The following is a 72,089-nucleotide window of genomic DNA, read 5'->3' as shown; positions in this document are numbered from 1 at the left end:
CTATAGCTAAGTTATATAATAAACACGTATAAATTTTAGAAGTCATTTTGGGTCAAGTTGACTTTTGCATATTAGTCTCGAGCATTAGGATTGTGGTACACTATGACTTGACCAAAAATTGTTAGACAAATATTGACCAACATATAAATATATATAATTAATATAGGTTCGTGAATCCGAGGCCAACCTTGCACTTGTTAAATGACGTTATATGTATTTTTACTACGAAATACAGTATGGTGAGTTTCATTACTCCCTTCTTATATATATTTTTGGGCTGAGAATACATGCGCTGTTTTATAAATGTTTTACGAAATAGGCACAAGTACTAAAACTAATTCTACGTGGGTTTAAACCAGAAATATACCCTTAGCTTGGTAACATTAAACTACTTGTCTATGTACGGTAGGCGCGAATCCTAAAGATAGATCTATTGGGCCTGACAAACCCCATCCTGACTATGGGATGCTTTAGTACTTCGAGGTTATTTTAAACACACCTGATCTGGTGTACTTCAGAGGGTAAAACATGAACGTTAAGGCTTGTTACCGGGTGCCTACAACTTATAGAATACTTTTATACACTTGCGAGTGTACATATATTTATAAACGGAAATCTTGTGGTCTATTAATATATTGAAATGATTATTATGATAAACCTATGAACTCACCAACCTTTTGGTTGACACTTTAAAGCATGTTTATTCTCAGGTATTAAAGAAATCTTCCGCTGTGCATTAGCTCATTTTAAGGATATTACTTGGAGTCATTCATGGCATATTTTGAAAGACGTTGCATTCGAGTCATTGAGTTCATCAAGATTATTATTATGTCAATTATAGTTGGATGTATTATGAAATGGTGTGCATTCCGTCAACTTTCGTTGTAAAGAAAGTTTGTCTTTTAAAAACGAATGCAATGTTTGTAAAATGTATCATATAGAGGTCAAAATACCTCGCGATGTAATCAACTATTGTGAATCGTTTATAATGTATATGAACGGGTCCTTTCAGTTGGTATCAGAGCGGTGGTCTTAGCGAACCAGGTCTTGCATTAGTGTGTCTAACTGATATTTGTTAAGATGCATCAGTGAGTCTGGACTTCGACCGTGTCTGCATGTCAAAAGTTTTGCTTATCATTTTTAGTCTGAAATCATCTACTTACCACCCTTAGGAAATTACCTGCTTATCATTCTTAAGTCAAGATGCGTTTTCCTACATTTATTGCATAATAGTGTATAGACGAATTCTTATCTTAGCATATCTGTTACTGTGAACTTTGACTGACATCTTTCAAAGATTCCTCCGTAATTTATGGGATTTTGGTATTATATATACATATGTAAATTATGTATTGAAGAATACCAAATCTAAATTCTACAATCTATTTCATACAAAAAAAATTCTTTCCCTGATCATACAAGATGGATCCCTCAACCAGTTTGAGTTCCTCGGATTCCGACAGCTATGCCGATATGGATTTCCACATGTGCTCCGAAAGCAGCGTGACCGGAATGGATCAACCAATTAGCCATCATCTATTCTGGATGAATTGGGGATGGGTTCGTAATCTACTTAACCATTGGAGACAAGAAGAAGGTGATCCCTTTCATCCACCACATTGCCCTCTTGGCAATGAACCTGAAGCACTTACTGGCGAACCTGTCCGAAACACCATTTTCTCTCTCATTTCCAGAGTATCTCGTCATGATTATATACTACACAAAATTCTAGATTTTATTTATCCGCTCGTCCGAACCGACAATCACCCCGATGTAATAGAAGAAGTCAACGAGCTTCGCGCTCGAGTAGTGGCTTTAGAGAATATGGTGCAAGGGTTACAAACACCAACAAATAACGAAGTATTAATTCATAATTTCAATTTTATTGAATAAATTCTCCGTAAAAGTTATGTAATTTCTAAAGTCTTTAGGGATTATTCAGTTCTAGTTTCAATCGTAAATCAAATGAGTTTAATTTAATATTAACTCATTAAATCTATATTATATTTGAAGAAAATATGCACATATATATTTTCATAAAGACTGTAATAAAATTCTGTTGTACAAAATATTAATTGTGAATTTTTTTTTAACGGGTAGGTAATACCCGAGAGATATATAAATTCACAATTATTATATTACATTTTTCGAATCTGATTAAGAAAATCATCAACTATACTCCCAAAATCTCACAACAATATACATTCTTGTATAGAAATCAAAACAACCATTCTCACCCAAATTTGATTACGCATTCTGATTTTGACAAATCAAAATCCAAGTCATGATTTAACAGAAGACATCACTCTTAGATTCCTACATCTTTCAAAGCTATACTTTGACTTCAAAACCGTGTTAGAACATCATATGTATATTAACGATTACAAACTGTGTTCAAACTCTCCGAAGTTTTCGAAGACACTTCAAACAATGAACAATCGAGATGATGATCCAACCACATATTACCCACATTTATGTACCTAAAAAGCTCTCGAAGCCAAAGTCATAGTTCGACGCGTATCCGTGTCAGACCCTTTGGCATTTATTAGCTAAAATGACTTTTCAATTCCTTTTCAAAGTAGACAGTTTTGTCACAGCTCCAGCAAGTCAACTTCGACTTTTCAGTCGGACTAGTCTTATTATAATCTCGACAGATACGTTTCCCTTTCATCATCATTATTGGGGACCTTTCATATCTTGCCACCTTAGTAATAAACTTACCAACAACTTCAATTATCTTTGACTTTTCGAAAAATCATTATATTTATTGAAATCACATCATTTACTCATTCGCATCTTGTAACGAGAATTGTCATACGAATCATCAAAAAACAGTAACCAGTATTTTGAAATCTCGCAGCATGTCTACGCCAACAGTTATATGTGTACGTAAAACGTCTATCTCCTGGACTTACATACTTTGAATGTGAAGTTCTGAAAAATATTCTGAACTGCAAACTAGTTCTTGAAATGCTGACGAAGCATAAAAAAACTGTAAACGATCTTAACAGTAAAAAGTTTGATGACAAAGAATAGTAAGGTGGTAAAGCTGAGAAAAAGAGAAGGTTTGGAACTGGAAAACGGATTGAACAGACTATGAAGGAGGCTGTAGACATATCACAAAGACTAAATCTGCCTTTAAAGAATCCAAATGATTCAGTGCCTGCTAAAGTCATTAACGAATACCTTACTCTTTATTCTAAACCTTTACAGACAAATCTTCATCATCATCCATCAATATTAGAAATTCTAAGATATTATCATATCTTTCATTATAAATATCCGCGATATTTCTGAAGATATTTTCACAACTAATCTTATCTGAAGTCATTTATCTCTTTGCGCTATCAGTGTTACATCATATAAGAAACTATTAGTTTCTATATTCTATAAACTTTCGAGTTTAAATTATGAATGTTTTGAAGTAGTGTTGGGAACTGAAGCATGAGTTAGTATAATATAATGACACTTGATCAACGTGATTATATTACAGTAAGTCATGCTGAGTTTCTAATGGGACATGACGATTCACAGACCATGCCGTCATCATGTTCCATGTTACACGACTCTTGTATTCTATTTAATCTCTAAAAATATCAAGAATATATTTTCTTGATGATTCGGTCTTTTCAGGGTATTCTGGTAAATTAACAAATCAAGATCGTGCCATTACCATTTCCTTCTTAGAACATTAACTATGTTCATTCTGAAATTCATATCTGCGAATACTGGACCATTACAAACGTTGCTTAATCACAAGAAGAAGAAACGAAAGGACAAAACTCCAAAATAGAAATTGGAGTATAAATCGCAGCAAATAGAAGGGAGCATTAACTTGGATGTCAATGATTATAGAAGACAAAAGCAGGGGCTTTGAAATATAAGGGAAGATATAAAACCCAACAACCACCCAAAAATTATAAACCGTATATATCGATGCATATAGCAATATAAAGACACGGAAGAACTAAAAACACTATAAAACCGAGAATATAGTAGAAGTAAATAGATTCTTCCGGAGGCAGATGAAAAAGAAGAATGACAGATATGAAAGTGAGGAGTATATCGAGAATCAGTACTGGATGAAGCATATTGATAAATACTTTAAAATATGAGTTGAGGGAGAAAGAATAGAAGGTGTGAGTTGTAAGGAAACGAAGGAGGTGGATTTATAGTGAAATACCCGACAGAGAAATCAAGATGGATTATCGTATTAATTCGAAGAGAATCATAATCTCCTTAATCACCGAAGCATCAAATCTAACATAGATTACAAAGATTTTCTTTAAATTCGGAGATCAATTGTGATGACGTCAAAAGATATGACGAATCACTATAATCTTATTTCCTTCATTTACGATAACTTCCCTCATACGCTTTGAGTAATCGAATTATTTTATCCATACTTCTTAGACATGATAAAACTTCATAATCGTCATAATAACATTCTCATTGTTAGCCATAACGACCTCTATCAAATTTCGGGGACGAAATTTCTTTAACGGGTAGGTACTGTGACGACCCGGAAATTTTTGACTAAATTTAAACTTTATCTTTATATTATTCTGACACGATAAGCAATGTTTGTTAAGTTAAATCTCAAGGATTTTAAACTATGTTTATACATTCATTTAAACCTCGACCAAATTCTAATGATTCACGAACCATTAAATGAACATATATGAATATGTATGTATATGTGTATATGTTATAAATTGAAAATGTCAACAAAGTATTTAAAAGTATAATGCTTTATATGAATGTATTTGTTTCAATATGATTATCGACGAAATTAAAAAAATATATATTAAATGATTGAATTATCAGAAACATTGAATTATGATTACAAGTCTCTATTGAGAGGTCCACTATGATTTGAAAAATCTATTCCTCTTAACGATATTTGGAATAATTTGTAAAGCTATTTATAAATAAAAATAAAAAGTGTCATTTACGAAAGTTAGACAAAAGCTATTGGAGAATTGGTTTCCATAATATTCTATTAATCTATTTTCAAACGTACAAAAACGTTTTCAGTTTAAAAAGAACTTTATTATTAAAACGTATATAACTTTTATAAATATCTAGAATCACTTTTGACAACTCATTACTTAACCAGTATAATAAATATAACGATATTTATATTTTATTTCATTAAATATATATAACGATTTAAATTAATATTATATATATTTATACACGTATTATACATACATAGTTTTTATATTTTTACTATACTTTAAATTTACCTTTACTTTACTTTACCTTTACTTTAACTTTAATAATTCACTTTAATAATTCATACTTTAATAATTCATACTTTAATAATTCACTTTAATAATTCATACTTTAATAATTCACTTTAATAATTCATACTTTAATAATTCACTTTAATAATTCATACTTTAATAATTCACTTTAATAATTCATACTTTAATAATTCACTTTAATAATTCATACTTTAATAATTCACTTTAATAATTCATACTTTAATAATTCACTTTAATAATTCATACTTTAATAATTCACTTTAATAATTCAAAAATCTATTATAAATAGAATTCAATAGGTTTCATTATTTCATAGAAACTTGAAAATATATTTCTCTAAACTCTCTTAATCGATTTACATATATATATATATATATATATATATTTGCTCTATATTATTTCAAGATATTATTAGTATACATAAAATATTACGACGGAGTGATGTCCGAGTGATTTCAAAATAGTTTTTTGAATGAGTCGAAGCTAAGGAAATTATGGGTTATAGCTATGGAGGTGATGGGTATGGTTCATGGGTATGCTCGTGAGGTCAATCTAGTTTTTATCATCTCCGTTGCGTCTACGTACTTTCCTGCAATATTGAATCTCAATATTGATACGTGAGCATTCATAACTTAACTTTTATATATCAATAGTGTATCCCTGACTAGTGCTCGAGTATATAGGATTATGCATGCTTGTACATTCGATATTGTCCTTAGATAGGTTTGTTGAATGCTGAATTAGATACATATGCTACTGAGATAGGGTATATGATATGCATGTCATTGGAAAGCTAGCAAAAAATTAAGAACTTTTCATTTAGATATCGAATGGTTTCGATGAACGGATTTGAAGTTATAGTCAACTGAATTTTAGTATTATTGTTAAAATGATTATTATTACTATCGTCGTTATTATTTTAATAGAAATATCATTGTTATTATAAAATATCATTATTACTATTATGTTAGTATTATCATTTTATCATAATAACATTTTTAGTAAATATAAATATTGTTATTTTTTTATAGAATAATAATAATTATTATTACAAAATAATACAACTTTTACTTATTATTATTATGATCAATATTATTTTATCAAATAAATAGGGGATACAAAGATATTTTTCACCACGCGTAATATAATTACATTAATAATACTTACCACTATAGTTTTACGATATTAAGTGAACTTTATAAATTTTACTACTTAAGATATATAAAAGTATATTTTATCATATATAAACGTTAATATAAATTTTTATTAATAAATGAGTTTTATTATTATAAAATCTAATAAATATATTTAAATATATAAAACGACTATAGCTAAGTTATATAATAAACACGTATAAATTTTAGAAGTCATTTTGGGTCAAGTTGACTTTTGCATATTAGTCTCGAGCATTAGGATTGTGGTACACTATGACTTGACCAAAAATTGTTAGACAAATATTGACCAACATATAAATATATATAATTAATATAGGTTCGTGAATCCGAGGCCAACCTTGCACTTGTTAAATGACGTTATATGTATTTTTACTACGAAATACAGTATGGTAAGTTTCATTACTCCCTTTTTATATATATTTGATGTTGTAGCGTGAGGGTACGAAATAGTGTTTATTTTTAATACGAAATTCGACGAAATTTTACACAAGTTTTATTATTTTTACGGATGGGAAATACCTAAACCTTGCTACAACACTTATAGGCAGTGTACCTAATCGTACTGTAGTGTAGTTTTTAGTAAGTCCGGTTCGTTCCACAGGGACGCAGTGAAGTTTAACACTATATTTTTATAAAACTATATTTTTACAAAAATATATAATATAAGTAGTATTATTATTATAAAGGGGGGTTTTTACCGTTTAATGACCGGTTTGTCGATTTTAAAACTTTAGTCGCAGTTAAAACCAAATGTAAAATATTAAAAATAAATACAAGACTTAAATTAAAGCATAAAGTAAATAACGATAATGAAATTGCGAATAATAAAAGTGCGATAAAATAAACTTGCGATAATTAAAAAGTACGATAATTAAAAGTGCAATTAAATACAATAACAATAAAAATGCGATAATTAGAAGTGCAATTAAATGTAAAATAAAGGAAATTAAATATGAAATAAAAGAATTATGCTTATTTAAACTTCTGTAATCATGATGTTTGACGTGTTGATTTTAGTTTTATGCCCATGGGTTAATTGTCCTTTGTCCTGGATTATTTAATATGTCCGTCTGGTTTTTGTCCATAACAGTCCATCAGTCATAAATATAAAGTGCGAGTGTCCTCGTCAAATTATTCTTATACCCGAAGTTAAATATTCCAACTAATTGGGGACTTAAACTGTAACAAGATTTTAATACTTTGTTTAGTAATTACACCAGGATGTCGACTGAGTGTAACCCAAGGTTTTAATATTTTGTTATCAATTATACCAAGTGTCCTTGTACATAATTTCACCCCTGTTTTAATTATTCTAGTGGCTATTAATCCATTCCCGTGTCCGGTTAGATGAACGATTATTCGTACATATAAATACCCCGCCCATCGTGTCCGATCGAGTGTATATGGTAATTTATAGGGACGTCCAATTGTAAATCTTTATATTAACATTAACAAACTATCATTTAGTTAAACAAATATAAAGCCCATTAATAGCCCATAGTCTAATTTCCACAAGTGTCGTTCTTTTGTCCAAACCCCAATTATGGTACAAAGCCCAATTGCCCAATTTTAGTAATTAGCCCAACATCATGATTACTTCGTTTTAAATAAGCATAATAACGGCTTAGCTACTAAACATTAAATTAAAAAGGGAAGACATAGCTTACAGTGGTGATTAATTGCTTAGCGTTACACGGACAGAGTTCTGACTTAAAACCCGTAAATTATTTGTTACATAACTAAATTATTATTATTGAAATTAAAATTAAAATTAAAATTATAATAAATATATATATACGTTTACATAATTGAGAGAGAGATAGATTTTTGAGATTGAAAAGGGGTACAAAATCGATCAGAATTCATTTTCTTTTATAGACGAATTTTGAATTGAAATTTTCACTTATGACCCCTTAACTATGCTCAATTAACAACTTTTTATTATTTAATATTATTCTTATTATGAATTATTTAAATATTATATTATATTCTTGTGCATAGTTGACTCGTAATTTTTACACCGTTGCGTCGAGCGTTGAGAGTTGGTTCATGTCCCGGTTCCGAATTTTCGAACGTCCTTTCGTACAATTTTATATCGTGTACTTTGCGTTTTGTAACTTGTACTCTTGTCATTTTTAGACGTTCCTCATCAATAAATTGAACCTTTTTAATTGTATCTTGTACATTTGAGCTTTTTGGACCTTTGCGTCTTCAAATTGTCGTTTTCGCCTTTTGTCTTCGCACTTATTTAATATAAACGGATATTACTTGAAAATGGAACAATTGCAACTAAAATCTTGTCTTTCTTGGGGAATAATGCTATGAAATATATGTTCCTTTTTAGCCTTATCAATATCCCCACACTTGAGCGTTGCTTGTCCTCAAGCAATACAGTCTTGAAATATAATACATCACACGAATCACTTTTTTATTCTTCACACTTTGTACATCAGTGATTTTGATAAAGCGGTATAAACAATGATAGTAACGATATGGTTAAAGGTGGGTGTGTCATCCACAGTTGCCTCGGGTTCAGGTCAACGACACTTGCAATCAAATAGCCGATTTACTTTCGGTTTCCAAAGCAAAGTGCACATTTGAAAGGCGGTTTACAGTCCCACATGACTATAAAAATGTAGATCCTTAAGGAAATTGGATCTTTATGAAAACATTTGATCTTTTGAAAATTCAATCTAGATTTTACCCTAGATAAGTTTTCTGATTTGATCCACCATCGGTGTTGCAAAATATATTTGTGGATCAATATTTTGGCTAAAAACTTTTAGGTTCATGTAATCCACTGCTATCCCGGTATCAGAAAGCACACATCCAGTTTACTTGTTCCGTATATTACCTTTCGGTAAACTACCGTCCGGTTGTAAAGGAAAGCGATGAACAAGAAACTGTTAAGGCAATGTCTAATGACATGCAGATGATTATGGTCTTTTAACGTGTCGGATGCTAGTACTATCCTTGGTAGGAGCAATAGCAAAGATCATCCTATGATTTTTCGGTCTGGCACAAGGTCCTGTCTCCGACCATGCTATGCAACCACCGTTCTTACGGTTGACACCCGATTTGGTTCAGGTGACCTAATGAATTCCAGGTGAATTCCTAGGATTTTACGTTCAATGGTAATGAACGCATTGAAAATGGTTTTTCAGAAAACAAATCGGTTTGTATTTTTGATCAAAATATTTTCTCGTTCATGCTCGAGTTTAGATATCATCGAATTCCATGAGTTTGAATTCTCAATCTTTAAGGTCAATCTCTAGGATTGAGTATTATCAGTCTTAAAAGCTGATTTTTAATCTTTAAGGAGATTATCCTTTTCTGGGGATCTGATTCATTAGTCTTATCAAGCTAATTTGCACGGTGCCTCCCCATTATACGAGATAAATCCTTCTCATGGTTAGGATAAATCTGACCACTTGGCGACCATGTTTGATGCTGAGGTCCGTGGATTTCCTGCTGATTTTAGAGATGACTTTTCTAGATTTTTTGTCAACCTACAGCTGGTCTGGACGACAACTTCTTGACCTAAATCAAGAAGCGCGTGTCTTTTTCGGAAGACTTTACTTCCTTTTAATGATGGAATTGATTCATCGTGTAGATCCATCTTTCTTTAAAATATATTACAGTAAACCGGGTAAAACTGATTAGTATCGTCCAAAGCAAAAGTACCTGCAATAATTCTTATACAAAAATGTGATAGATAGTTTTTAATTGAATAACTTGGTACATTCTCCCCACACTTAGCTTTTATTTATTCTTTTCTTTGCCTTTTTATTCTCTTCTATCCCATTTTAAATGAATTCAAGCGTTTTGGGTTGTTTCTAAATTTATGTCCTTTTTGAGGTAACGATAATTTCGGCATTAACACCTAGTTTTATCGTTCATAAATATGTATAAACAAACATGATTTTGAGTTCATTTAGTTGAAATTTTTTCAAATTTTCACAAAATTTGGCAAATAAACCAAGTGTAAACCCGAGAGAATTTATAACCCTTCCCCACACTTGAGATCATGCAATGCCCTCATTTGCATGAAATCAGACTATAATTATAAATTCATGAGGGTGATTAGTGTAGAAAAGTGATTAAATGAAAGGACCCGTTCATATACATTATAAACGATTCACAATAGTTGATTACATCGCGAGGTATTTGACCTCTATATGATACGTTTTACAAACATTGCATTCGTTTTTAAAAGAAAAACTTTCTTTACATCAAAAATTGACGGCATGCATACCATTTCATATTACATCCAACTATAATTGACTTAATATTAATCTTGATGAACTCAACGACTCGAATGCAACGTCTTTCAAAGTATGTCTTGAATGACTCCAAGTAATATCCTTAAAATGAGCTAATGCACAGCGGAAGATTTCTTTAATACCTGAGAATAAACATGCTTTAAAGTGTCAACCAAAAGTTTGGTGAGTTCATTAGTTTATCATAATCCATCATTTCCGTAATAGTAATAGACCACAAGATTTCAGTTTCTATAAATATCCGTACACTCGCAAGTGTATAAAAGTATTCTATAAGTTGTAGGCACCCGGTAACAAGCCTTAACGTTCATGTTTTACCCTCTGAAGTACACCAGATCAGGTGTGTTTAAAATAACCTCGAAGTACTAAAGCATCCCATAGTCAGGATGGGGTTTGTCAGACCCAATAGATCTATCTTTAGGATTCGCGCCTACCGTACATAGACAAGTAGTTTAATGTTACCAAGCTAAGGGTATATTTCTGGTTTAAACCCACATAGAATTAGTTTTAGTACTTGTGCCTATTTCGTAAAACATTTATAAATCAGCGCATGTATTCTCAGCCCAAAAATATATATAAAAAGGGAGCAAATGAAACTCACAATACTGTATTTCGTAGCAATTATGTATATGACGGCACTGAACAAGTGCAGGGTTTGTCTCAGATTCACGAACGTATCAATATTGTGATTCAATATTGCAGGAAAGCACGTAGACGCAACGAAAATGATAAACGTTAGGTTGACCTCACGAGCAATACCCTCGATCAATACCCATAACTTTCATAGCTATAACCCATAATTTCCTTAGCTATATCCCATTTGAAAACTTATTTTGAAATCGTCTGAATATAACTCCGTCGTAGTATTTTATGTATACTAATAATATCTTGAAATAGGACTAAGTAAATATATATATATGTAATTCGATTGAGAGAGTTTAAAGAAATATATTTTCAAGTTTTTATAAAATAATGAAACCTATTGAATTCTATTTATAATAGATTTTTAAATTATTAAAGTGAATTATTAAAGTATGAATTATTAAAGTGAATTATTAAAGTATGAATTATTAAAGTGAATTATTAAAGTATGAATTATTAAAGTGAATTATTAAAGTATGAATTATTAAAGTGAATTATTAAAGTATGAATTATTAAAGTTAAAGTAAAGTAAAAGTAAAGTAAAGGTAAAGTTAAAGTATAGTAAAAGTATAAAACTATATACGTATAATACGCGTATAAAAATATATAATATTAATTTAAATCGTTATATATATTTAATAAAATAAAATATAAATATCGTTATCTTTATCATACTGGTTAAGTAATGAGTTGTCAAAAAGAATAGATTTCTTAAATCACAGTGGACCTCATAACATAGGCCCGTAATCATATCATAATGTATCTGATAATTCAATCATTTGATATTATCTCTTAATTCTGTCGATAAATATATTGAAACAAATATGTTCATGTAAAGTATCATATATCTAATACTTTGTTAATGTTTTCAGTTAATATTATATATTATATATACATATCTATATACACATAATTGTTCATGAATCGTCGAACACGGTCAAAGGGTAATTGATTACATGAATGTAGTTCCAAACTTTTTAAGATTCAACATTACAAATTCTGCTTATCGTGTCGGAAACATATAAAGGTTAAGTTTAAATTTGGTCGGAAATTTCCGGGTCGTCACAGTACCTACCCGTTAAAGAAATTTCGTCCCGAAATTTGATCGAGGTCGTCATGGCTAACTATAAAAATGTTTTCATGATGAATATGAGTTGATAAATAGAGTTTTATCATCATTGAGTAATATAGATAAAATAATTTGATTACGCGAAGAGTATAAGTGAAGCTATCGCAAGAGAGTGAAATGAGTAAACGTATATTCGTTTTAACCGATGACGTAGTTATGATTGATTTTCGGAATTCATGGAATTTAAAGAAAATCTTTGCAATAAGATTTGGTTCTTCGGCGATTAAGGAAATCAGGATCTTCTTTGATTAAATGCGATAATCTGTCTCGATTTCTCTGTCTGATATTTTACTATAATTCCACCCCCTTCGTTTCTTTATTTCCACATCTCACACCTTCTAGTCTTTCTCCCCAATTCATACTTTAAAGCATTCGTTAATATGCTTCATCCAGTATTGATTCTTGATATACTCTTAACTTTCATATATGTCATTCTTCTTTTTTATCTACCATCGGAGGAAGTTATTTTCTTCTACCATTACCTTGGGGTTATTGTGTTTTTCATTCTCCCGTGTCTTTATATTGCTATACGCATTGATATACACGGTTTGTAATTTCGGGGTTGTTATCAGGCTTTATATTCTCCATTATATTTCAGAGCTTCATGCTTTCGTTTTCTCTTTCCGACCTTAAGTCAAGTGGATAATGGTCCAGAATTCGTAGATATGAATTTTTGGATGAACATAGTTAATGTTCCAAGAAGAAAATCGTAATGGCACGATCTTGATTTGGCAAATTACCAGAATATACGAAAATATAGAGCTATCAAGATGATATGTTCTTAATATGATTGGAAATTGGGTAGAATGTAAGAGTCGTGTAAACAGTACATGATGACGGTATGTTCTGTGAATCATCACGTTCCATTAGAAACTCAGCATGACTTACTGTAATATAATCACGTTGATCAAGTGTCATTATATTATACTAACTCGTGCTTCAGTTCCCAACACTACTTCAAAAACATTCCTATTTTAAATTCAAATTTTTTTTTTTTTTTTTAGAATTTAGAAACTAACACAGTTTCTTTTTATGTTGTAACGCAGATATTGCGAAGAGATAAAAGATTTCAGATAAGAATAGTTGTGAAAATATCTTCAGGAATATCGAAGATATTATAATAAAAGATACGATAATATGGATGATGAAGAAGATTTGTCTGTGAAGGTTTAGAATAAGAAGTAAGTTGTTTGCTAACGATTTCAGTAGACACTGAATCATTTGGATCCTTTGAAGGCAGGTTTAGTCTTTGTGATTTGTCCACAGCCTCCTTCATGGTCTGCTCAATCCGTTTTCCAGTTTCAAACCTTCTCTTTTTTTCAGCTTTACCACCATACTATTCTTTATCATCAAACTTTTGACTGTTAAAGTCGTTTACAGTTTTTGCTGCTTCATCAGCATTTTTCCAATTTCGGAGAACTAGTTCATGGTTTGGGATGTTTTTCAGAAAATTCACATTCGAAGTATGTAAGTCTAGGAGATAGACGTTATATGTATAACTTTTGACGTAAAATTGTCGCGAAATTCAAAATACTGATTGCTAATTCCCAGTAGTTGGTGTGACAATTATTGTTACAGGATGTAGGTGAGTACATGATGGGATTTTAATGAATAAGTATAGTGGCTTTTCGGAGAGGCTTAAGTCGAAGGTTAATGAAGTTGTTGATAAGTTTACTGCTAATGTGGCGAGATATGAAAGGTTCCCCGGTAACAATGATGAAGGGGTAATTGTTATAATAAGGTTTATTCGTATAAACAAATGAAGGTGATTTGCTCGAGCTGTGACAAAACTGTCTATTTTGGAAAGAGATTGAAAAATTATATTTGGTAATAAATATCAAAGGATCTGACATGGATACGTGTTAAACTATAACTTTGGTTTCGAGAGCTTTTCAGATGCATGACAGTGGGTAATATGTGGTTGGATCATCATCTCGCATGTCTTTAGGAATTTCGAAGTGTTTGAACACATATTGTAATTGTTAATATACATATGATGTTCTAAGATTTTGAATGATACAAATATTTTTGTGAGTTCCATGAATAGAAATGAGGTTCTAGGACAGTTTTGAAGTCAAAGTATAGTTTTGAAAGATGTAGGAATCTAAGAGTGACGATTTCGGTTATATCTTGAATCGAATTCTGAGATTTCAAAATCAGAATATGTAAATAGATTTTGAATGAGTATGGTTGTTTTGATTTTTATAAAAGAATGTATATTGTTGTGAAAGTAGGGAGTATAATGGATGATTTGCTGAATCAGATTCGAAGAATGTAACATATTAATTGTGAATTTATATATCTCTCGGGTATTACCTACCCGTTAAAAAAAATTCACAATTAATATTTTGTACAAAAGAATTTTATTACAGTCTTTATGGAAATATATATGTGTATATTTCTTCAGATGTAATATTGATTTAATGAGTTAATATTAAATTAAACTCATTTGATTTATGGTTAAGGCGAGGATAGATAATTTCTAAACTTTAGAAATTACATAATCGCCGTAGAATGTTTGCCCAATGAAGTTATGAATCAATACTTCATCGTTGTGGTATTCCTTGGTATCTACATGGCGTATGACGTCGATGCTCGTGGGACAGATTGTGAAGTTGAGGTTTGCGATGCGGTTGTTGTTGGTGGTGGTAATGGTACTGTTGATGTTGTTGATGGTGGTACTGGTTATGCTGTTGGTGCTGCTGCTGGTGTTTGTAACCTTTGCACCATATTCTCCAAAGCCACTACCCGAGCGCGAAGCTCGTTGACTTCTTCTATTACACCAGGGTAATTGTCGGTTCGGACGAACGGATAAATAAGATCTAGAATTTGGTGTAGTATACAATCATGACGAGATACTCTGGAAATGAGAGAGAAAATGGTGTTTCGGACAGGTTCGCCGGTAAGTGCTTCAGGTTCATTGCCAAGAGGGCAATGTGGTGGATGAAAGAGATCGCCTTCTTCTTGTCTCCAATGGTTAAGTAGATTACGAACCCATCCCCAATTCATCCAGAATAGATGATGGCTAATTGGTTGATTCATTCCGGTCACGCTGCTTTCGGAGCTCATGTGGAAATCCATATCGGCATAGCTGTCGGAATCCGAGGAACTCGAACTGGCTGAGGGATCCATCTTGTATGATCAGGGAAAGAATTTTTTTGGTATGAAATAGATTGTAGAATTTAGATTTGGTATTCTTCAATACATAATTTACATATGTATATATAATACCAAAATCCCATAAATTACGGAGGAATCTTTGAAAGATGTCAGTCAAAGTTCACAGTAACAGATATGCTAAGATAAGAATTCGTCTATACACTATTATGCAATAAATGTAGAAAAACGCGTCTAGACTTAAGAATGATAAGCAGGTAATTTCCTAAGGATGGTAAGTAGATGATTTCCGACTAAAAATGATAAGCAAAAATTTTGACATGCAGACACGGTCGAAGTCCAGACTCACTAATGCATCTTAACAACTATCAGTTAGACACACTAATGCAAGACCTGGTTCGCTAAGACCACCGCTCTGATACCAACTGAAAGGACCCGTTCATATACATTATAAACGATTCACAATAGTTGATTACATCGCGAGGTATTTGACCTCTATATGATACGTTTTACAAACATTGCATTCGTTTTTAAAAGAAAAACTTTCTTTACATCAAAAATTGACGGCATGCATACCATTTCATATTACATCCAACTATAATTGACTTAATATTAATCTTGATGAACTCAACGACTCGAATGCAACGTCTTTCAAAGTATGTCTTGAATGACTCCAAGTAATATCCTTAAAATGAGCTAATGCACAGCGGAAGATTTCTTTAATACCTGAGAATAAACATGCTTTAAAGTGTCAACCAAAAGGTTGGTGAGTTCATTAGTTTATCATAATCCATCATTTCCGTAATAGTAATAGACCACAAGATTTCAGTTTCTATAAATATCCGTACACTCGCAAGTGTATAAAAGTATTCTATAAGTTGTAGGCACCCGGTAACAAGCCTTAACGTTCATGTTTTACCCTCTGAAGTACACCAGATCAGGTGTGTTTAGAATAACCTCGAAGTACTAAAGCATCCCATAGTCAGGATGGGGTTTGTCAGACCCAATAGATCTATCTTTAGGATTCGCGCCTACCGTACATAGACAAGTAGTTTAATGTTACCAAGCTAAGGGTATATTTCTGGTTTAAACCCACATAGAATTAGTTTTAGTACTTGTGCCTATTTCGTAAAACATTTATAAATCAGCGCATGTATTCTCAGCCCAAAAATATATATAAAAAGGGAGCAAATGAAACTCACAATACTGTATTTCGTAGCAATTATGTATATGACGGCACTGAACAAGTGCAGGGTTTGTCTCAGATTCACGAACGTATCAATATTGTGATTCAATATTGCAGGAAAGCACGTAGACGCAACGAAAATGATAAACGTTAGGTTGACCTCACGAGCAATACCCTCGATCAATACCCATAACTTTCATAGCTATAACCCATAATTTCCTTAGCTATATCCCATTTGAAAACTTATTTTGAAATCGTCTGAATATAACTCCGTCGTAGTATTTTATGTATACTAATAATATCTTGAAATAGGACTAAGTAAATATATATATATGTAATTCGATTGAGAGAGTTTAAAGAAATATATTTTCAAGTTTTTATAAAATAATGAAACCTATTGAATTCTATTTATAATAGATTTTTAAATTATTAAAGTGAATTATTAAAGTATGAATTATTAAAGTGAATTATTAAAGTATGAATTATTAAAGTGAATTATTAAAGTATGAATTATTAAAGTGAATTATTAAAGTATGAATTATTAAAGTGAATTATTAAAGTATGAATTATTAAAGTTAAAGTAAAGTAAAAGTAAAGTAAAGGTAAAGTTAAAGTATAGTAAAAGTATAAAACTATATACGTATAATACGCGTATAAAAATATATAATATTAATTTAAATCGTTATATATATTTAATAAAATAAAATATAAATATCGTTATCTTTATCATACTGGTTAAGTAATGAGTTGTCAAAAAGAATAGATTTCTTAAATCACAGTGGACCTCATAACATAGGCCCGTAATCATATCATAATGTATCTGATAATTCAATCATTTGATATTATCTCTTAATTCTGTCGATAAATATATTGAAACAAATATGTTCATGTAAAGTATCATATATCTAATACTTTGTTAATGTTTTCAGTTAATATTATATATTATATATACATATCTATATACACATAATTGTTCATGAATCGTCGAACACGGTCAAAGGGTAATTGATTACATGAATGTAGTTCCAAACTTTTTAAGATTCAACATTACAAATTCTGCTTATCGTGTCGGAAACATATAAAGGTTAAGTTTAAATTTGGTCGGAAATTTCCGGGTCGTCACATTAAAAATACCCAGTTTGTAATTACCAAGCTCGTCGAATGATTGATGGCGCCTCATCATTCATTCCTTCATTTGTTATATCACATTTGTTGTTTTGCGTCTTGTCGTCAAAATTAGTACCTTTTGCTGAACTTAATGTTAGTCTTTGAAAGTGCGTTGTTCTACCCTGTTTTGTACATAATATAAAATACAAACATATATATACATATTTTTGAAGTTGGGTATATTACCCCACGTTCAAAAATTTATAAAGTCTAATATCTTTTTGGCATACTTTAGATCAATAAAAATAATGATAACAAAATTTGCCGTCCCACCCTCGGGTAAAGCAATTTCGGCTCAACGACCTAGTCTTTAACTCACGACAAATTTTAGAAAGCATTTTTTTTTCAACTTAATGAAATAAAGTAAATTTTTTTTTAAAAAACACACAAAACTTAAATTTAAAAAGCATATTAATTTCATAAAAAAAAAACTATAAAACAAAAAATTTAGAATGGGGGGAGAAAACTAGTTCTTTAGTGTCTGCTAGCGGAAAAGACCAATCAGATTCCATTCTCGGAACTACACGAGAACATAACAACTATCTCTAGACAGCATTTTCTTAAAATACTTGAATCTCCCCACACTTAGGTAGCTGTGGTGTCGAAATTGTGATTAGCTTTATCGTCAATTTCTCTTGGACCATAATCAACTTGCATATCTGTGACTTTTTCTTTAAGCCATTGGTCGGATTCCTGTGTAATATCCACAATTTCAACTAGCTTCACCTTTTCTTTAGGCGATAAATTGGATACTAACCGGTTACATAACTTGAAGTTCCCCTTACTTCTAGCATCGCGAATCCGTTTAATAAGTTTCTTCATTGAACTATTAATAACGGGATCATTTAATTTCGTATCAACAACGGGGTTCTTTATTATCAGGTCATCATTAGGTGTTACTTCATCTTCCCCACACTTAGGCGTTTCATTATTGTTAAACACTACCGTTGGAGTTGGTAAAACAACATGGTTATTACCAATTGTTTTTACTGGTTCAACGGTTTTGGTTGGTGGAGATTTAGACTTTCGAATCATAAAGGTGATAGATTTGTTACCACTCTTAAGTGTCATTCTTCCATTTCCTACATCAAATAACGCCCCGGTGGACGCAAAGAATGGTCGACCTAAAATTAGAGGAATGTTTGAGTCCTCTTCTATGTCAATTACAATAAATTCGACTAGAAAGGTTAAATTGCCTACTTGAATGGGTAGGTTGTCAGCAATTCCAACTGGGTGCTTAATGGTTTGATCAAAGAGTCGAATACTCATATCCGTTGGATTTAACTTACCTACTCCTAATCTCTTATATAAGGAAAGAGGCATAACACTCACACTTGCACCTAAATCTGCTAATGCATCATACATGACACAATCACTAAGTAGACAAGAAACAATAAATTCACCCGGATCACCTACCCTAGGTGGAGGTTTTGGTGGAACTGTCTTTACTGGGTTTACTTCTACGACTTTTGTTTCTTGTACTTTCTTATTCTTCTTCTTCTTTTTCTTTCTAGAAGTATCACAATCTTTATTACCTATCACTTGCCCATACTCAACTCCTTTTCTTGGAAACGGGATGGGTGGTTTGTATGGTGCCACCACTGGCTTTACATACTCGGGTGGTGGTGGTGTTGTAACTTCTTCATTGTTACTCATATCTAAAACCTCCCCATCTTCCGGAGCTGGTTTTTCAGAATTTGTTGAAACCATGTTAACATTCTCATTCCGAGGATTTGCTTCAGTATTACTCGGTAGCTTTCCTTGTTCCCTCTCACTCATTAAGCTAGCAAGAGTACCTACGTGTTTTTCTAGATTCAAAATGGAAGCTTGTTGAGTTCTTAATGACTGATCAAACCTCTCATTCGTTTGGGTTTGAGATGTAATAAATTGTGTTTGAGATTCAACTAGCTTTACCATCATTTCTTCTAGATTTGGCTTTTTCTCTTCGGTTTGTTGTGGTGGTTTATACAAGCTAGGTCTTTGTTGATTGAAAGTGTTGTTTTGAGTTGGTTGGTTATTCGGACCTTGTTGGTTATACGAGTTGTTGTTTGGTCCATTTGGATTGTAAAGAATGTTTTGATTTCGATTGAAGTTTAGCTTTGGCGGTTGATAATTATTTTGATAATTATTTCCCGGCCTTTGGTTCATGTAGGAAACATTCTCTCGTTGTTCCATGGTTGGTTCAAAGTGACAATCTTTCAATAAGTGTGGTCCACCGCATTGCTCACAACTGATTCGTATTGCGTGAATATCTTTATTCATCTTTTCCATTCGTCTTTCGAAAGCATCTATTTTTGCGGAAACGGAATCAAAGTCATGGCTAGAATCGGCTCTAGCCCCTTTAGATGATCTAACGATATCTTTTTCTTGGTGCCACTCATGAGAGTGGGAGGCTGTATTATCAATAATTTTGTAAGCTTCAGTTGCGGTTTTCTTCATGATGGAACCACCAGCTGTTATGTCGATGTCTTTTCTTGTAGCGATGTCTACGCCTTTATAGAAGATTTGCACTATTTGAAAAGTATCTAATCCGTGTTGAGGACATCCTCTCAACATCCTTCCGAATCTTGTCCACGCCTCATATAATGTTTCATTTGGCTTTTGCGCGAATGTAACAATTTCTCCTTGAAGTCTCACGGCTTTGGATGCCGGAAAGAATTGTTTAAGAAATTTTTCTACTAAAACATCCCATGTATCAATCGCCCCTTCAGGTAACGATTCTAACCAATCTTTGGCTTCTCCCTTTAAAGTCCAGGGAAACAACATGAGATAGATCTGTTCATCCTCAACTTCTCGGATTTTGAATAGTGTACAGATCCTATTAAATGTACGAAGATGTTCGTTTGGATCTTCCTTCGGCGCACCACTATATTGGCACTGATTAGTTACCATGTGTAGGATTTGTCCTTTGATTTCATAATCTGGCGCATTAATGTCTGGCTTAATAATGGCGTGACCTTGACCCGTGCGTGTGGCTCTCATTCGGTCTTCCATACTTAGAGGTTCTAGATTTTCCATAATTGAATTCGTTGAATACGAATCACTAGAGGACTCTGATTTAACGGTTTGTGGTTCAGGAGGAATAATTAGTGGTTCAGGATCTTGGAATTGTCCTTGAATATCCTCCGGGTTCTCAGTTGTGAAATCGGGTTCAAAAGATGGATTATCGGAAATTTGAGTTGGAGTTCTTGTTTGATTAGATGATGATTCTAAAGAAAAATCAACGGCGACAATATTGGCTAGATGTCTTGATCGAGTTACAGGTGGTGAACGTATGACAGGTGGTGAACGTTTTGCTCGGTGCATTCACAGAATATCCTATTAGTTATAAAAAAAAATAAGAAAAACTTATATAAGTTGTCCAATCAATAGACTTTTCTGATTTTTGCCCACGTTTCGAATAGCCAAAAGATGCAGCAGAGGGGCAGAATTCGTTTGGTCTCAATATAATTGAGGACTGTTTGGCTCCAACAACCCGGTCCACGTACAAATCCAACTATTACTACGAACCAGAAAAATGTCAACGTCTATTAACTTAACCGCTTAAATAATTTCTCTTTCCGTTTAAGAAATATTAGATTAGATGTAGATAAAATTCTATGTCCTATAACTAGAATGACGAGAAATAAGGAAGAAATAGATTGCGCGTCGAAAAGTGTCGAAAAACGAAAAAGGCGAAGAGTGGCTTATAAGACTTTAAAAACACGCGATTAATCCAACCTTATAACTATCACTATCTTAAAATTAAAACTACAAATAGAGATTACTACTTGGAATTGTAATTGATACATAGGTAAAAGGCATCGAAAAATAAAAATAAGAAAATAACTATGGCAAAACTAAACTTAATATTAAAAGTTGCGACTATAGTCTAAAAATCTAAAGGTAATAAAACTAAAAAAACATTTTTTTTTATAGAAAAAATCTTAAAAAAATATATTTTTTTTTAATAATTTTTTTTTTTTTTTACGTTTTTGTTTTTTTTTTCCGTTTTTTTTTTTACGTTTTTTTTTTTACGTTTTTTTTAAATGTTTTTTTTTAAAACGTTTTTTTTAAATGTTTTTTTTTTTTTTAAAAACTTATATTTTCACAAATATAAATTAAAAATATAGCGTTTTAGCGGTCCCCGGCAGCGGCGCCAAAAACTTGATGTTGTAACGTGAGGGTACGAAATAGTGTTTATTTTTAATACGAAATTCGATGAAATTTTACACAAGTTTTATTATTTTTACGGATGGGAAATACCTAAACCTTGCTACAACACTTATAGGCAGTGTACCTAATCGTACTATAGTGTAGTTTTTAGTAAGTCCGGTTCGTTCCACAGGGACTCAGTGAAGTTTAACACTATATTTTTATAAAACTATATTTTTACAAAAATATATAATATAAGTAGTATTATTATTATAAAGGGGGGTTTTTACCGTTTAATGACCGGTTTGTCGATTTTAAAACTTTAGTCGCAGTTAAAACCAAATGTAAAATATTAAAAATAAATACAAAACTTAAATTAAAGCATAAAGTAAATAACGATAATGAAATTGCGAATAATAAAAGTGCGATAAAATAAACTTGCGATAATTAAAAAGTACGATAATTAAAAGTGCAATTAAATACAATAACAATAAAAATGCGATAATTAGAAGTGCAATTAAATATAAAATAAAGGAAATTAAATATGAAATAAAAGAATTATGCTTATTTAAACTTCTGTAATCATGATGTTTGACGTGTTGATTTTAGTTTTATGCCCATGGGTTAATTGTCCTTTGTCCTGGATTATTTAATATGTCCGTCTGGTTTTTGTCCATAACAATCCATCAGTCATAAATATAAAGTGCGAGTGTCCTCGTCAAATTATTCTTATACCCGAAGTTAAATATTCCAACTAATTGGGGACTTAAACTGTAACAAGATTTTAATACTTTGTTTAGTAATTACACCAGGATGTCGACTGAGTGTAACCCAAGGTTTTAATATTTTGTTATCAATTATACCAAGTGTCCTTGTACATAATTTCACCCCTGTTTTAAATATTCTAGTGGCTATTAATCCATTCCCGTGTCCGGTTAGATGAACGATTATTCGTACACATAAATACCCCGCCCATCGTGTCCGATCGAGTGTATATGGTAATTTATAGGGACGCCCAATTGTAAATCTTTATATTAACATTAACAAACTATCATTTAGTTAAACAAATATAAAGCCCATTAATAGCCCATAGTCTAATTTCCACAAGTGTCGTTCTTTTGTCCAAACCCCAATTATGGTACAAAGCCCAATTGCCCAATTTTAGTAATTAGCCCAACATCATGATTACTTCGTTTTAAATAAGCATAATAACGGCTTAGCTACTAAACATTAAATTAAAAAGGGAAGACATAGCTTACAGTGGTGATTAATTGCTTAGCGTTACACGGACAGAGTTCTGACTTAAAACCCGTAAATTATTTGTTACATAACTAAATTATTATTATTGAAATTAAAATTAAAATTAAAATTATAATAAATATATATATACGTTTACATAATTGAGAGAGAGATAGATTTTTGAGATTGAAAAGGGGTACAAAATCGATCAGAATTCATTTTCTTTTATAGACGAATTTTGAATTGAAATTTTCACTTATGACCCCTTAACTATGCTCAATTAACAACTTTTTATTATTTAATATTATTCTTATTATGAATTATTTAAATATTATATTATATTCTTGTGCATAGTTGACTCGTAATTTTAACACCGTTGCGTCGAGCGTTGAGAGTTGGTTCATGTCCCGGTTCCGGATTTTCGAACGCCCTTTCGTACAATTTTATATCGTGTACTTTGCGTTTTGTAACTTGTACTCTTGTCATTTTTAGACGTTCCTCATCAATAAATTGAACCTTTTTAATTGTATCTTGTACATTTGAGCTTTTTGGACCTTTGCGTCTTCAAATCATCGTTTTCGCCTTTTGTCTTCGCACTTATTTAATATAAACGGATATTACTTGAAAATGGAACAATTGCAACTAAAATCTTGTCTTTCTTGGGGAATAATGCTATGAAATATATGTTCCTTTTTAGCCTTATCAATATTTTTGGGCTGAGAATGCATGCAGTTTTACGAAATAGGCACAAGTACTAAAACTAATTCTACGTGGGTTTAAACCAGAAATATACCCTTAGCTTGGTAACATTAAACTACTTGTCTATGTACGGTAGGCGCGAATCCTAAAGATAGATCTATTGGGCCTGACAAACCCCATCCTGACTATGGGATGTGTAGCGACCCGACCAAATCGTCATTGACGGCGCCGTCTACTTAGGTCCCGTTACGTGGTCATAAGTCTTTAAGACAAAGTTTGACCAAAATATGTCGCCTTCATTTCAAAATAAAGATTTGTTCCCAAAGTTTACAAGAATTGTTCAACCAATAGTTAAGTTACAACGTTATAATACGAATGAAATCTGGGCGACACGGTTTAAAGTAAAGTCAAAAGACGCTCCATGAAATGCACATATACTCGACATCCAATGCAAGTATCAAATAATGAGCGGAAGCATGTATCATGTATCGTTCAAGGACCTGAGAAAAACATAGAAATCTGTCAACGAAAACGTTGGTGAAATCATAGGTTTAAGTAAGTAAGTACAAGTGAACCACAAGATTTGCATCAATGAAATAATAGTAATATATTCCAAAAGTTTGTTTCACGAGCACCCAATTATCAAAGCTTAACATTCCTTCCATTGTATACCCCATCACTTAGTGCTAGAACAACACTGATTCTCGAAAATATATTTCATCCGTAGACGGTAGCGAACCGTCAAAGATGAGGGTTGTCAACCCATATGGCCATATAACATAAGTTCTCGCTTACACCCGGCAAGTGTAACTAATGATAATCGAATTGAGGATTTTTGTTCTAAACTCGTATGTAGAATGTTTGTTTTCCCGTTCTTGTGTTCACTTAGTTCAAAAGAATCGTTTATGTTTTCTCATCCCAATATAAGTTCAAAAAGAGTAAAAGTGGGACTATGATCTCACCTTGAGTGCACGAGTAGTAAAGTACTTCGACAAGTAAACGTGTGCAAAGAACAATGCTAGTCTTGACCTAAACAAATAGGTCGTATCAATAACAGTAAACACGATAGGTCAAAGATGTTCAATTAGTCCTATGGCTCGTTACGACTCGATTATTTAGCATGTGAAATCAAATTGTCAATTTTCATGCAAGATACAAGTATATAAACAAGTTAGGAAGGTTGCAAAATCATTTGGTTAAGTTTGACAAAAAGTCAAACTTTGGTCGGTCAAAGTCAACGAAAAAGTCAACACGTTCGGGTCGTGTCCCGAACTATTTTTCTGAGGTTTTTAATCATGTATGAGCATGTTAGGACAAGTTACATGTGAATCGGAGGTGCGCAGCATAGCAAACATTATTCGAAAATTGACCAAGTTGGACAGACCCAAACGGCGCGCCGCGCGGGTATATGGCGCGCCGCGCGGGTACCTGTGCAGAGAATTCTGGCAGTTTTTAAGTTTTATGCACGAACCTAACTTCAAACAATCACCATTTATGATCCGCAAACAATCAAGACAAGTATCTTATACCGTTGGGAAGGTAATTTGACGAGGAAAACAACTAAACACATTTCATCAATCAATCTACCTATTACAACAACCAAAACCGCATCTAATGCTCAACATTAACCGCATACAAGTTCATAAATGCAATTCAATGATTCGGGCAACCAATTTACATGAATGATATGCCGTTTCGAAGGTAATCAAGCATACAATCCAACTAAACACTTACCAATAATAATCCATGGCATTCAATGCATCAAAAGTCCATTTCAAGTTCATCAAACCCTAACTCAAATTCACCAAAATCAATAATCAAGTTCATGAAGTTTTCTAAGGCAACCTACACATCAAATTGAAGCTAGTGATGCTAGTAACACAATTAAAACACCAACTTTTAACATCTAACAACATATGATCATCCAAAATTCAAGAACAACACACCAAAATTCAAGTTCATGTTAGTTACACTAAAACAACGAGATCGAGCATATAAATCATATATTCATGTTAGACTTGAGCCATAGACACTAATTAACACTTTTATAAGTTAAAAACATCAAGAACACAAAATCTAGTGATTTTAGAAAGTTACCCAAATGAGATGAAGTTGGTACCAAAATGAAGAGGATGAAGAGAGGATCACGAATATGTAATTTATTTGGTTGCTAGCTCCTTAATCCGGATTTAGATGATGAATGAATGAATTTGGATAATTGGGTGTGTGTTCTTGCTAGAGAGAAAGAGAGAGATGGAGATGAAAGTGAATGGGTGAAAGGGGTTTGACCCTTTGACCTAGTCAAGGGTTTGATCCCTTGTCAAGTTTAGTCCCTCAACTTTCGCTCGGGTGCGGGAATTACCTAAACGAGATAATTTAAAACGCGTATCAACGGGAGATGTTATAAACATATAACGGACTTTATATTAGTATAACGGAAAAGTAAACGGAAAAAGGCGGGATGTTACATTACCTACTCCTTAAAAGAAATTTCGTCCCGAAATTTAAGTAGGCGTAGTAGTCGTTGTTTCTTCCTCGAGATCTTGCGTTTCCGAATTCACAAATAGATGAGGATACTTCCTTTGCATTTGATCTTGTCTTTCCCAAGTAAACTCGGGTCCTCTTTTGGCATTCCAACGAACCTTGACAATCAGGATTCGGCTTTGTTTCAATGTCTTGACGGAGGTGTCCACAATTTCAACCGGTTCCTCCACAAAATGAAGTTTGTCATCAATAGTAAGTTCTTCGAGAGGGATGACGATATCGGGCTCGGCAAGACACTTTTTCAAGTTAGATACATGGAAGGTAGGATGAACGGAGTTCAATTGAGGCGGAAGATCTAAACGATAAGCAACGGTTCCAATACGCTCCAAGATTTCGAAAGGACCAATATACCGCGGATTTAGCTTCCCGCGTTTCCCAAAACGGATTACACCTTTCCAAGGCGCGACTTTTAACATTACTCGGTCACCGACTTGAAATTCAAGATCGTTGCGTCGTTTGTCGGTATAGCTCTTTTGACGACTTCGGGCCGTCCTAAGCCTATCTCGGATTTGAACGATTTTCTCGGTGGTTTCGTGAATGAGTTCGGGTCCGGTGATTTGCACGTCGCCTACCTCGGCCCAACAAAGAGGTGAACGACATTTGCGGCCATATAGCGCTTCAAAAGGTGCGGCTTTAATACTCGCGTGATAACTATTGTTGTAAGAGAACTCGGCGAGAGGTAAGTGCTTGTCCCAAGCTTTTCCGAAATCAACCACGCAAGCTCGTAACATGTCCTCTAAGGTTTGAATTGTACGTTCGCTTTGTCCATCGGTTTGAGGATGATATGCGGTGCTCATGTCCAAACGCGTTCCCAACGCTTCTTGCAATGTACGCCAAAATCTAGAAACGAAACGGCCATCTCGGTCGGAGATAATCGATAAAGGTACACCGTGTCGGGCTACGATCTCCTTAATGTAAAGTTGTGCAAGTTTCTCCATTTTGTCCGTTTCTTTCATGGCAAGGAAGTGTGCGGATTTGGTGAGACGGTCAACAATAACCCAAATGGTATCATAACCGCCCGTCGTTTTTGGTAGCTTGGTGATAAAATCCATCGTTATCCTTTCCCACTTCCATTGTGGGATCTCGGGTTGTCGAAGTAGTCCGGACGGTCTTTGGTGTTCGGCTTTGACTTTGGAACATGTCAAACACTTGGAAACATAAGTAGCTACGTCCCTTTTGATGTTCGGCCACCAATATAGTTGTTTAAGGTCGTGGTACATCTTATTGGCACCGGGGTGAATCGAGTATCGTGACTTATGGGCTTCATCTAAAATAAGGCTTCGTAGGTCCCCATAACTAGGCACCCAAATTCTTCCGGTGAAATATCGGAGTCCGGTTTCTTTAACTTCGAATCGAGAGGTGAGGACGTTCAAGTGTTCGAGAGAGATGTTTTCATCCTTGAGAGCCTCATCTTGGGCTACCCGAATTTGGCTATTAAGGTTTGTGTGGATGGTGATGTTTAAGGCTCGGACACGAAGAGGCACCGCTCTTTCTTTTCGACTTAAGGCATCGGCTACTACATTTGCCTTCCCGGGATGGTAACGAAGCTCGCAATCGTAATCGTTTAAGGTTTCAATCCACCTTCGTTGTCTCATGTTTAGTTGCTTTTGATCGAAAATGTGTTGGAGGCTTTTGTGGTCGGTAAAGATAGTACTCTTGGTCCCGTAAAGATAGTGTCTCCACATTTTAAGTGCAAAGACAACGGCTCCGAGTTCGAGATCATGTGTCGTATAGTTTCGTTCATGAATTTTGAGTTGTCGAGAAGCATAAGCAATGACTTTCGTTCGTTGCATCAATACACACCCAAAACCATGTTTTGAGGCATCGCAATATACAACAAAGTCATCATTGCCTTCGGGAAGTGACAAGATAGGAGCGGTGGTTAGCTTCGTTTTCAAGATTTGGAATGCGGATTCATGTTCGGTCGCCCAAATGAATTTCTTTCCCTTGTGAGTCAATGCGGTCAGAGGACGTGCAACCAAAGAGAAATTTTCGATGAATCTACGATAGTACCCGGCGAGACCCAAAAATTGACGAATGTGAGTAGGAGTAGTAGGAGTCTCCCATTTACTAATGGCTTCGATCTTTGTGGGATCGACTTTAATGCCTTGATCACTTACAACATGACCAAGAAATTGAACTTCCTTCAACCAAAATTCACACTTGGAGAATTTGGCATAAAGTCGTTCTTGTCTCAAGAGTTCAAGCACAAGTCGGAGATGTTGTTCGTGCTCTTCTTCATTTTTAGAATAGATCAATATATCATCGATGAACACAATAACGAATTTATCGAGATACGGTTTGCACACGCGGTTCATAAGATCCATGAACACCGCCGGTGCGTTAGTGAGACCAAATGGCATGACGAGGAATTCATAACTACCATAGCGAGTTCGGAAAGCGGTTTTGGAGACATCTTCCCCCTTAACCCTCAATTGATGATAACCCGAGCGGAGATCGATTTTCGAATATACACAAGACCCTTGTAGTTGATCAAAGAGGTCATCGATGCGAGGAAGAGGATATCGGTTCTTAACCGTCAATTTATTTAGTTCACGATAATCAATGCACATTCGTAGGGATCCGTCTTTCTTTTTAACAAACAAAATCGGAGCGCCCCAAGGTGAATGGCTAGGTTGGATAAAACCACGATCAAGTAGTTCTTGGATTTGACTTTGCAATTCTTGCATTTCAGATGGAGCGAGTCTATATGGTGCACGTGCTACGGGTGCGGCTCCCGGAATAAGATCGATTTGGAATTCAACCGGTCGATGAGGCGGAAGACCCGGCAATTCGTCGGGAAATACATCGGAATAGTCACTAACAATTGGCACATCATCGATGTGCTTCTCATCGGACTCGACTTTCTTAACGTGAGCAAGGATCGCAAAACAACCCTTACGGAGTAGTTTTCTAACTTTAACACACGAAACAAGGTTGAGTCCGGTGCAACTCTTATCGCCATAGACGATCAAAGGTTCACCATTCTCGATAGGAATTCGGATTGCGTTAAGATCACAAAGAATGTGAGATTTCGTTTTGACTAACCAATTCATACCGATTATTACATCAAAGCTTCCTAGTTCCATGGGTATCAAATCAATTTCAAATTCCTTACCCAAAATGTTTATCGTACACCCCCGGTAATATGTGTCGGCACTTAATAGTTTCCCGTTAGCCACTTCAATGGTATAAGTGGTATCTAATGGAAGAGGTGGAGTGTTAAAAGAATGAGTCAAAGTCTTGGATACAAAGCATTTATCGGCACCTGAATCGAATAAGCAAGAGACATAAGAATTGTTGAGAAGAAACGTACCCGTGACTAGTTCAGTGTCATCCCGGGCTTCCTCGGTGTTGATGTTAAAAGCTCGGCCGCGCGTGTTGGGGTTATCTTTCTTCTTTGGGCATGCATTTCTATAATGACCCGTTTGGCCACATTCGTAACAAGTGCCCGTCTTTGGTGCATTGGGCCACTTTCGAGTGACGGGAGTGGCACTTTTACAATCGTTGGCCTTATGACCAACTCCTTGGCACCGGTGGCAAATTAACTTACTACATTCGCCAAAGTGATGTTTGTTGCATTTGTTGCAAAGAGGTAGGTTCCCGGCATAACCTTTCTTGCCGTCGGAGGTGTAAGGCTTCTTAGCAAAGTTGTTGTTGCTTGATTGGGAGGGTTCCCACTTTCTTTTGTTGCCGCCCGATTTATCATCGGCCTTAGGTGCCGGAACTACGATTTCGTCAACCGTTTCAATTAGTTGGCGAGCCATGTTCATAGCGGCTTGATGAGTAGTGGGTTTGGATGACATCACACCTTGTTTGATGCTTTTTGGGAGACCGAGCATGTAGAGCTCAATCCTTTGAGATTCGGGGTTAACAAGATTAGGACACATCAAGGATAGTTCGGCGAAGCGTTGATTATAAGCTTTAAGATCGTTTCCGACCACTTTCAAAGCTCTTAGTTCTTCCTCAAGCTTTCGGGTTTCTTCGCGCGGAAAATATTCAACAATCATCTTTTCCTTTAGATCGGCCCAAGAGAGGGCATGAGCTTCATCGGTACCCACCGATTGAACATAGGTGTTCCACCATGTTAGAGCAATTCCGGAGAAAGTGTGAGTGGAGTATTTGACCTTGTCTTGGTCCCGACAACCGCTTATGCTAAAGACGGATTCCGTTTGCTCAAACCATCGGGTGAGCACGACCGGTCCCCCGGTTCCATCAAAAGTGTGAGGTTTGCACCCCATGAAAGCTTTATAGGAGCACCCCTCATTTGAGTTTCCGGCTCCATTGTTGTTGTTGTTGTTGTGGTTGTTATTATTATTGTTGTTGGATGAGTGACCGGCCATGGCCGCATCTACGGCGGTAGCTATCATCCGTTCGAGAGCTTGTTCGGGAGTTTCATTGCGGCGTACACGACGAGGAGCCATTGTTCCTTCAAGACACAAGAATATCATTGATTAGTATTCTCAATAATACTAACCGTGATATAGAATAAAGATAAAGAGAAGTTTTTCCTCGACTCGCCTTAAATTCTTTATGTCATAATGTCGGAACGTTCATATGAGTCACCGTAATATAATCCCGGAAATTATATTACCCTGATTCATATGTGCATTCGACATCATTTCATATAGTCAAGGTGGCGCGTCAATCAAATTAAACAACGTGAGATTAAGATGAACTAAGAGTAGATATGAGTAGAAGCGTTCGAGTATAAATGCACAAGTAGTCAAGTAATTCCTACTTCAAGTCTATATGCCGGTTGTAGTCTAGACTCACCAATGTACCCTATGACTCGGGGTTGACACCAATGAACTCTAAATCCCTACAACCAACGCTCTGATACCATCTGTAGCGACCCGACCAAATCGTCATTGACGGCGCCGTCTACTTAGGTCCCGTTACGTGGTCATAAGTCTTTAAGACAAAGTTTGACCAAAATATGTCGCCTTCATTTCAAAATAAAGATTTGTTCCCAAAGTTTACAAGAATTGTTCAACCAATAGTTAAGTTACAACGTTATAATACGAATGAAATCTGGGCGACACGGTTTAAAGTAAAGTCAAAAGACGCTCCATGAAATGCACATATACTCGACATCCAATGCAAGTATCAAATAATGAGCGGAAGCATGTATCATGTATCGTTCAAGGACCTGAGAAAAACATAGAAATCTGTCAACGAAAACGTTGGTGAAATCATAGGTTTAAGTAAGTAAGTACAAGTGAACCACAAGATTTGCATCAATGAAATAATAGTAATACATTCCAAAAGTTTGTTTCACGAGCACCCAATTATCAAAGCTTAACATTCCTTCCATTGTATACCCCATCACTTAGTGCTAGAACAACACTGATTCTCGAAAATATATTTCATCCGTAGACGGTAGCGAACCGTCAAAGATGAGGGTTGTCAACCCATATGGCCATATAACATAAGTTCTCGCTTACACCCGGCAAGTGTAACTAATGATAATCGAATTGAGGATTTTTGTTCTAAACTCGTATGTAGAATGTTTGTTTTCCCGTTCTTGTGTTCACTTAGTTCAAAAGAATCGTTTATGTTTTCTCATCCCAATATAAGTTCAAAAAGAGTAAAAGTGGGACTATGATCTCACCTTGAGTGCACGAGTAGTAAAGTACTTCGACAAGTAAACGTGTGCAAAGAACAATGCTAGTCTTGACCTAAACAAATAGGTCGTATCAATAACGGTAAACACGATAGGTCAAAGATGTTCAATTAGTCCTATGGCTCGTTACGACTCGATTATTTAGCATGTGAAATCAAATTGTCAATTTTCATGCAAGATACAAGTATATAAACAAGTTAGGAAGGTTGCAAAATCATTTGGTTAAGTTTGACAAAAAGTCAAACTTTGGTCGGTCAAAGTCAACAAAAAAGTCAACACGTTCGGGTCGTGTCCCGAACTATTTTTCTGAGGTTTTTAATCATGTATGAGCATGTTAGGACAAGTTACATGTGAATCGGAGGTGCGTAGCATAGCAAACATTATTCGAAAATTGACCAAGTTGGACAGACCCAAACGGCGCGCCGCGCGGGTATATGGCGCGCCGCGCGGGTACCTGTGCAGAGAATTCTGGCAGTTTTTAAGTTTTATGCACGAACCTAACTTCAAACAATCACCATTTATGATCCGCAAACAATCAAGACAAGTATCTTATACCGTTGGGAAGGTAATTTGACGAGGAAAACAACTAAACACATTTCATCAATCAATCTACCTATTACAACAACCAAAACCGCATCTAATGCTCAACATTAACCGTATACAAGTTCATAAATGCAATTCAATGATTCGGGCAACCAATTTACATGAATGATATGCCGTTTCGAAGGTAATCAAGCATACAATCCAACTAAACACTTACCAATAATAATCCATGGCATTCAATGCATCAAAAGTCCATTTCAAGTTCATCAAACCCTAACTCAAATTCACCAAAATCAATAATCAAGTTCATGAAGTTTTCTAAGGCAACCTACACATCAAATTGAAGCTAGTGATGCTAGTAACACAATTAAAACACCAACTTTTAACATCTAACAACATATGATCATCCAAAATTCAAGAACAACACACCAAAATTCAAGTTCATGTTAGTTACACTAAAACAACGAGATCGAGCATATAAATCATATATTCATGTTAGACTTGAGCCATAGACACTAATTAACACTTTTATAAGTTAAAAACATCAAGAACACAAAATCTAGTGATTTTAGAAAGTTACCCAAATGAGATGAAGTTGGTACCAAAATGAAGAGGATGAAGAGAGGATCACGAATATGTAATTTATTTGGTTGCTAGCTCCTTAATCCGGATTTAGATGATGAATGAATGAATTTGGATAATTGGGTGCGTGTTCTTGCTAGAGAGAAAGAGAGAGATGGAGATGAAAGTGAATGGGTGAAAGGGGTTTGACCCTTTGACCTAGTCAAGGGTTTGATCCCTTGTCAAGTTTAGTCCCTCAACTTTCGCTCGGGTGCGGGAATTACCTAAACGAGATAATTTAAAACGCGTATCAACGGGAGATGTTATAAACATATAACGGACTTTATATTAGTATAACGGAAAAGTAAACGGAAAAAGGCGGGATGTTACAGGATGCTTTAGTACTTCGAGGTTATTTTAAACACACCTGATCTGGTGTACTTCAGAGGGTAAAACATGAACGTTAAGGCTTGTTACCGGGTGCCTACAACTTATAGAATACTTTTATACACTTGCGAGTGTACATATATTTATAAACGGAAATCTTGTGGTCTATTAATATATTGAAATGATTATTATGATAAACCTATGAACTCACCAACCTTTTGGTTGACACTTTAAAGCATGTTTATTCTCAGGTATTAAAGAAATCTTCCGCTGTGCATTAGCTCATTTTAAGGATATTACTTGGAGTCATTCATGGCATATTTTGAAAGACGTTGCATTCGAGTCATTGAGTTCATCAAGATTATTATTATGTCAATTATAGTTGGATGTATTATGAAATGGTGTGCATTCCGTCAACTTTCGTTGTAAAGAAAGTTTGTCTTTTAAAAACGAATGCAATGTTTGTAAAATGTATCATATAGAGGTCAAAATACCTCGCGATGTAATCAACTATTGTGAATCGTTTATAATGTATATGAACGGGTCCTTTCACTTAATGAACGAAAGATTATAAATGCAAGAAATGTAAATCGACACAAGCGAGATAACGTGGTTATATGCAATCGTTGTGATTGCTTTAGTCCACGGACCAACTAGAGAATGTATTTACTAAATAATTGTGGTGTGTTTACAATGAGTTACAAGAGGGTCTATTTATAGAATGGTTTAAGGAGTAAGCTAAAAACAATTCCTTGAAGCTTCATGTGAGTTTCCTGACAGCTTCATGGAGGCTACATGTGAGTTTCCTGACAGCTTCGTGGAAGCTACATGTGAATTTCCTCACAACTTCGTGGAAGCTACATGTGAGTTTCCTAACAACTTCGTGGAAGCTTCATGTGAGTTTCCTGGAATATTCCCTCTAATTGTTTAAAGTTCTCCATATCTCCAACAATCTCTCACTTGGAGACTTTGAACAAACCCAACCTTCGTCAACCCAAAATATCAACGATCTAACCAAGAACGTTAAACCACCATTATACCGCCAAACTCCATTTGGGACACGCACACTCAACACATACTTCGGATGAGTAGACTTTCGATACAAGGTCTTCAACACTACTTGTTAGAATTGAAACATTAACTCTCTAATTCTCTAGTTGGGGTCTTCTCTCATCAATTCATTAGAAGACCAATTGAGGTAATGCAAAACCTCAATTTCTCTGTCGTAACAACCTTAGTAAACATATCAGCAGGATTCTTCGTACCAAGGATTTTCTCCAATAATAAAGTACCATCATTTATATGTTGTCGAATAAAATGATACCTTATCTTGATGTGTTTCGTACGACTATGAAACACCGAATTCTTCCCAAGATGAACCTCACTTTGATTATCACAATTCAAGACGCAATAGTCTTGTCTTTTACCCAACTCACCTAAGAAGTTTTTCAACCAAACAAGCTCTTTAGAAGCTTCTGCAATAGCCATATATTCAACTTCGGTGGTTGATAAAGCAACACTCTTTTGTAGTCGAGTTATCCAACTAACCGCCGTCTTCCCTATTGTGAAAACATAACCCGTAGTGCTTTTCCCCGAATCATCACATCCACCCAAATCAGCATCCGCATAACCCCTAAGTATGAGATTGTTTTTGGAGAAACACAATCCCATATTAGAAGTACCTTTCAAATAACGAAGCTGTAGTGACCCGAACTTTTCCATGTTTATATATATTAATTGAGATTGATATTTACATGATTAAATGTTTCCAACATGTTAAGCAATCAAACTTGTTAAGACTTGTTTAATTGAAATATGTTTCATATAGACAATTGACCACCCAAGTTGACCGGCGATTCACGAACGTTAAAACTTGTAAAAACGACATGACGATATATATATGGATATACATATGGTTAACATGAGATTATGATAAGTAAGTATCTCCATAAGTATATTAACAATGAGTTATATACATATAAACAAGACTACTAACTTAAGGATTTCGAAACGAGACATATATGTAACGATTATCGTTGTAATGACATTTAAATGTATATATATCATATTAAGATATATTAATATATCATAATATCATGATAATATAATAATTTAACATCTCATTAGATATAATAAACAATGGGTTAACAACATTAATTGAGATCGTTAACTTAAAGGTTTCAAAACAACACTTACATGTAACGACTAACGATGACTTAACGACTCAGATAAAATGTATATACATGTAGTGTATTTAGATGTATTAAAATACTTTTGGAAGACTTCAAGACATATATCAAAACACTCATACTTAACGAAAATGGTTACAGTTACTTTCCCATTCTTTTCTTTCATCAAGAATTCTAGTCGTATTCTTACCCGTATTATACACAGCTTCAAAACGTACTTACTATGGGTATATACCAATAGGAACTAGCATGGGATTCCACTCTTGATTATGTCATGTATGACTAATCAATTTTAACTTCTACCATGAGCTAGTCAACTAACTAGAACTCCTTTTAACCCCACTCACCACTCACCAATTACCACTCATAATTCACTCCATTTCACTTCCAATTCTCTTTCTAATTCTCTCTCAACACACACACACACTATTATGAACGTATTTTTCCGGTAGTTAATCATCATCTTCATTAAAAATCACTTCAAGAATCAAGATATAATCATCATAGGAAGAACACTTCAAGAACACTTCAAAAATCCCTTCAAGTTTACTAATTTACTTCCAAGCTTTCTAATCCATTCCAAGTAATCATCTAAGATCAAGAAACCTTTGTTATATACAGTAGGTTATCTTTCTTATTCAAGGTAATATTCATATTCAAACTTTGATTCAATTTCTATAACTATAAACTATCTTAATTCGAGTAAAAATCTTACTTGAACTTGTTTTTGTGTCATGATCCTACTTCAAGAACTTTCAAGCCATCCAAGATCCTTTGAAGCTAGATCATCTCTTGTCACTTCCAGTAGGTTTACCTACTAAACTTGAGGTAGTAATGATGTTCATAACATCATTCGATTCATATATATAAAACTATCTTATTCGAAGGTTTAAACTCGTAATCACTAGAACATAGTTTAGTTAATTCTAAACTTGTTCGCAAACAAAAGTTAATCCTTCTAACTTGACTTTTAAAATTAACTAAACACATGTTCTATATCTATATGATATGCTAACTTAATGATTTAAAACCTGGAAACACGAAAAACACCGTAAAACCGGATTTACGCCGTCGTAGTAACACCGCGGGCTGTTTTGGGTTAGTTAATTAAAAACTATGATAAACTTTGATTTAAAAGTTGTTATTCTGAGAAAATGATTTTTATTATGAACATGAAACTATATCCAAAAATTATGGTTAAACTCAAAGTGGAAGTATGTTTTCTAAAATGGTCATCTAGACGTCGTTCTTTCGACTGAAATGACTACCTTTACAAAAACGACTTGTAACTTATTTTTCCGACTATAAACCTATAATTTTTCTGTTTAGATTCATAAAATAAAGTTCAATATGAAACCATAGCAATTTGATTCACTCAAAACGGATTTAAAATGAAGAAGTTATGGGTAAAACAAGATTGGATAATTTTTCTCATTTTAGCTACGTGAAAATTGGTAACAAATCTATTCCAACCATAACTTAATCAACTTGTATTGTATATTATGTAATCTTGAGATACCATAGACACGTATACAATGTTTCGACCTATCATGTCGACACATCTATATATATTTCGGAACAACCATAGACACTCTATATGTGAATGTTGGAGTTAGCTATACAGGGTTGAGGTTGATTCCAAAATATATATAGTTTGAGTTGTCAATACTGAGATACGTATACACTGGGTCGTGGATTGATTCAAGATAATATTTATCGATTTATTTCTGTACATCTAACTGTGGACAACTAGTTGTAGGTTACTAACGAGGACAGCTGACTTAATAAACTTAAAACATCAAAATATATTAAAAGTGTTGTAAACATATTTTGAACATACTTTGATATATATGTATATATTGTTATAGGTTCGTGAATCAACCAGTGGCCAAGTCTTACTTCCCGACGAAGTAAAAATATGTGAAAGTGAGTTATAGTCCCACTTTTAAAATCTAATATTTTTGGGATGAGAATACATGCAGGTTTTATAAATGATTTACAAAATAGACACAAGTACGTGAAACTACATTCTATGGTTGAATTATCGAAATCGAATATGCCCCTTTTTATTAAGTCTGGTAATCTAAGAATTAGGGAACAGACACCCTAATTGACGCGAATCCTAAAGATAGATCTATTGGGCCTAACAAACCCCATCCAAAGTACCGGATGCTTTAGTACTTCGAAATTTATATCATATCCGAAGGGTGTCCCGGAATGATGGGGATATTCTTATATATGCATCTTGTTAATGTTGGTTACCAGGTGTTCACCATATGAATGATTTTTATCTCTATGTATGGGATGTGTATTGAAATATGAAATCTTGTGGTCTATTATTATGATTTGATATATATAGGTTCAACCTATAACTCACCAACATTTTTGTTGACGTTTTAAGCATGTTTATTCTCAGGTGATTATTAAGAGCTTCCGCTGTCGCATACTTAAATAAGGACGAGATTTGGAGTCCATGCTTGTATGATATTGTGTAAAAACTACATTCAAGAAACTTATTTTGTTGTAACATATTTGTATTGTAAACCATTATGTAATGGTCGTGTGTAAACAGGATATTTTAGATTATCATTATTTGATAATCTACGTAAAGCTTTTTAAACCTTTATTGATGAAATAAAGGTTATGGTTTGTTTTAAAATGAATGCAGTCTTTGAAAAACGTCTCATATAGAGGTCAAAACCTCGCAACGAAATCAATTAATATGGAACGTTTTTAATCAATAAGAACGGGACATTTCAGTTGGTATCCGAGCGTTGGTCTTAGAGAACCAGAATTTTGTATTAGTGTGTCTTATCGAGGTTGTTAGGATGCATTAGTGAGTCTGGACTTCGACCGTGTTTACTTGAAAAATGATTGCTTAACAAATTTTGTTGCAAACTATATATTTTTAACATGTGAATATTATGTGATATATTAATCTCTAAACGCGTTTGATATTATGTGATAGATGTCTACCTCTAGGACAAGTCCCATTGACTCACCTAATAATAATGAAGAGTCAAATGTAAATTGGAATGATTCGTGGACTGATTCACAAGTTCCCGAAGAAGAACCGGAAGAAGAGTCGGAACCGGAAGAAGAATCGGAACCGGAAGAAGAATCGGAACCGGATGAAGAAATAGAACCGGTGGGGGAAATAATAAAACGGTTAAGTAAAAGAAAATCCTCAACCAACCGACCAAGGTTAATTATGGTCAATGGTGTTTCCGCCAAGGAAGCAAAATATTGGGAGGATTACCAATTTTCCGATGAATCGGATTCCGACGAGAATTCCGATGATGTTATAGAAATTACCCCAACTGAATTTAAAAAGGCAAAAGAAAATAATAAGGGAAATGGCATAAAAATAGAGAAATCTAATTCCAACCCCGATGAACTTTATATGTATCGTCAACCCCCGAAGTCCTTAAGTTGTAACAATGACCCGGGAACCTCTAAACCACCAGGTTTTTCTAAACCAATGTGGATAACGACGGCTCATATTAGGGGAACATCATATATCCCTAGAAACTTGGCAAAACGAACCAAAACCGAAGAAGAAGAAACAAGCGAGTCGGAATAAGATAGTTGTATTCGTGTGGTGTAATATAAGTAATATAGTGTGCTTATGCTTTATGATATATGTAAAAATTGCTTGTATTAATAAGTATTTTTTTTTTTTATGAATCTAACTCTTGTCTATTTTACAGTATAAAAACACAAAATGGATAGACAACCCAATATTTTAAGAGACCTACCCGGAGACATGATTGATGAAATCTTGTCTATAGTCGGTCAGAATTCTTCGGCACAACTATTTAAGGCGAGATCAGTTTGTAAGACATTCGAAGAACGTTCCAAGAATGCCTTGGTTTATAAAAGGCTTTCGTTCGAAAGATGGGGGATATCACATTGGGAAATCCATAAGTTACGATGTGTTTACTTTGACGCATATATTGCGGGGAACCCAAATGCTATTTTACGCAATGGGTTAAGAAATTATTTTGACTCAATATATCCGAATATTGGACTTCGTGATTTAGAAAAAGCGGCTAACATGCAACATAAAGAAGCATGTTATGCTTATGGATTAGTAATGTTCGCTTCTCACCAAAGTGAGAACAAGAACATCGGGCTACAACTATTAAACAAAACGTTCCCACAAGTGACGGAGTCGGTAATTGGGGTAAGAAATGAGGTTTTTAGATTGTTACGGGACTGTTGGACATTACGTAACCCTCGTCCCTTTGATGACGTTACAACACGCTGTCTTATCAACGGCCATAACGGTTATGTTCCACAAGACCAAGGATGGGAAGTAGTCCTAGTAAAACCAGAATGCATGACTTGTTTCTGGACGTATGAATTACGTGTCTTTATTGCCTTTGCTGAACGACTTGTGTACTAGCTAGAATTATCTTCACAACTATCTTGTATCAAAGTTATTGTGTGCTATATTTCATGCTTTATGTAAAATAAGCGGTATTGTAAGTTTGTAAAATATTGTATAAAAGTTTGAACGCGAAATATTATTATAATCAGTTTTTCATATAGAATTGTAGTAGTTGAATTGTATATTAGCTACTAAGTATGAACTTTACGGGTAGGTACTACCCGAATTTAAACTTATAAAACGCTAACATGAAGAAAAAGCTTTTATAAATGAGTTCATATTATGCTACGAAATACTATTAACTACTCTTAATATTCTGTATGATTAACTTGTGCCATTTGACAATTTTGAAGGAAATGGCACCGACTACTCGACACACCGTGAATATGAATGAAGAGGAATTCCGTACTTTTCTAGCTTCAAACATAGCCGCAGTATAGGCTGCGCTACATACCAACAATAACCTTGGATCTAGCAGTACAGGAAATCATGTAGGATGCACCTACAAAGAATTCACTGCCTGCAAACCTTTGGAATTTGATGGAACCGAAGGACCGATCGGATTGAAACGGTGGACCGAGAAGGTCGAATCGGTGTTTGCCATAAGTAAGTGTACTGAAGAGGACAAAGTAAAGTACGCTACGCATACCTTCACAGGTTCTGCGTTAACATGGTGGAATACCTATCTAGAGCAAGTGGGACAAGACGATGCATACGCACTACCGTGGTCAGCATTCAAGCACTTGATGAACGAGAAGTACCGTCCCAGAACCGAGGTCAATAAGCTCAAGATAGAACTTAGAGGGTTACGAACCCAAGGATTTGATATTACCACGTACGAAAGACGATTCACAGAATTATGCCTATTATGTCCGGGAGCGTTCGAAGATGAGGAAGAGAAGATCGACGCATTTGTGAAAGGATTACCGGAAAGAATCCAAGAAGATATAAGTTCACACGAGCCCGCCTCCATACAACAGGCATGTAGAATGGCTCACAAACTAGTGAACCAGATTGAAGAAAGAATTAAAGAACAGACTGCTGAAGAGGCCAATGTGAAGCAAGTCAAAAGAAAGTGGGATGAAAACGGTGATAAGAATCACCAATACAACAACAACAGCAATAACAACAATAATCGCAACAATTATCCCAACAATCGCAACATCAATCGCAACTACAACAAACGGCCCAACAACAACAACAACAACAATCATACCAACAACAATAATAACCGCAACAACAACAACAATCAGAAGCAGCTATGCCAGAGGTGTGAAAAGTATCACTCGGGGTTCTGCACCAAATTTTGCAACAAGTGTAAAAGAAATGGTCATAGCGCGGTGAAGTGTGAGGTCTACGGACCAGGGGTTAATAGAACGAAAGGAACAAATGGTGTCGGAACGAGTAATGGCGGAGCAAGTAGTGTTGGAGAAAGTTATGCCAATGTAGTTTGTTATAAATGTGGAAAACCGGGCCACATTATTAGAAATTGCCCGAACCAGGAGAACACGAATGGACAAGGCCGCGGAAGAGTTTTCAATATTAATGCGGCAGAGGCACAGGAAGACCCGGAGCTTGTTACGGGTACGTTTCTTATTAACAATAAATCTGCTTACGTTTTATTTGATTCGGGTGCGGATAGAAGCTATATGAGTAGAGATTTTTGTGCTATATTAAGTTGTCCATTGACGCCTTTGGATAGTAAATTTTTACTCGAATTAGCAAATGGTAAATTAATTTCAGCAGATAATATATGTCGGAATCGAGAAATTAAACTGGTTAGCGAAACATTTAAGATTGACTTGATACCAGTAGAGTTAGGGAGTTTTGATGTGATAATCGGTATGGACTGGTTGAAAGAAGTGAAAGCAGAGATCGTTTGTTACAAAAATGCAATTCGCATTATACGAGAAAAAGGAAAACCCTTAATGGTGTACGGAGAAAAGGGCAACACGAAGCTACATCTTATTAGTAATTTGAAGGCACAAAAACTAATAAGAAAAGGTTGCTATGCTGTTCTAGCACACGTCGAGAAAGTACAAACTGAAGAAAAGAGCATCAATGATGTTCCCATTGCAAAAGAATTTCTCGATGTATTTCCGAAAGAATTACCGGGATTACCCCCACATCGATCCGTTGAATTTCAAATAGATCTTGTACCAGGAGCTGCACCAATAGCTCGTGCTCCTTACAGACTCGCACCCAGCGAGATGAAAGAACTGCAAAGCCAATTACAAAAACTTTTAGAGCGTGGTTTCATTCGACCAAGCACATCACCGTGGGGAGCTCCTGTTTTGTTTGTCAAGAAGAAAGATGGTACATTCAGGTTGTGTATCGACTACCGAGAGTTGAACAAACTTACCATCAAGAACCGCTACCCACTACCGAGAATCGACGACTTATTTGATCAACTACAAGGCTCGTCTGTTTATTCAAAGATTGACTTACGTTCCGGGTATCATCAAATGCGGGTGAAAGAAGATGATATTCCAAAGACTGCTTTCAGAACACGTTACGGTCATTACGAGTTTATGGTCATGCCATTTGGTTTAACTAATGCACCAGCTGTGTTCATGGACCTTATGAACCGAGTGTGTGGACCATACCTTGACAAGTTTGTCATTGTTTTCATTGATGACATACTTATTTACTCAAAGAATGACCAAGAACACGGTGAACATTTGAGAAAGGTGTTAGAAGTATTGAGGAAGGAAGAATTGTACGCTAAGTTTTCAAAGTGTGCATTTTGGTTGGAAGAAGTTCAATTCCTCGGTCACATAGTGAACAAAGAAGGTATTAAGGTGGATCCGGCAAAGATAGAAACTGTTGAAAAGTGGGAAACCCCGAAAACTCCGAAACACATACGCCAGTTTTTAGGACTAGCTGGTTACTACAGAAGGTTCATCCAAGACTTTTCCAGAATAGCAAAACCCTTGACTGCATTAACGCATAAAGGGAAGAAATTTGAATGGAATGATGAACAAGACAAAGCGTTTCAGTTATTGAAGAAAAAGCTAACTACGGCACCTATATTGTCATTGCCTGAAGGGAATGATGATTTTGTGATTTATTGTGACGCATCAAAGCAAGGTCTCAGTTGTGTATTAATGCAACGAACGAAGGTGATTGCTTATGCGTCTAGACAATTGAAGATTCACGAACAAAATTATACGACGCATGACTTGGAATTAGGCGCGGTTGTTTTTGCATTAAAGACTTGGAGGCACTACTTATATGGGGTTAAAAGTATTATATATACCGACCACAAAAGTCTTCAACACATATTTAATCAGAAACAACTGAATATGAGGCAGCGTAGGTGGATTGAATTGTTGAATGATTACGACTTTGAGATTCGTTACCACCCGGGAAAGGCAAATGTGGTAGCCGATGCCTTGAGCAGGAAGGACAGAGAACCCATTCGAGTAAAATCTATGAATATAATGATTCATAATAACCTTACTACTCAAATAAAGGAGGCGCAACAAGGAGTTTTAAAAGAGGGAAATTTAAAGGATGAAATACCCAAGGGATCGGAGAAGCATCTTAATATTCGGGAAGACGGAACCCGGTATAGGGCTGAAAGGATTTGGGTACCAAAATTTGGAGATATGAGAGAAATGGTACTTAGAGAAGCTCATAAAACCAGATACTCAATACATCCTGGAACGGGGAAGATGTACAAGGATCTCAAGAAACATTTTTGGTGGCCGGGTATGAAAGCCGATGTTGCTAAATACGTAGGAGAATGTTTGACGTGTTCTAAGATCAAAGCTGAGCATCAGAAACCATCAGGTCTACTTCAACAACCCGAAATCCCGGAATGGAAATGGGAAAACATTACCATGGATTTCATCACTAAATTGCCAAGGACTGCAAGTGGTTTTGATACTATTTGGGTAATAGTTGATCGTCTCACCAAATCAGCACACTTCCTGCCAATAAGAGAAGATGACAAGATGGAGAAGTTAGCACGACTGTATTTGAAGGAAGTCGTCTCCAGACATGGAATACCAATCTCTATTATCTCTGATAGGGATGGCAGATTTATTTCAAGATTCTGGCAGACATTACAGCAAGCATTAGGAACTCGTCTAGACATGAGTACTGCCTATCATCCACAAACTGATGGGCAGAGCGAAAGGACGATACAAACGCTTGAAGACATGCTACGAGCAAGTGTTATTGATTTCGGAAACAGTTGGGATCGACATCTACCGTTAGCAGAATTTTCCTACAACAACAGCTACCATTCAAGCATTGAGATGGCACCGTTTGAAGCACTTTATGGTAGAAAGTGCAGGTCTCCGATTTATTGGAGTGAAGTGGGGGATAGACAGATTACGGGTCCGGAGATTATACAAGAAACTACCGAGAAGATCATCCAAATTCAACAACGGTTGAAAACCGCCCAAAGTCGACAAAAGAGCTACGCTGACATTAAAAGAAAAGATATAGAATTTGAAATTGGAGAGATGGTCATGCTTAAAGTTGCACCTTGGAAAGGCGTTGTTCAATTTGGTAAACGAGGGAAATTAAATCCAAGGTATATTGGACCATTCAAGATTATTGATCGTGTCGGACCAGTAGCTTACCGACTTGAGTTACCTCAACAACTCGCGGCTGTACATAACACTTTCCACGTCTCGAATTTGAAGAAATGTTTTGCTAAAGAAGATCTCACTATTCCGTTAGATGAAATCCAAATCAACGAAAAACTCCAATTCATCGAAGAACCCGTCGAAATAATGGATCGTGAGGTTAAAAGACTTAAGCAAAACAAGATACCAATTGTTAAGGTTCGATGGAATGCTTGTAGAGGACCCGAGTTCACCTGGGAGCATGAAGATCAGATGAAGAAGAAATACCCGCATCTATTTCCAGAAGATTCGTCAACACCTTCAACAGCTTAAAATTTCGGGACGAAATTTATTTAACTGGTAGGTACTGTAGTGACCCGAACTTTTCCATGTTTATATATATTAATTGAGATTGATATTTACATGATTAAATGTTTCCAACATATTAAGCAATCAAACTTGTTAAGACTTGATTAATTGAAATATGTTTCATATAGACAATTGACCACCCAAGTTGACCGGCGATTCACGAACGTTAAAACTTGTAAAAACGACATGACGATATATATATGGATATACATATGGTTAACATGAGATTATGATAAGTAAGTATCTCCATAAGTATATTAACAATGAGTTATATACATATAAACAAGACTACTAACTTAAGGATTTCGAAACGAGACATATATGTAACGATTATCGTTGTAATGACATTTAAATGTATATATATCATATTAAGATATATTAATATATCATAATATCATGATAATATAATAATTTAACATCTCATTAGATATAATAAACAATGGGTTAACAACATTAATTGAGATCGTTAACTTAAAGGTTTCAAAACAACACTTACATGTAACGACTAACGATGACTTAACGACTCAGTTAAAATGTATATACATGTAGTGTATTTAGATGTATTAAAATACTTTTGGAAGACTTCAAGACATATATCAAAACACTCATACTTAACGAAAATGGTTACAGTTACTTTCCCATTCTTTTCTTTAATCAAGAATTCTAGTCGTATTCTTACCCGTATTATACACAGCTTCAAAACGTACTTACTATGGGTATATACCAATAGGAACTAGCATGGGATTCCACTCTTGATTATGTCATGTATGACTAATCAATTTTAACTTCTACCATGAGCTAGTCAACTAACTAGAACTCCTTTTAACCCCACTCACCACTCACCAATTACCACTCATCATTCACTCCATTTCACTTTCAATTCTCTTTCTAATTCTCTCTCAACACATACACACTATTATGAACGAATTTTTCCAGTAGTTAATCATCATCTTCATTAAAAATCACTTCAAGAATCAAGATATAATCATCATAGGAAGAACACTTCAAGAACACTTCAAAAATCCCTTCAAGTTTACTAATTTACTTCCAAGCTTTCTAATCCATTCCAAGTAATCATCTAAGATCAAGAAACCTTTGTTATATACAGTAGGTTATCTTTCTTATTCAAGGTAATATTCATATTCAAACTTTGATTCAATTTCTATAACTATAAACTATCTTAATTCGAGTAAAAATCTTACTTGAACTTGTTTTTGTGTCATGATCCTACTTCAAGAACTTTCAAGCCATCCAAGATCCTTTGAAGCTAGATCATCTCTTGTCACTTCCAGTAGGTTTACCTACTAAACTTGAGGTAGTAATGATGTTCATAACATCATTCGATTCATATATATAAAACTATCTTATTCGAAGGTTTAAACTCGTAATCACTAGAACATAGTTTAGTTAATTCTAAACTTGTTCGCAAACAAAAGTTAATCCTTCTAACTTGACTTTTAAAATTAACTAAACACATGTTCTATATCTATATGATATGCTAACTTAATGATTTAAAACCTGGAAACACGAAAAACACCGTAAAACCGGATTTACGCCGTCGTAGTAACACCGCGGGCTGTTTTGGGTTAGTTAATTAAAAACTATGATAAACTTTGATTTAAAAGTTGTTATTCTGAGAAAATGATTTTTATTATGAACATGAAACTATATCCAAAAATTATGGTTAAACTCAAAGTGGAAGTATGTTTTCTAAAATGGTCATCTAGACGTCGTTCTTTCGACTGAAATGACTACCTTTACAAAAACGACTTGTAACTTATTTTCCGACTATAAACCTATACTTTTTCTATTTAGATTCATAAAATAGAGTTCAATATGAAACCATAGCAATTTGATTCACTCAAAACGGATTTAAAATGAAGAAGTTATGGGTAAAACAAGATTGGATAATTTTTCTCATTTTAGCTACGTGAAAATTGGTAACAAATCTATTCCAACCATAACTTAATCAACTTGTATTGTATATTATGTAATCTTGAGATACCATAGACACGTATACAATGTTTTGACCTATCATGTCGACACATCTATATATATTTCGGAACAACCATAGACACTCTATATGTGAATGTTGGAGTTAGCTATACAGGGTTGAGGTTGATTCCAAAATATATATAGTTTGAGTTGTGATCAATACTGAGATACGTATACACTGGGTCGTGGATTGATTCAAGATAATATTTATCGATTTATTTCTGTACATCTAACTGTGGACAACTAGTTGTAGGTTACTAACGAGGACAGCTGACTTAATAAACTTAAAACATCAAAATATATTAAAAGTGTTGTAAATATATTTTGAACATACTTTGATATATATGTATATATTGTTATAGGTTCGTGAATCAACCAGTGGCCAAGTCTTACTTCCCGACGAAGTAAAAATCTGTGAAAGTGAGTTATAGTCCCACTTTTAAAATCTAATATTTTTGGGATGAGAATACATGCAGGTTTTATAAATGATTTACAAAATAGACACAAGTACGTGAAACTACATTCTATGGTTGAATTATCGAAATCGAATATGCCCCTTTTTATTAAGTCTGGTAATCTAAGAATTAGGGAACAGACACCCTAATTGACGCGAATCCTAAAGATAGATCTATTGGGCCTAACAAACCCCATCCAAAGTACCGGATGCTTTAGTACTTCGAAATTTATATCATATCCGAAGGGTGTCCCGGAATGATGGGGATATTCTTATATATGCATCTTGTTAATGTTGGTTACCAGGTGTTCACCATATGAATGATTTTTATCTCTATGTATGGGATGTGTATTGAAATATGAAATCTTGTGGTCTATTATTATGATTTGATATATATAGGTTCAACCTATAACTCACCAACATTTTTGTTGACGTTTTAAGCATGTTTATTCTCAGGTGATTATTAAGAGCTTCCGCTGTCGCATACTTAAATAAGGACGAGATTTGGAGTCCATGCTTGTATGATATTGTGTAAAAACTGCATTCAAGAAACTTATTTTGTTGTAACATATTTGTATTGTAAACCATTATGTAATGGTCGTGTGTAAACAGGATATTTTAGATTATCATTATTTGATAATCTACGTAAAGCTTTTTAAACCTTTATTGATGAAATAAAGGTTATGGTTTGTTTTAAAATGAATGCAGTCTTTGAAAAACGTCTCATATAGAGGTCAAAACCTCGCAACGAAATCAATTAATATGGAACGTTTTTAATCAATAAGAACGGGACATTTCAGAAGCAACCATTTGACCGCTTCCCAATGCTCTTTCCCCGGATTAGACATATAACGACTTACAACTCCCACTGCTTGAGCAATATCAGGTCTTGTACAAACCATGGCATACATAATACTACCCACGGCCGATGCATATGGAACCTTTTTCATATCCGTTTTGTCTTTTATCGTCTTTGGTGATTGACTTTTTGATAACTTAATCGTGCTACTCAAAGGCATAGAACGAGCCTTTGAATTCTCCATATTAAACCTCTCTACTACTTTCTCAATATATTTGGATTGAGACAAGTATAGAGTACCTTTCACACGATCACGCACAATACTCATGCCAAGTATTTGCCTAGCACCACCAAGATCTTTCATCTCGAATTCACGGGAAAGTAATCCCTTCAACTTGTTAATTTCGGAAATGTTGAAACTTGCAACTAACATGTCATCAACATACAACAATAAGATTATATAAGAAGACTTGAGTTTCTTCAAGTAGCAACAGTGATCCGCTTCACATCTTAAGAAACCAATCTTCTTCATAAAATCATCAAACTTCAAGTACCATTGCCGAGGTGCTTGCTTCAATCTATATAAATTTTTTTTAGCTTACAAACCCACTTCTCTTTACCCTTTACCTCAAAGCCCTCGGGTTGCCTCATGTAGATCTCTTCAACAAGATCACCATGCAAGAATGCGGTCTTCACATCTAGTTGCTCTAGATGTAAGTCTTCGGATGCAACCATAGAAAGTGTCAAACGGATAGTAGTCATTTTAACTACTAGTGAAAATATCTCTTTGTAGTCAACCCCTTCCTTTTGTTGAAAACCTTTGACTACCAAACGAGCCTTGTACCTTTTCTTGCCATCCAACTCATTATTGATTCGATACACACATTTACTTTGCAACGCCCTTTTATCATGAGGTAACTTCACTAGTGACCAAGTTTTATTCTTCTCAAGTGACCCCATCTCTTCTTTCATGGCAAACTCCCATTGTATGGATTCTTTTGTCTTTCTTGCCTCAAAGTAACTTTCGGGTTCACCATTCTCGGTATAGAGCAAGTAGTTTGCTGATGGAGAATACCTAGGATTAGGTTTGGGCACTCTAGTCGAGCGTCTTAGTGTAGGAGTAACCGAAATGGTTGGACCAGTTTCATTTGTGTCCTCCTCATCACTAGAACTCTTACTATGTTCAAAATCATCACCGCTTTCCAAACCATCCCCATCATTAGCATTTTCCGACGCCTCACCGTTTGTTGGTAATTCATTGTTTCCCGTACTCCCACTAGAACCTGTAAGATCATCAATAGAAACATCGTCAAAAGTAACATGACCCGGTTTAGGACTCCCCGTTTCCGGTTTGCCATAGACCAAATCTTCATCAAAAGTAACATCGCGAGAACGAATTACTTTTCTAGCCTCGTTATCCCAACAACGATAACCCATTTCATCCGACCCGTAGCCTATGAAAATACACTTCTTTGACTTAGCTTCAAGCTTGTCTCTATCCGCATCTTTGATCTTCACATATGCATTACACCCAAAGATCCTAAGATGACCATAACTCACCTTCTTACCATGCCATTCTTTCTCGAGAATTCGGAAACCCAACGGTGTTGAGGGTCCCCTATTTATCAAATAAGCCGCCGTGTTAACCGCATCCGCCCAAAACATTTTAGGCAAACCGGCATGTAGTCTCATACTCTTTGCCCTTTCATTTAACGTACGATTCATACGTTCGGCGACCCCATTGTGTTGCGGTGTCTCCGGTACCATTTTCAACATTCTAATACCGAGCTTTGCACAATGGTCTTTAAAATCAAGACTACCATATTCCCCTCCATTATCCGACTTCAAGCACTTGACCTTCAAGTTAGTCACCTTCAAGTTAGTCTCATTTTCTACCATAGCTTTCCACTTCACAAATGTATTAAATACATCAGATTTAGCTTTAAGAAAATAAACCCAAACCTTTCGAGTGGAGTCGTCAATGAAGGTGACATAATAGCGAGAACCTCCATGTGATTCTACATTCGTTGGACCAAATACATCCGTATGAACAAGCTCCAATTTCTCCAACTGAAGAGCATTCCCCGATTTCCCAAAAGTCACCTTCTTTTGCTTCCCATATACACATGGTTCGCAAAACCCAAGTTCTACCTTTTTCAAATCCGGAATTCTCCCACTCGAAACAAGCATCTTCATACCCTTCTCACTCATATGCCCGAGTCTTCGGTGCCATAGAGTTGATTCAGACTCAACATTAACCATAGCAACCACCGTGTCTTCATCAAACACTTCAACCATATAAAGAGTTCCCCTTTTATGTCCACGGGCCACAATACAACTACCCTTAACCACCTTCCATTGGCGGTTTTCAAAAGTAATCGCGTTACCTTCATCATCTAATTGACCAACCGAAATAAGTTTCCTTTTTAATTTAGGAATGTACCTTACGTTTTTCAAAGTCCAATTAGAGCCAAGAGTAGTCTTCAATACAACATCTCCAATGCCCTCTCTATTGAGTTGTTTGTCGTCCGCCAATCTCACCTTGCCTTGATATGAACGAAAATTCTTCATCATGCTTTTGACACGAGTAGCATGAAACGAAGCTCCCGAATTCAAAATCCAAGACTCCATAGAATTTTCAACACTACATAAAAGTGCATCATCACTTTCTTCCTCGGTCAAGTTCACACCTTTCGCCGGACCATTTTTACAATTCCTTTGAAAGTGTCCTTTTTGATTGCAACCCCAACAAACAGCTTCACTTCTATCTTTCGATGGATACCTCTCCTTAGACTTCTTTCTACCCTTCTTCTCACCGCGATCAAATTTCCTACCATGGTTGTCGGTACTTAACAAAGAACCGGATGTCGATTCCCCCGAGTTTCTCCTACGAGTATCTTCACCAAGAATCAAATCCCTTATTGCTTCAAACACTAGCTTAGTAGTTCCCGTAGAGTTACTAACCGCGGTAACCGTACCCGACCAACTTTCCGGTAATGATAAAAGCAAGATTAGTGCTTTTAGTTCATCATCAAACTTAATCTCTACCGATTCAAGCCTTGAAACGATATTATTAAATTCATTGATATGATCCGTTGCACTCGTACCTTCCTTAATCTTTGTATTGAACAATTGATGCATGAGAAATACCTTATTAGAAGCGGTAGGTTTCTCATACATGTTAGTGAGTGCTTTCAAGCAAGCAAACGTCGTCTTCTCATTCACAACTGTAGTGACCCGAACTTTTCCATGTTTATATATATATTAATTGAGATTAATATTAACATGACTAAATGTTTCCAACGTGTTAAGAAATCAAACTTGTTAAGACTTGATTAAATGAAATAAGTTTCATATAGACAATTGATCACCCAAGTTGACCGGCGATTCACGAACGTTACAAAATTGTAAAAAACTACATGTTGTGGTATATATAGACATATATATATGGTTGACATAAGATTATAATGAGTAAGTATCTCACTAAATATATTAACAATGTGTGATATACATAAGAAATGAGATTACTAAGTTAAGAAACTCGAAATGATATATATAACGATTATCGTTATGATAACGTCTACTAAATACATATGTATCATATTAAGATATTGATACACTATTTTTAACATGATAAAATGATATTTAAATATATCATTAAGTGTGTTAACAATGAACTACATATGTAAAAACAAGACTACTAACTCAAGAATTACGAAACGAGACTTATATGTAACTATTATCGTTGTAACGATATTTTAATGTATATATCATATTAAAAGATATTCATGCATCATAATATCATGATAACATAATAATTTAACATCTCATTTGATATAATAAACATTGGGTTAACAACATTAATTGAGATCGTTAACTTAAAGGTTTCAAAACAACACTTACATGTAACGACTAACGAAGACTTAACGACTCCATTAGAATGTATATACATGTTGTGTTTTGATATGTATTCTTACACTTTTGAAAGACTTCAAGACACATATCAAAGTACTTCTACTTAACAAAAATGGTTACAATTACATCCTCGTTCAGTTTCATCAACAATTCTACTCGTATGCACCCGTATTCATACTCGTACAATACACAGCTTTTAGATGTATGTACTATTTGTATATATACTCCAATGATCAGCTCTTAGCAGCCCATGTGAGTCACCTAACACATGTGGGAACCATCATTTGGCAACTAGCATGAAATATCTCATAAAATTACAAAAATATTAGTAATCATTCATGACTTATTTACATGAAAACAAAATTACATATCCTTTATATCTAATCCATATACCAACGACCAAAAACACCTACAAACACTTTCATTCTTCAATTTTCTTCATCTAATTGATCTCTCTCAAGTTCCATCTTCAAGTTCTAAGTATTCTTCATAAATTCCATAAGTATAGTTTCATAAAAATCAAGAATACTACCAAGTTTGCAAGTTTACTTCCAAGCTTTCTAATCCATTCCAAGTAATCATCTAAGATCAAGGAACCTTTGTTATTTATAGTAGGTTATCTTTCTAATTCAAGGTAATATTCATATTCAAACTTTGATTCAATTTCTACAACTATAACAATCTTATTTCGAGTGAAAATCTTACTTGAACTGTTTTCGTGTCATGATTCTGCTTCAAGAACTTTCAAGCCATCCAAGGATCCTTTTAAGCTAGATCCATTTTTCTCATTTCCAGTAGTTTTATCCAGAAAACTTGAGGTAGCAATGATGTTCATAACATCATTCGATTCATACATATAAAGCTATCTTATTTGAAGGTTTAAACTTGTAATCACTAGAACATAGTTTAGTTAATTCTAAACTTGTTCGCAAACAAAAGTTAATCCTTCTAACTTAACTTTTAAAATCAACTAAACACATGTTCTATATCTATATGATATGCTAACTTAATGATTTAAAACCTGGAAACACGATGAACACCATAAAATCGGATATACGCCGTCGTAGTGAAACCGGGGGCTGTTTTGGTTTGGATAATTAAAAACTATGATAAACTTTGATTTAAAAGTTGTTCTTCTGGGAAAATGATTTTTCATATGAACATGAAACTATATCCAAAAATCTTGGTTAAACTCGAAGTGAAAGTATGTTTTTCAAAATGGTCATCAAGATGTCGTTCTTTCGACAGAAATGACTACCTCTTTAGTAATTGACATGTAACTTAACTTTCTGACTATAAACCTATACTTTTTCTGTTTGGATTCTTAAATTAGAGTTCAATATGAAACCATAGCAATTTGATTCACTCAAAACGGATTTAAAATGAAGAAGTTATGTGTAAAACAAGATTGGATATTTTTGATCTTTTTAGCTACGGGAAATGTTTAAAAAATCTATACAAATCATATCCTAGCTAACTTATATTGTATTATACATGTATTCTAATATATTATGTAATCTTGGGATACCATAGACACGTATGCAAATGTTTTGACATATCATATCGACCCATGTATATATATTATTTGGAACAACCATAGACACTCTATATGCAGTAATGTTGGAGTTAGCTATACAGGGTTGAGGTTGATTCCAAAAATATATATACTTTGAGTTATGATCTAGCCTGAGACGTGTATACACTGGGTCGTGGATTGATTCAAGATAATATATATCGATTTATTTCTGTACATCTAACTGTGGACAACTAGTTGTAGTCTACTAACGAGGACAGCTGACTTAATACACTCAAATCTTTAAAACATAATAAAAATGGTTGTAATTATATTTTGATCATACTTTGATATATATGTACATATTTGTATAGGTTCGTGAATCGATCCGTGGCCAAGTCTTATTTCCGAGGAAGAAAATATCTGTGAAAGTGAGTTATAGTCCCACTTTTAAAATCTAATATTTTTGGGATGAGAATACATGCAAGTTTTATAAATGATTTACAAAATAGACACAAGTATGTGAAACTACATTCTATGGTTGAATTATCGAAATCGAATATGCCCCTTTTTATTAAGTCTGGTAATCTAAGAATTAGGGAACAGACACCCTAATTGACGCGAATCCTAAAGATAGATCTATTGGGCCTAACAAACCCCATCCAAAGTACCGGATGCTTTAGTACTTTGAAATTTATATCATATCCGAAGGGTATCCCGGAATGATGGGGATATTCTTATATATGCATCTTGTTAATGTCGGTTACCAGGTGTTCACCATATGAATGATTTTTATCTCTATGTATGGGATGTGTATTGAAATATGAAATCTTGTGGTCTATTGTTACGATTTGATATATATAGGTTAAACCTATAACTCACCAACATTTTTGTTGACGTTTAAAGCATGTTTATTCTCAGGTGAATATTAAGAGCTTCCGCTGTTGCATACTAAAATAAGGACAAGATTTAGAGTCCATGTTTGTATGATATTGTGTAAAAACTGCATTCAAGAAACATATGTCGATGTAATATATTTCTATTGTAAACCATTATGTAATGGCCGTGTGTAAACAGTATATTTTAGATTATCATTATTTGATAATCTACGTAATGTTTTTAAAACCTTTATTGATAAAATAAAGTTTATGGTTGTTTTAAAAATGAATGCAGTCTTTGAAAAACGTCTCATATAGAGGTCAAAACCTCGCAACGAAATCAATTAATATGGAACGTTTATAATCAATATGAACGGGACATTTCAACAACGTTGTATGCAACGTTCTTAGCAAGTGAAAGACGAATAGCGCCCAAAGCTTGACGATCCAAAAGCGTCCAATTGGCATCATTCATGCTTTCAGGCTTGGTCTCTAACAAGGGTTGGTGTAGCTTCTTTTGATACAAGTAATCTTCAATTTGCATCTTCCAAAAGCCAAAGTCTCCCCATCGAATCGGTCGATTCTAAACTTCCCGTCTTTCGCCATCGTTCCCAAAGTCAAAACCTTGTGCTCTGATACCAGTTGTAAGGATATTAGGACCCAAAACAATGCAAGTGATTCAACAAGATCACTCACCGATAGTAATTCTACAAGATTACTAACCTACTTAATGAACGAAAGATTATAAATGCAAGAAATGTAAATCGACACAAGCGAGATAACGTGGTTATATGCAATCGTTGTGATTGCTTTAGTCCACGGACCAACTAGAGAATGTATTTACTGAATATTTGTGGTGTGTTTACAATGAGTTACAAGAGGGTCTATTTATAGAATGGTTTAAGGAGTAAGCTAAAAACAATTCCTTGAAGCTTCATGTGAGTTTTCTGACAGCTTCATGGAGGCTACATGTGAGTTTTCTGACAGCTTCGTGGAAGCTACATTTGAATTTCCTCACAACTTCGTGGAAGCTACATGTGAGTTTCCTAACAACTTCGTGGAAGCTTCGTGTGAGTTTCCTGGAATCTTCCCTCTAATTGTTTAAAGTTCTCCATGTCTCCAACATGTTCCTATTGCGATTTGAATTTCCAGATTGTTGGCTCATTTCAGTGTAAAGAATAGTCGGGTGTGAACTGTTATCGGTATGCGAAGGTGTGGATGGAACTCGACGGTTATTAATGCTTTTTTCGGCAAGGAGGAGCATTGATCGTGCTTGAAGAAAAGTGGGCCGTGGTTCTTTGTGAGTGGTAAGTTCGGCAGTGTTATCAAACTTTTCAGGCAGCCCGTTCACCATGTAGGTGATAAGAGTTCTCGTGAACTGGGGAGTCGATGTTCTCGAGAAGGTCCGCGATGGTTTGTAAACGACAACAGTATTCGGTAATAGAACGATCACCGAGCACTATTGTTTGGAGTTCATTTTGGAGCTCCATGGCGCGACTTTCCTTGTTGTACTGCGATGTGTGTCGCAATTGGTGAGCGGATTACTTCAAGATGACTAATTAAATCAAAGGTCATACAAGTACCATCAAGTTTTATCATCCGGTTTTATCATCCTTCTCATTGATGAGAACAAGGAAGGTGATAGGAATATATCTCATCTCCCATTTTATGTACTTGTGATGTTTGAATAAAAGTCTACTTGCTTTTCAAAAAAAATTGTAGTTATATAAATCAAAGGTCATACTTGGATGAGAACAAGGAAGGTGATAGGAATATATTTTGGTCAGATCGTGAAGTTGTCTGATACCATAAAGATGATTGAATTTTCAATGCTTCAACCCTTCTCATTGATACAAATAAATATACATCACAAATGGGCTTTTACAATATGGTTACATTGCAAATAGTGGGGTAAACCCAAACTAATACAACATATTAAATATATAGAGACTAATAGATATATTCCTGGTTTGTTGCAAATTTTTGTTTTAAATAGGGTTATAGAATGTCGTTTCGGGAGTTTTGTGAATGGAACGACCAATAAACAGATGGATGTTAGTTTAGAAAGGTTAATTTCCCATGTTTATATATAATATGAATAAATTTTGGATTTTTCAAAGAAAAAAAAAAGTATTAAACTCCACCCCTTTTCGATTTGAATACAAAGCCATTATTTCTGGTGCAATTTTGGGTTTAATGATAATGGATTTGACTTAAATTATTCAAAAGCTTGATCATGGACAAAAGTTATTGGGTTTAGGTAGAATCTGATTGAAGTGAATTTAAGTTTTTTGATTGGGAACAAATAGATCTGATTAATGTAAATAATAACAAAAAATAATACCGTGAATAAAAGAAAATAGAGAATTTCTACAGTTGAATGATAAAAGAACTTTTATTTGCCATGGATACAAATTACTTCGTAATTAAAGAAGGGTGAAAAGTGATAGAAACAAACAGTTTGGTGAGAAAAATTGCAAGACTTGTTTAGAGAAAAAGTGAAAAAAAAAAGTCGATGAAAGGATTAAAAGAAGAATAAATAAATCAATTTAAAGTATTAGATAGGTGTATTTTGAGAACTAACTTGAAATAATGGTGGATGAAATAAAAATGAAGGCGGAAATATCACTTCCCACTATTAATATCTAAAGTACTACTCCTTCCGTTCCGATTCAGATAGTCTTGGTTTCTTTTTTTGTCTGTCCGAAATTAATAATTCACTTTCATAAATAGATAAAGAATAATTGGTTAAAATACTTTTATATTCGTACTTTATTTTATTTAAGTAAGAAAAAAATGTAAGTAAAAAGTAAGAGGTAAAATTGAAAAGTAGACAAAAAATATGTGCCAGTCACTTTTTCTTAAAATGTGTATTTTTTGTCTTGTAATTATTATATTGGGACGGAGGGAGTAATCCAAAATAACAGCAGCAAGTAAAACAGGGATATCAACAACACATATAACATTTTATTGAACAATTTGAATGAATTGAATATTATATGTACCGTCGATTATCAAAGTAATTTTAATTGATTGCTGATGATTATTGTCTTTGGATTGTATAACTAATTAAGTATATGTAACTCAATGTCTTATACTCTTATGTTAAGATTATAAATTGCTCTGTTTGCTCCTTGTACACTATGTTTGGGATAACTAACTTTTATAAAACTAACGATGACGATGTCATCTCAGTATTGAAAATTTGAAACAGTTTGATGTAAACAATATTTCAGTGGATGAGTGAAAAGCTATAAGTTTATAGAAAAGCTACTTACACTTGCAATATAATCCAATGTAATTGTAGTTATAGCTAAAAAGGAAGGAACTCCAAAAATAATGTAAGACTCCGGTGGCGTTAAATGAAATCCAAATCCAATCATATGAGTGGATTTCTCATCGTTTAAAAGGAAGGAAATTAGATTGGCTATCTTGGCTAAACGATCATAGTGTATATCTAAAAATAATGTAATTTCGGGTTCGGTTTGCTCCTTTGCAAATCGTATGTAGTAGTTTAGTCTAATTCTTGAGAGACCGACTTATATCTCATCTCCCATTTTATGTACTTGTGATGTTTGAATAAAAGTCTACTTGCTTTTCAAAAAAAATTGTAGTTATAACTAAGTCATTATCTGTAATTAACCCCTTTTTATACTCGGGAATGGTTGTGATTCTATAATTCAACAAATGATACATAGGCTAGATAGCCTTATAAAATTGCTTTTCAATAACACATAATATACGTCATTTCAGGATAAACTGAACAAGAAAAACCTTATTCATTTATCTGTTTATTACTCCGTACAACTTACAAACTGATGGGTTGACAATACACATATATAAAACGAGTAAAGTGAATATAAGGCCGTTATACACCTAGTTGAATGTAAAACCAATATATCATTGGTTCCTATAATTATAAAAAGTTTAAGAATTCGAAATGAACTTTTGACCTATTTTTTTACCAATGATTTATTAATTTTACATTCAACTTAAATATATAAGAGCCACATATTCTCCATCCTCGCATAAAACATACAGTGCTTCACAAATGAAACATCTATTAACTAAAAATGACTAGTTGTTACCGTAACTTGGCATATTGTTACCCATTTCGTTACAAGCATTATCCAAGAATGCTTGGAGGTTAACGATAGATGACCCGCCATTAATTTTGAGAGCTTCTTTAGCCAAATCCCTCCATTTTTCTGCATTTCTTTTCATCTCCTTATTTCCCATCACTATTTCTACACACCTCTTCATCTCTTTTCCTTCTAACACTCCATCTCCCTCCCTACTCTTCACTTTAACTCCTGTTTTCCACACTTCTTGAAGCATCTTCGCGTTATTTAATTGATCCGACCATTGTGGAAACACAACTGTTGGAGTAGCGGCCACCAACGACTCTAGCGTAGAATTCCACCCACCATGCATCACAAAACACCCAATTGCTTCATGGCCCAACACCACAACTTGTGAACACCAACTTACTATCGTCCCTAGTTTTTGCAGTTTCTCTAAGTTGCTTAATTTTCCTGATTTTTCACCATCTCTTATCACCCATAAAAACGGCCTACCAATCTCTAACAACCCTCTTGCTACCTCCTCTAATTGTTCCATTGAAAAAGATGCTACAGTTCCAAATGAAACATACACCACAGATGACTTTGATTGCATGTCTAACCACTTGATATAATCGTCCTCTGGTTTGTCGAAGAAATCATTAGTCAATGCCCATGAGCCTTGTTCTTCCAAGAACTCCAACGGGACTAAAGGTCCAATTGGTTGGATATTAAGTTTTGCAATTGCTCTAATGGAACCAATTTCTAGCTCATTAAAAGTGTTTACAAGTATTGTTGAAGTTATTTTGAGCGCGACAATATGATTTTTCATAATTGTAAGTATAAATTTGTAATCCTTGGGACATGAGGATAACATAAACAATGACAAATCACCGATGGTTAATGGTGGTAATCCAGGTAAATCAATTGGAAACGTTAGGTTGTTATTGTTACTAGATATCAAATTTTGATAATCATTGAAATAGTAGTAATAAATATCAAACATAGTAGCTGACTGGCACCATAAAAGAGCAGCTTTAATACCGTGAGTGTGCGCCACATGCGCTGCCCAATATAGTGCAGTGGTGTAGACCAAATAGTCAAATGGTTGACCAGTAGCCGTTGCAGATTGGATAATTTTGGCAATGGCAGAAGTACCACGTATTTCAAAATCTGTGAGATATTGTAATAGTGAGCTGGTTGTTGGTTGAAATCCATTATCGTGGCCATCAAAGAATGGAGCGAATATTAGGCCGCGTGGGATGGATGACTTATCGATGCGCTGAACGACAGATAGACTAGTGCACAAGGTGACATCAGCGCCCATTTGGGTTAACCGGTTTGCTAAGCGCATAGCTGGATGGATGTGGGCGTGTCCTGCATAGGCGACAATCAGGATTTTTTGGTATGTCATCATGAGGAAGAGGTTGGTGGTGAGGTGGTTAACTAGTGAACAATGTACCATAAAAACATGCAAGAACGTGTGTATATATATACTTAAAGGCTAAAATGATAACATGTTTTTGACGCTTATTGGTGTGACACACAGTTTCTGACACTTAAAAGCGTTATAAAAGTAAATTTAATGACGAAAATGTCAAAAAGATTAATAACACTAAAGATTTTTGACGTCATACTTTTTAAACACAGTTTTGTACTATACTTTTTCACGTTTCCAACATACATGATACATGTAACATGTTAAAGCGTCAAAAGTTTATTTAAAAAGTGTAACAAATTATAAAATTTGTTGTAGTGATGTAATTGGACACATATCTTAGTATAAAAGATCATATGATTTAAAAGTTCTCATCATTTCATGTATTTATAAATGCTACGAGTACATAATTTTCATATTATAAGTGTTTTATTGTTGTGTGGTTGTGACGTATAAGTACTACATCATCCGACTCATTATGACACACTCAAAGAGGCTCTAGTCGAAGCGGGTAGCAATTTGGTTCCGGTTGATGGACATGTGAATGTTGTGGACAAGGCTGTAGGGGTTCGGTGTGAGAATTACAAGGCACAAATTGTGGTCTTGAATTATCTATTAATATTAAAATGCTAAAATGATGATTTCATTATTAAGCTAATTATTTTGTTAATAAAAAAATCAGAAAAAAAAAGAAAAAAAATCTAAGTATGGATGGCGATTTCATTAATCTAAATAATTGTAAATTAAAAATTAAATCTTATTAATTAATTATTATTATTATTAAATCTTATTAATAATTATTTTAATTATTAAAATAAATAATTTTGAATTATTTTAATTAATTATTTTGAATTGAGTACGACAAGGTATAAAAGCTAGGCAGAAGGAAACCAATTCTAAATTTATATATTAATTTAGACTTTTAAAATAAAATGGCAATCAATATTATCTCTTATGATTCGATGTGGATTGTTTAATATGCATTTTAGGTGTTTGATGAAATGTTAAGCTGACGAGTTTCTTAGTCGGACTCTCTAAATAACTTTAGCATTTACGTTCATTTAATAGCTAAAATATTTCATTAAACTGTTTCGTTTAAACAAACCCGTGGTTCCACATGTCATTTCACTAGTAATGATATATATAGAGAATTACAAGGAATTACAATTGGATACAATATACAATTACCATAATAAAGAGATATTCAATAACTAACAAATCTTATCTTTTAATATTACCAATACCCCCTCAAGCGAATGGGAGGTGGGCCGACCCGAAGCTTGGCACAAAAAGAGTCAAATATCGACTTAGAAAGACTCTTGGTAAAGATGTCGGCAAGCTGAAGAGTAGTATGCACAAACTTGGTTATTAATTTCCCCGATGAAACAAGTTCACGAACAAAATGATAATCAATATAGGCTTTAGCATCAACCAAACCGAGGAATTATAGGCTTTAGCATCAAAAACAGATTAGCGAGATGCATAAGTATGTAGATTGGGACACGCAGAAGCATAGTGCCCATTATTGCGACATAACTGACAACGAGGAGATCGTCTACCAACAAAATGACCTGACATGATCGCCGAAGAAGAAAGAAAAACAAGGAAAAGAGCAGAAGCAATTAATAAATCAGATAGTATTGAAAAACAGAACGATAGAAACAATTACTAATAGATTAATATAATATGCTTGCTCGACTACGGCTGACACAGTCGAAATAAATAAAAGAAAGAAACACAGTTTCTTTAAAGTTGGTGGATTTTTATAGGTTTTGCAAACACCAATTTGAAAATCGGTGAACTTAAATGTATTTTAATTGCTAAAAGAAGGGAATCTAGGAATTGATGAACCACTTTTAATGAATCGAGAAACAAATTCCAGCCGCCTTGTAATTAATCTTTATCATGTGAGTATTACAAGCCACAAATTGTGGTCTTGAATTATATATATATATATATATATATATATATATATATATATATATATATATATATATATATATATATATATATATATATATATAGATATAGATATAGATAGAGAATTACAAGGAATTACAATTGGATACAATATACAATTACTATAATAAAGAGATATTCAATAACTAACAAATCTTATCTTTTAATATTACCAATATTCGGTAGAGGTGGACAATGATATTGTTTTTGGATGCTTGAAGATTTGCTCTTCAAGTTCGATGACAAAGGTTTCAGCCTCTAGTTCTACTGTTGATCCGATTTTATTAATAACGAGGAAGGGTTTTTTAAAGGTTTGGTGAGGCGCGGTATAATACCCCCTTTGTCAGGTTCGGGACGTATCGTTGGCGGCTGTTCGTCTAATATGACATCCTACTCTTATAAATCACGCTCAGGGAAGCTATCCCGTTGACAAGGTTGATGGCAAGGTTGTTAGACCGGTGAAAAAGCAAAATCGGAAGGCCAATTTTGATCACGCGTAGTTAGGTTTGGTCGTTCCTTTTGTTTGTTGTTACGTCGTTGGGCTAGTTCTTGTTTTTCGTATGTGTTTGTTAGGGGTGGTTCTCAGGGGCGGAAATGAAGAGGGGCAAGTGGGGTCATTTTTTTTAGTGCAAAAAATTTGAATTTTTTCGTTTCAAACCCAGTGGAATTTTTTTTTGGCTAAAAGTTTTCATATTTTGCCGCTAAGGTCTCAAGATTTTGCACCAAATCCTTCAAATTTTGTCCAAAAACCTTCAAATTTTACAAAAAAAAACTTCAAATTTTGCCTAAAAACCTCCAAATTTTGCCTAAAAACCTTCATATTTTGTCCAAAAAAATTGCTACGATTTTAAAAAAAAATTCGTCCCCAGTGAAAAAAGTGTCTATTTCCACCATTGATGGTTCTTGGCCGTGTTTATTTGTTTTAGGCGTCTTTCGTTGATATTTTGTTGTTGTGTCCGAGCTCGTTTAGTTTGTTAGGTTTTTTTGGTTAGGCTCGATTGTAGATGACAGTTATCCGTTGTTACGTGTTTTCTAGTCTCGAGCCATCCCGCGTTTATTTGCAACAGTTTTGTCTCTTTCATCTTTCGATTAAAGTGCCCCGTTGAATTGTCCCGTTCATATTGATTATAAACGTTCCATATTAATTGATTTCGTTGCGAGGTTTTGACCTCTATATGAGACGTTTTTCAAAGACTGCATTCATTTTTAAAACAACCATAACCTTTATTTTATCTATAAAGGTTTGAAAAGCATTACGTAGATTATCAAATAATGATAATCTAAAATATACCGTTTACACACGACCATTTCATAATGGTTTACAATAAGAATATATTACATCAAAAATAAGTTTCTTGAATGCAGTTTTTACATAATATCATACAAGCATGGACTCTAAATCTTGTCCTTATTTTAGTATGCAACAGCGGAAGCTCTTAATAATCACCTGAGAATAAACATGCTTAAAACGTCAACAAAAAATGTTGGTGAGTTATAGGTTTAACCTATATATTTATCAAATCGTAATAATAGACCACAAGATTTCATATTTCAATATACATCCCATACATAGAGATAAAATTCATTCATATGGTGAACACCTGATAACCAACATTAACAAGATGCATATAAGAATATCCCCTATCATTCTGGGAAATTCTTCGGACATGATAAAAACGAATTCGAAGTACTAAAGCATCCGGTACTTTGGATGGGGTTCGTTAGGCCCAATAGATCTATCTTTAGGATTCGTGTCAATTAGTAGATCGGTTTACTAATTCTTAGGTTACCAAGCAAAAGGGGCATATTCGGCTTCGATCATTCACCCATATAATGTAGTTTCAATTACTTGTGTCTATTTCGTAAAACATTTATAAAACTGCATGTATTCTCATCCCAAAATATTAGATTTTAAAAGTGGGACTATAACTCACTTTCACAGATTTTTACTTCATCGGGAAGTAAGACTTGGCCACTGGTCGATTCACGAACCTATAACAAATATGTACATATATATCAAAGTATGTTCAAAATATATTTACAACATTTTAAATACGTTTTAATGTTGTAAGTTTATTAAGTCAGCTGTCCTCGTTAGTAACCTACAACTAGTTGTCCACAATTAGATATACAGAAATAAATTGATATATATTATTTTGAATCAATCCACGACCCAGTGTATACACGTCTCAGGCTAGATCACAACTCAAAGTATATATATTTTTGGAATCAACCTCAACCTTGTATAGCTAACTCAAACATTACTGCATATAGAGTGTCTATGGTTGTTCTAAATAATATATATACATGGGTCGATATGATATGTCAAAACATTTGCATACGTGTCTATGGTATCCCAAGATTACATAATATATTAGAATACATGTATAATACAATATAAGTTAGCTAGGATATGATTTGTATAGAATTGTTACAATATTTCCCGTAGCTACAACAATCAAAAAATATTCAATCTTGTTTTACCCATAACTTCTTCGTTTTAAATCCGTTTTGAGTGAATCAAATTGCTATGGTTTCATATTGAACTCTATTTTACGAATATAAACATAAAAAGTATAGGTTTATATTCAGAAATATAAGTTACAAGTTATTTTTTTAAGAGGTAGTCATTTTAGTCGAAAGAACGACGTCTTGATGACCATTTTGAAAAACATACTTTCACTTTGAGTTTAACCATGATTTTTGGATATAGTTTCATGTTCATAATAAAAATAATTTTCCTAGAAGAACAACATTTAAATCAAAGTTTATCATAGTTTTTAATTATCAAACCCAAAAGAGCCCGCGGTGTTACTACAACGGCGTATGTCCGGTTTTACGGTGTTTTTCATGTTTTCAGGTTTTAAATCATTAATTTAGCATATCATATAGATATATAACATGTGTTTAGTTGATTTTAAAAGTCAAGTTAGAAGGATTAAATTTTTTTTGCGAACAAGTTTAGAATTAACTAAACCATGTTCTAGTGATTTCAAGTTTAAACCTTCGAATAAGGTAATTTTATATATATGAATCGAATGATGTTATGAACATCATTACTACCTCAGATTTTGTAGATAAACCTACTGGAAATGAGAAAAATAGATCTAGCTTCAAAGGATCCTTGGATGGCTTGAAAGTTCTTGAAGCAGAATCATGACACGAAATAAGTTCAAGTAAGATTTTCACTCGAAATAAGATTGTTATAGTTATAGAAATTGAATCAAAGTTTGAATATGAGTATTACCTTGTATTAGAAAGATATCTTACTGTAAATAAGAAAGATTTCTTGAGGTTGGATGATCACTTTACAAGATTGGAAGTAAGCTAGCAAACTTAGAAGTATTCTTGATTTTATGAAACTAGAACTTATAGAATTTATGAAGAACACTTAGAACTTGAAGATAGAACTTGAGAGAGATCAATTAGATGAAGAAAATTGAAGAATGAAAGTGTTTGTAGGTGTTTTTGGTAGTTGGTATATGGATTAGATATAAAGGATGTGTAATTTTGTTTACTTGTAAATAAGTCATGAATGATTACTAATATTTTTGTAATTTTATGAGATATTTCATGCTAGTTGCCAAATGATGGTTCTTAAATGTGTTAGGTGACTCACATGGGCTGCTAAGAGCTGATCATTGGAGTGTATATATCAATAGTACATGCATCTAAAAGCTGTGTATTGTACGAGTACGAATACAGGTGCATACGAGTAGAATTGTTGATGAAACTGAACGAGGATGTAATTGTAAGCATTTTTGTTAAGTAGAAGTTTTTTGATAATTGTCTTGAAGTATTTCAAAAGTGTATGAATACATATTAAAACACTACATGTATATACATTTTAACTGAGTCGTTAAATCATCGTTAGTCGTTACATGTAAATGTTGTTTTGAAACCTTTAGGTTAACGATCTTGTTAAATGTTGTTAACCCATTGTTTATTATATCTAAAGAGATGTTAAATTATTACATTATCATGATATTATGATATATTAATATATCTTAGTATGATATATATACAGTTAAATGTTGTTACAACGATAATCGTTACATATATGTCTCGTTTCGAAATCATTAAGTTAGTAGTCTTGTTTTTACATATGTAGTTCATTGTTAATACACTTAATGACATGTTTACTTATTATTTATCATGATTAAACATAGTGTATCAATATCTTAATATGATTCGTATGTATTTAGTAAGACGTTGTTATAACGATAATCGTTATATATATCGTTTCGAGTTTCTTAATTCAATAAACTCAATTTTATGTATATAACTCATTGTTAAAAGACCTAATGAGATACCTACTTATCATAATATCATATTAACTATATATATAATCATGTATATGTTATCATATAGTTTTTACAAGTTTTAACGTTCGTGAATCACGGTCAACTTGGGTGGTCAATTATCTATATGAAACCTATTTAAATTAATCAAGTCTTAACAAGTTTGATTGCTTAACATGTTAGAAAAACTTAATCATATAAATATCAATTTCATTTAATATATATAAAAATGGAAAAGTTCGGGTCACTACAGTACCTACCCGTTAAATAAATTTCGTCCCGAAATTTTAAGCAGTTGGAGGTGTTGACGTATCTTCTGGAAATAAGTGCGGGTATTTCTTTTTCATTTGATCTTCTCATTCCCAGGTGAACTCGGGTCCTCTACGAGCATTCCATCAAACTTTAACAATTGGTATCTTGTTTTGCTTAAGTCTTTTAACCTCACGATCCATTATTTCGACGGGTTCTTCGAAGAATTGAAGTTTTTCGTTGATTTGGATTTCGTCTAACGGAATAGTGAGATCTTCTTTAACAAAACATTTCTTTAAATTTGAGACGTGGAAAGTGTTATGTACAGCCACGAGTTATTGTGGTAATTCAAGTCGGTAAGCTACTGGTCCGACACGATCAATAATCTTGAATGGTCCTATATACCTTGGATTCAATTTCCCTCGTTTACCAAATCGAACAGCACTTTTCCAAGGTGTAACCTTAAGCATGACCATCTCTCAAATTTTAAATTCTATATCTTTTCTTTAATGTCGGCCTAGCTCTTTTGTCGACTTTGGGCGGTTTTCAACCGTTGTTGAATTTGGATGATCTTCTCGGTAGTTTCTTGTATTATCTCTGGACCCGTAATATGTCTATCCCCCACTTCACTCCAACAAATAAGAGACCTGCACTTTCTACCATAAAGTGCTTCAAACGGCACCATCTCAATGCTTGAATGGTAGCTGTTGTTGTAGGAAAATTCTGCTAACGGTAGATGTCGATCCCAACTGTTTTCGAAATCAATAACACATGCTCGTAGCATGTCTTCAAGTGTTTGTATCGTCCTTTCACTCTGACCATCAGTTTGTAGATGATAGGCAGTACTCATGTCTAGACGAGTTCCTAATGCTTGTTGTAATGTCTGCCAGAATCTTGAAATAAATCTGCCATCCCTATCAGAGATAATAGAGATTGGTATTCCATATCTGGAGACGACTTCCTTCAAATACAGTCGTGCTAACTTCTCCATCTTGTCATCTTCTCTTATTGGCAGGAAGTGTGCTGATTTGGTGAGACGATCAACTATTACCCAAATAGTATCAAAACCACTTGCAGTCCTTGGCAATTTAGTGATGAAATCCATGGTAATGTTTTCCCATTTCCATTCCGGGATTTCGGGTTGTTGAAGTAGACCTGATGGTTTCTGATGCTCAGCTTTGACCTTAGAACACGTCAAACATTCTCCTACGTATTTAGCAACATCGGCTTTCATACCCGGCCACCAAAAATGTTTCTTGAGATCCTTGTACATCTTCCCCGTTCCAGGATGTATTGAGTATCTGGTTTTATGAGCTTCTCTAAGTACCGTTTCTCTCATATCTCCAAATTTTGGTACCCAAATCCTTTCAGCCCTATACCGGGTTCCGTCTTCCCGAATATTAAGATGCTTCTCTGATCCTTTGGGTATTTCATTCTTTAAATTTCCCTCTTTTAAAACTCCTTGTTACGCCTCCTTTATTTGAGTAGTAAGGTTAGTGTGAATCACTATATTCATAGCTTTTACTCGAATGGTTTCTCTGTCCTTTCTGCTCAAATCGGCTACCACATTTGACTTCCCCGGGTGATAACGAATCTCAAAGTCGTAATCATTCAACAATTCAATCCATCTGCGCTGCCTCATGTTCAGTTGTTTCTGATTAAATATGTGTTGAAGACTTTTGTGGTCGGTATATATAATACTTTTGACCCCATATAAGTAGTGCCTCCAAGTCTTTAATGCAAAAACAACTGCGCCTTATTCCAAATCATGCGTCGTATAATTCTGCTCGTGAATCTTCAATTGTCTAGACACATAAGCAATTACCTTCATTCGTTGCATTAATACACAACCGATACCTTGCTTTGAGGCGTCACGATATATCACAAAATCATCATTCCCTTCAGGTAATGACAATATAGGTGCCGTAGTTAACTTTTCCTTTAATAATTGAAACGCGTTCTTTTGTTCATCCTTCCATTCAAATTTCCTCCCTTTATGCGTTAATGCAGTCAAGGGTTTTGCTATTTTGGAAAAATCTTGGATGAATCTCCTGTAATAACCAGCTAGCCCTAAAAATTGGCGTATGTGTTTCGGAGTTTTCGGGGTTTCCCACTTTTCAACGGTTTCAATCTTTGCTGGATCCACCTGAATACCTCCTTTGTTCACAATGTGACCGAGGAATTGAACTTCTTCCAACCAAAATGCACACTTTGAAAACTTAGCGTACAGTTTTTCTTTTCTCAGCAACTCTAGCACTTTTCTCAAATGTTCTTCGTGCTCTTGATCATTATTCGAGTAAATAAGTATGTCATCGATGAAAACAATAACAAACTTGTCAAGATATGGCCCACACACTCGGTTCATGAGGTCCATGAACACAGCTGGTGCGTTAGTCAATCCAAACGGCATAACCATAAACTCGTAATGACCGTAACACGTCCTAAAAGCAGTCTTTGGAATATCATCCTCCTTCACCCGCATTTGATGATATCCAGAACGTAAATCGATCTTCGAATAAACCGATGAGCCTTGTAGTTGATCAAATAAATCGTCGATTCTCTGTAATGGGTAACGGTTCTTGATGGTAAGTTTGTTCAACTCTCGGTAGTCGATACACAACCTGAATGTACCATCTTTCTTCTTGATAAACAGAATAGGAGCTCCCCATGGTGATGTGCTTGGTCGAATGAAACCACGCTCTAAAAGTTCCTTTAACTGACTTTGTAATTCTTTCATTTCGCTGGGTGCGAGTCTGTATAGAGCACGAGCTATTGGTGCAGCTCCTGGTACAAGGTCTATTTGAAATTCAACGGATCGATGTGGGGGTAATCCCGGTAATTCTTTCGAAAATATATCGGTAAATTCTTTTATGACGGGAACATCACTGATGTTCTTTTCTTTAGGTTTAACTTCCTCGATGTGTGCTAGAATGACGTAACAACTTTTTCTTATTAGTTTTTGCGCCTTTAAACTACTAATAAGATTTAATTTCACGTTGTTCTTTTCTCCGTACACCATCAAAGGTTTTCCTTTTTCACGCATAATGCGAATCACATTTTTGTAACAAACGACCTCTGCTCTTACCTTCTTCAACCAGTCCATGCCAATTATTACATCAAAACTCCCTAACTCGACTGTATTAAATCAATCTTAAACGTTTCATCACCCAGTTTAATTTCTCTATCCCGACATATAATATCTGCTGAAATTAATTTATCATTTGCTAATTCGAGTAAAAATTTATTATCCAAAGGCGTCAATGGGCAACTTAATTTAGCACAAAATTCTCTACTCATATAGCTTCTATCCGCACCCGAATCAAATAAAACATAAGCAAATTTATCGTCAATAAGAAACGTACCCTTAACAAGATCCGGGTCTTCCTGTGCTTCTGCCGTATTAATATTGAAAACTCTTCCACGGCCCTGCCCATTAGTATTTCCCTAATTCGGGAAATTTCTAATAATGTGGCCCGGTTTTCCATTTTATAATAAACAGCGTTGGTATTACTTGCTCCGACACTATTCGTTTCAGCATTACTTGTTCTGACATTATTTGTTCCTTTAGTTCTGTTAAACTTTGGTCCGTAGACCTCACACTTTGTCGCACTATGACCATTTCTTTTACACCTGTTGCAAAATGTCGTGCAAAACCCCTGATGATTTTCTTCACACCTATGACATGGCTGTTTTTGGTTTTTGTTGCCGTTGTTGTTATTGAGGTTGTTGTTGGGATTGTTATTATTGTTGAAACGGTTGTTGTATTTATTGGGATGTTTGTTGTAGTTATTGTTAGGATTGCGGTTATTGTTGCGATTGTTGTTGCGGTTGTTGGGATAGTTGTTGCGATTGTGGTTGTAATTGTTGTTGTTGTTGTTGTTGTTGTTGTTGTTGTTGTTGTTGTTGTTGTTGTTACTGTTGTTGTTGTTGTTGTTGTTGTTGTTGTTGTTGTTGTTGTTGTTGTTGATGCATGTTGTGTAAGTCCCTAGACATCTTGCCTACATTTGTGATTAGTACTTCAGTTTATGGGATACCATGATCGCTCGTTATCATCCTATCTGTGTTTGTATGTGGTTACAGGTACTGCAGGAACGCGATACGGATGTTTGACTATGTTAGACTTAGTCAGACGTACGAGTGAAGCATCACTCATACGGCTGACAGGCTCATACGCATGGTTGATGCTGAGCTAAGTCATAATTATAACCTAAATGAGAAGACACGAGTGAGTGATCACCCGTACGGCTGATGAAGCCAACTCGTACGTGTGATGGATGACTCGTACGGGTGAGTCAACATAAGGGGTATATAAAGTCTTATGTTCTTCATTTTAGGTTAAGCCTCTCTCACACACAATCACTCAGATCTAGTTAACCTGATCCGATTCTCTCTCAACCCAAATCACTCCTGGTAGTGAATAATAGCTCTAGGCATTAATCTAATTACAATCCTTGTTGTGGTTTGACTAATTTAATCCCAAAAAGCTACCCATATTCACTTTGATTGGTTTGATTCACTAATTCCGCCTTTGTGTGAATTAAACCTGTTGATCTCGAAGTTCCTAATCATGTTTCATCATTGGTATCAGAGCATTGGTTGTGATTTCAACATCATCAAGTGATTTTTGGTGATTAATAGGTTTTATTATTTGGGTTTTTGAGATAAAAGTGATTTTAATTAAAAAGGTATCATTTTTACGTGTGTAATTGTAATTAAAGAGTGTGTTTATGTTTTTTTAGTGCTAATCCAGCTTTTGGACGAAGAAATTGAGGTTTAACATCAAATTTTAGGGTTTTTGGGTGATTTGAGCTGAACAGCAGCTCACACGAGTGGGTCAAATTTTTTGATCACACGCACGGTTGACCACACGGTTGATCATCACTCGTGAACTCACACGCACGGGTTAGCATAACCTTTTGAGGTTAAGTGACTACAGTCTGATCATACGGGTGATCAAACGGTTGATTGTGACACGTACGAGTAATCACACGGGTGATTGTCACTTGCACGGTTGATACTTAGTGTTTGGTTTATTGGTTAAGTAGTAACACGTACGCTTGATTCTGTGACACGTACGGTTGATACTTTCACACGTACGGTTGATACTATCACACGTACGATTGATAACCTGAACCGCACGGTTTACCCTTTGGTAAAGTTTTCAAGATGTTTAATTCAAATGATTACGCGTTGGCCGCACCGTTAGTTCAGAGCATTACAAATATGACTCAACGATTAATCCTTGCTGAGAGTGAATCAGGAAGTGGTACGAAATGTCCGAGGTTACTGAATATGGA

General features: G+C 34.5%; 1 protein-coding gene across 1 annotated transcript; it reads right to left on the bottom strand.

The window, feature by feature from the left end:
• Positions 1-58,861: 58,861 nt before the first annotated feature.
• Positions 58,862-60,262, bottom strand: LOC139901231 (UDP-glycosyltransferase 75C1-like). The gene has a single exon (XM_071883960.1). It carries the CDS (start codon positions 60,260-60,262, stop codon positions 58,862-58,864), a length of 1,401 nt encoding a protein of 466 aa, XP_071740061.1.
• Positions 60,263-72,089: the final 11,827 nt, after the last annotated feature.

This window comes from Rutidosis leptorrhynchoides, chromosome 3, assembly GCF_046630445.1.
Source record: "Rutidosis leptorrhynchoides isolate AG116_Rl617_1_P2 chromosome 3, CSIRO_AGI_Rlap_v1, whole genome shotgun sequence".
Classification (NCBI taxonomy): Eukaryota; Viridiplantae; Streptophyta; class Magnoliopsida; order Asterales; family Asteraceae; genus Rutidosis; species Rutidosis leptorrhynchoides.
Note: the sequence above shows the minus strand (reverse complement) of the source record. Positions and strands in the feature narration are given on the sequence as shown.

Bases quoted from the DNA above. Each gene is read 5' to 3' on its own strand.
- LOC139901231 (XM_071883960.1), bottom strand. From the start codon at position 60,262: ATGATGACATACCAAAAAATCCTGATTGTCGCCTATGCAGGACACGCC.